We start from the raw sequence: 66,193 nt of genomic DNA, 5'->3' as shown, positions 1-66,193 counted from the left end.
GCTAAATATTGTGAAAGCCTGTTGAGAAAAAGAAAAACATACTCAGGTGATAAGAGTATTTCAATGTGCTGATTTACATAGATTGTGCTGCTGTCTTGTTTCATTATTGTGACTTTGTAGGAATTGGAGAGCTTGAGGCCTTATCCAGTGGAGCTCTTGCCAGGTCAACTCTACATGGGCAATTACAAGCAGGCCATCAATCCCCATGTCCTAAAAGATCTGAAACTGAGCGCCCTTGTCAATGTCTCCGAAGACAGTTGTCACATGTGTGTGAGGACTCATATTTACATGTCCAAGTAGCAGGTACTATGGATGATTGTTCATAAAAAAATATTATGTTTGAATACAACTTTTTTCTTTTTGAAATTAGGTTTGAAAAAGGAAACCACACCATCCTTCACATCAATGTGTCAGATTCAGTGGAGGCTGATCTGTACTCCAGTTTTGAGAGGATTTGTGTTTTTATTGGTGAGCTGAATGTGTTTTTTCCCACTTTTTTTAGATGTTACTTGTTATTACTTGTTGTTACTATTTGTTTATTACTATTATGTTTATTAGTGTTGCAAATGTTTCCCTTTTAGCCTCTCGTCTCAACACTGGATCTGCAGTTTTGATCTTTTCAAGTCATGGAATAAGCCGCTGTAGTGCTGCGGCCATGGCTTTTCTTTTGCACCACTTGAAATATTCACTGGGGGCAAGTTATGTTTATGTACTTTACGGTCTTTTTTGGAATGTGTAATAGAAATAGAAGAAGTTCAGGCTGTTCCAGTTCCTGTTTTTGGAATCTGAAAAAATGTCTGGCTTTGTAATGAAAATACTGTGTGTTTACTGTATAAGATTTTGTTGCTGAATTTGGTGAGCTGCTAATTCTTCTGTTATTCCTCCCACTTCATTATGATATCGATGGCACTTTTTCTCACTGAAGGAGGTCTGGGAGCATGTCCTGCAATGTAAAACGAACATGAGGCCAAACCGAGGGTTTGTACAACAGCTGTCAGACTGGGAGCTGCACACACTGGGTAGAAGAATCACTGATATTGCAGAGCCCCGCTATTGAGATAATGGATAATCGTTCATTTCAATGAGTCTAGAAGAGCCCTGTAATTCACTGGGACTATAACTATCGACTGAAAAAAAAAATACATGGATATTTTTGTCATGAAGTTGTCTACCTTCTTTATATCGGCCTTCTTGGGTGGTTGATAACATTTGTATGCACTGAGCACCAACTTCTTCTGACAAATATTTGAAGTATGCTCTTACACACACACACACACATACACACTTATGTAGTACTAAGAACCAGCATGCAAGCATCGCTTGTCAGGCAATTGCTGGTGAGGCTTACTGATCACAATTTCATTGTCAGATATTCACTTACCGTATGTATTGTAATACCATACTTTCTGAAGATTCAGGGATCATCTAAAAACACATACACATTGATACGTTTGCCCTGCTGATATTCTGGAATGATAGGTCCTGAGAATTTTATTGGAATGATGAATGATAGAAGGACAATGTTTCTTCTTGCAAGTGTCAATTTTTCAGGATTATGCAATCAATGTAATGAAAAGAACGGGACACACCATGATCTTGCTCTAAAAATACATACACTGTATATATACAAAAGTATGTGGACACCCTTCAAATTAGTGGATTCTGCTATTTCAGCCACACCTGTTGCTGACAGGTGTATAAAATTGAGCACACAGCCATGCAATCTCCATAAACAAACATTGGCAGGAGAATGGCCTTACTGAAAAGCTCAGTGACTTTCGATGTGGCACATTCATAGGATGCCACCTTTCCAACAAATCAGCGGTCCCGTTCTGTGAGCTTGTGTGGCCTACCACTTTGCTGCTGAGCCGATGTTGCCCCTATAAGTTTTCACTTCGCCATAACAGCACTTACAGTTGACTGGGGCAGGTCTAGCAGGGCAGGGGAAAAAAATAGCTAACACTTACTAACAAGGATTCTGAAATCATTGCTAAGAATAATGAAAATGACTGCAGTTTCTACTGGTCATTGTTTTCAAGCTGCTTGTATTGGCGCTAGCTAGGTACCAAGCTAAAGCTAGCTACCCCAGAAGTTGCGGTAGAACAAATGATGCTTTATTACCAATGCGGTATTGTAAACACGTCGTTCATGGCCGGTGTTTGCTTGTTTGCACAGCTTTGACAGTGCTACTGTATCTTTTTTGACACGTAAAGGCCCAAACGGCATTCCATAGTATGTATGTCGTGAAGCTAATAGCAGTGACGCTATTACTGTGTAACTCCAGTAGGGCAACATCTGAAAAATAGCGCTCTTGGTAGTGTGTCCCACTGCTCGACCAGTCAGCGAAAGCCAACATCACCCACAACAGAGAACAGTTGATTGTCAGGGGCAATGAATTCCATTATCTTGGCTTGGATTTTGCCTTTGAGTTGTCTTGCTGAAATGTTCTTACCCTTTCAAATTACTGCTCCACGTGTTGACAGCTTGATCCACACAGCATACATTGTGGGCTAGGTTATGAATGCTGTGTTGCACGTGTAGCGCAAAGTTTTACGCGGTGTCCTTACATCATGTAACTACAGTTGAAGTCGGAAGTTTACATACACCTTAGCCAAATACATTTAAACTCAGTTTTTCACAATTCCTGACATTTAATCCTAGTAAAAAGTTGACATACACTTAATTAGTATTTGGTAGCATTGCCTTTAAATCGTTTAACTTGGGTCAAACGTTTTGGGTAGCCTTCCACAAGCTTCCCACAAAATGTTGGGTGAATTTTGGCCCATTCCTCCTGACAGAGCTGGCGTAACTGAGTCAGGTTTGTAGTCCTCCTTGCTCGCACACGCTTTTTCAGTTCTGCCCACAAGTTTTCTATAGGATTGAGGTCAGGGCTTTGTGATGGCCACTCCAATATCTTGACTTTGTTGTCCTTAAGCCATTTTGCCACAACTTTGGAAGTATGCTTGGGGTCATTGTCCATTTGGAAGACCCATTTACAACCAAGCATTAACTTCCTTACTGATGTCTTGAGATGTTGCTTCAATATATCCACGTAATTTTCCTTCCTCAAGAACCATCGATTTTGTGAAGTGCTGCAGCAAAGCAACCCCACAAAAGCACCCCCACAACATGATGCTGCCACCACCGTGATTCACGATTGGGATGGTGTTGTTCTGCTTGCAAACATCCCCTTTTTCCTCCAAACATAATGATCTTTATGGCCAAACAGTTTATTTTTGTTTCATCAGACCAGAGGACATTCTCCAAAAAGTCTGATATTTGTCCCCATGTGCAGTTGCAAACAGTAGTCTGGCTTTTTTTATGGCGGTTTTTGAGCAGTGGCTTCTTTCTTGCTGAGTGTCGATGTATGACTCGTTTCACTGTGGATATAGATACATTTGTACGTTCATTTTTCAAATGTTTACCTTTATTTAACTAGGCAAGTCAGTTAAGAACAAATTCTTATTTTCAATGACGGCCTAGGAACAGTGGGTTAACTGCCTGTTCAGGGGCAGAACGACAGATTTGTACCTTGCGACCTTCCGGTTACTATTCCAACGCTCTAACCACTAGGCTACCCTGCCGCCCCAACCACTAGGCTACCCAGCCGCTCATCTCTAGGAGACAGAACATGTCTCCTTCCTGAGCGGTATGATGGCTGCGTGGTCCCATGATGTTTAGTTGCGTACTATTGCTTGTACAAACGAACGTGGTACCTTCAGGCATTTGGAAATAGCTCCCTAGAATGAACCAGACTTGTGGTCCACAATTTCGTTCTGAGGTCTTGGCTGATTTCTTTTGATTTTCCCATGATGTCAAGCAAGAGACACTGAGTTTGGAGGTAGGCCTTGAAATTCCTCCACATGTATACCTCCAACGGACTAAAAAAAATGGTTAATTAGCCTTTCAGGAGCTTCTAAAGCCATGACACAATTTTCTGGAATTTTCCAAGTTGTTTAAAGGCACAGTCAACTGAGTGTATGTAAACTTCTGACCCACTGGAATTGTGATACAGTGAATTATAAGCTAAATCTGGAAACAATTGCTGGAAAAAGTAGATGTCCTAACCGACTTGCCAAAACTATAGTTTGTTAACAAGAAATTGTGGAGTGGTTGAAAAACAAGTTAATGACTCCAACCTAAGTGTATGTAAACTTCTACTGTATGTTACTGTATGCATGGAAGTGTCACGATCGTCGTAAAGGGGAGACCAAAGCGCAGCGTGATTAGAATACATTCTTTTATTGAAGGAAGAACACGAACAGTTAAACAAAGACAACAAAACGAACATCACGCTATGACCAACGAGTGCAGACACAGGCAACTTCACATAGACAATAACCCACGATACAAAACAGACTACCTAAATATGGTTCCCAATCAGAGACAACGACAAACACATAGAAACAGACAAACTAGACATGCAACATAGAATGCCCACTCATATTACACCCTGACCAAACAAAACATAGAAACAAACAACGCAAATAATGTTCAGAGTGTGACAGGAAGACTTCGGCCCATACCGATGCTGACATTTTTAGCTAATATCGGCCGATCCCGATATGTTCACCGATTATATCGTGCATCCCTAGTTTTAAATATACTTAAGTATCAAAAGTAAAAGTTAAATAATTTCAAATTCCTTATATTAAGCAAACCAAACGGCATCATTTTAATTCTTCTTTTTTTCCCCCGGATAGCCAGGGGCACGCTCCAACACTCAGATATCATTTACAAACTAAACATGTGCTTGGTGAGTCCACCAGATCAAGGGCAGTAGGGATGACCAGGGATGTTCTCTTGATAAGTGTGTGAATTAGAGCATTTTTGTAACGACTAGACCGAAATGCAGCGTGTAGGTTACTCATGACTTTAATGACTGAAAACGGTACATGAAATAACTGATATAAGAAAACAACAAACGAAACGTGAAACTAATTACAGCCTATCTGGTGACTACAACACAGAGACAGGAACAAACACCCACAAAATACAACACGAACTCAGGCTACCTAAATACGGTTCCCAATCCGAGACAACGAGAATCACCTGACTCCAATTGAGAATCGCCTCAGGCAGCCAAGCCTAACTAGACACACCCCTAATCATACACAATCCCAATTAATACAAACCCTGATACGAAACACAACATATAAACCCATGTCACACCCTGGCCTACCCAAACATATACCAAAAACACAATGACCAAGGCGTGACAATTTTCCTGTCCTTGTCACACCTTGATCTGTTTCACCTGTCTTTGTGATTGTCTCCACCCCTCTCCAGGTGTCGCCATCTTCCCAATTATCCCCTGTGTATTTATACCGGTGTTATCTGTTTGTCTGTTGACAGTTTGTCTTAATGAGGCTATCATTATTCAAAACAAATGACACTATTCAACTTTTTAATAGAAATGTAAATTAAAATGGGATTGACCTGAAACCTGGGGAGAAGTAGAATAGTTTCACTATTAATACACTACCATTCTATTGTGTTTTCTGTGCAAAATAGGTTTTGTCCAGTTTCTCCAGTACTATTACCAGAGTGGCTGTCTGTACAGACGTCGAGCCCTGGGAGAGAGTCACAACGTGGATTTGACAGTTGGTGAGAGAGAAGTCGCACATCGTTGTGTGTCATCATGACTACTCACTGATCACGTGTTTAAGAGGAACATGACCAAAATGGCAAAAAACGCATCCTCCTCCATCACTCCTCATTGACCTGATATCAGGGGCGTCATCAACACATAGATTGCAGCTGTATACATAGTACATATTTATTGGTATAGTATAGTACATGTTTATTATATATGTATTACATATATTTATTGATGTAAACAAACATTCCTCCACCTCAGAGGGTTTCCTGTTGTGGATGTGGCGAGTCCTGACCTTCCTTCTACCCTTCCTGTTCTTTGGTCATGTGAGTATCGGGCACATCCCGATGCACCGCCCTGTGCAACTGGGTACTGGACTTCCTGACGGGCCGCGCCCAGGTGGTGAGGGTAGGCAACAACATCTCCACCCCGCTGATCCTCAACACTGGGGCCCCACAAGGGTGCGTTCTGAGCCCTCTCCTGTACTCCCTGTTCACCCACGACTGCGTGGCCACGCACGCCTCCAACTCAATCATCAAGTTTGCGGACGACACAACAGTGGTAGGCTTGATTACCAACAACGACGAGACGGCCTACAGGGAGGAAGTGAGGGCCCTCGGAGTGTGGTGTCAGGAAAATAACCTCACACTCAACGTCAACAAAACTAAGGAGATGATTGTGGACTTCAGGAAACAGCAGAGGGAACACCCCCCTATCCACATTGATGGAACAGTAGTGGAGAGGGTAGCAAGTTTTAAGTTCCTCGGCATACACATCACAGACAAACTGAATTGGTCCACCCACACAGACAGCATTGTGAAGAAGGCACAGCCACCAACCACCCGAGCCACTGCCTATTCACCCCGCTATCATCCAGAAGGCGAGGTCAGTACAGGTGCATCAAAGCTGGGACCGAGAGACTGAAAAACAGCTTCTATCTCAAGGCCATCAGACTGTTAAACAGCTACTACTAACATTGAGTGGCTGCTGCCAACACACTGACTCAACTCCAGCCACTTTAATAATGGGAATTGATTGATGGGAAATGATGTAAAATATATCACTAGCCACTTTAAACAATGCTACCTAATATAATGTTTACATATCCTACATTATTCATCTCATATGTATACGTATATACTGTACTCTATATCATCTACTGCATCTTCATGTAATACACGTATCACTAGCCACTTTAACTATGCCACTTTGTTTACATACTCATCTCATATGTATATACTGTACTCGATACCATCTACTGTATCTTGCCTATGCCGCTCTGTACCATCACTCATTCATATATCTTTATGTACATATTCTTTATCCCCTTACACTTGTGTGTATAAGACAGTAGTTTTGGAATTGTTAGTTAGATTACTTGTTGGTTATTACTGCATTGTCGGAACTAGAAGCACAAGCATTTCGCTACACTCGCATTAACATCTGCTAACCATGTGTATGTGACAAATACAATTTGATTTGTTATGTTGACAGCATTACTTTCTTCTTCTTGATTTATACTATTTTGTGGATGGATATTGTTCTTCGTGATGATTTGATATGGCGGCTGATATCAAAATGAGCTCAAGGAGTTTTCAGGGACATGGTGGTATCACATTTAACTGATTCTATTATATATAGCATAATGTGCATAAACCACGAACCACGTGAGAGGCGTAGCGCGTGGTCGCACAATAATGACGTAGAAGAAATTAGACTCCGATATTGTACTGGATACAGTCAGGAGCAGTTTGAAGTAAGTAATCAATTTGTTAAGACTTCAATTAGTATTGAATTGTACTGCAGTGTTATGCTATGTTGAAATATGTTTAAACGTTATGAATTTGACGTCGCCTTCCTAGCAGACAACAGCCAAGAAATAACAAGATCCTTTAGGCTAAATTTAGCTAACGTTAGCTGCTTTGAACAGATTACACAACTGTGCTCCACTCTTTTGTAAGGTTTTTGGGTTACCTAAATGGGGGAAGACAAAGCCAGAATTAGTCAACTCAAACTTGTCAACTGTCTTATTGATAAATTGAACATTATAGCAGCATGTCTTTTTGCTTATCTGACTAATTTTTGGCAATATAAATTGTATCTGCCACACTTAATAAAGTGCATGGAAGTAGCCGCAATCTTGCCAACTAATATATCCATCGAGGTTCCAACCAACCACAGATATTTGTGGAAGTGTAGGAACCAATGTATTTTATCAATACAGTAGTGAAGTGTGCACAAATTGTTTTCTATTAGTTGTAACTATTATTAAAATAATAATTAACTTTTTTAATAGTTATGTCAGTTTGCATTTGTTTTCATTGAATTGACCCCAGGCAACAACATAGTTGTACGCTATAATACGGTAAATGTGATTCATGCAGCATAAGTCATCTATGAAAACTGACAAAACTTAATGGAAGTACCAGGTTTATGAGACGAGCTGCTTTGTTGTTATCTTTATCCATGGCATGCTGCATGTATGGACTGTAGTTCAAAAAGAACAACGTGTACATTTGGCTCACATTTTTCTTTATGCTAGAATGCTCTCTTGTGGTAAACTTGAGAATTTAGCCTCAGGCTTTCAATCCTTTTTTGGTGTATGTGACAGGATAAGTAAAGACATTTTGAAAGACAAAAATGGTTTTCAGACCTACATGAGTCTGGAGAGAAATGCTGGCAAAATCCCAGTCGTCACTCATCTCTGCATGACAGAACCTCAGCTATGAAATGTTAATTTCACTAACTATGCTCCTGCTGATTAAATGTGCCCTACATAGCCCTAGTCACCTGTTAAAGGTCCAGTGCAGTGAAAAACAGGATTTTTGTGTGTTTTATATACAGTACCAGTCAAACGTTTGGACACAGTTACTAATTCAAAGTTTAATTAAAAAAAAAACTATTTTCTACATTGTAGAATAATAGTGGACATCAAAACTATGAAATAACATGTATGGAATCATGTAGTAACCAAAAAAAGTGTTAAACAAATCTAAATATTTTTGAGATTCTTCAATGTAGCCACCCTTTGCCTTGATGACAGCTTTGCACACTCTTGGCATTCTCTCAACCAGCTGCATGATAAATGCTGTTCCAACAGTCTTGAAGGAGTTCCCACATATGCTGAGCACTTGTTTGTTACTTGTCTTTCAATCTGTGGTCCAACTCATCCCAAACCATCTCAATTGGGTTGAGGTCTGGTGATTGTGAAGGTCATGTAATCTGATGCAGCACTCCATCACTCTCCTTGGTCAAAAAGCCCTTACACAGCGTGGAGGTGTGTTTTTATGTCAGTCACCCATTGAAGAACAAATGATAGTCCCACAAAGCGCAAACCAGATGGGATGGCCTATCACTGCAGAATGCTGTTGTAGCCATGCTGTTGAAGTGTGCCTTGAATTCTAAATAAGTTGCCAAAAGTGTCACCATCAAGCACCATCGCAACTCCTCCATGCTTCAAGGTGGGAACCACATATGCGGAGATCATCTGTCCACCTACTCGGTGTCTCAAAGACACGGCAGTTGGAACCAAAAATCACAAATTTGAACTCATCAGACCAAAGGACATATTTCCACTGGTCTAATGTCCATTGTTCATATTTCTTGGACCAAGCAAGTCTCTTCTTATTATTGGTGTCCTTTTACTAGTGGTTTCTTTGTAGCAATTCAGGCATGAAGGCCTAATTCACACAGTCTCTGAACAGTTGATGTTGAGATGTGTCTGTTACTGGAACTCTGTGAAGCATTTATTTGGGCTAGTAACTCTAATGAACTTATCCTCTGCAGCAGCGGTAACTCTGTGTCTTCCTTTCCTGTGGCGGTCCTCATGAGAGTCAGTTTCATAGCACCTGATGGTTTTTGCGACTGCACTTGAAGAAACTTTCAAAGTTTTGGAATGGCTGACCTTCGTGTCATAAAGAAATGATGGACTGTCATTTATCTTTGTTTATTTGAGCTGTTCTTGCCATAATATAGACTTGGTCTTTTACCAAATAGGGCTGTCTTCTGTATACCACCCCTACCTTGTCACAACACAACTGATTGGCTCAAACACATTAAGAAGGAAAGAGATTTCACAAATGAGCTTTTAAAAAGGCACACCTGTTAATTGAAATGCATTCCAGGTGACAACTTCGGGAAGCTGGTTGAGAGAATGCCAAGTGTACAAAGCTGTCATCTATGCAAAAGGTGGCTACTTTGAAGAATCTCAAATATATAACACATTTTAATTTGTTTAACACTTTTTGTTGTTGATTACTACATGATTACATATGTGTTATTTCATAGTTTTGATGTCTTCACTATTATTCTACAATGTAAAGAATAAAAAAATAACTAGAATGAGCAGGTGTGAATTTTTCACTGGTACTGTGTATGTAACGTATGTATGTATTTTCATGGGGAAAAAATATATATATTAAAAAACTAAATGTAATTTCTTCAGGTCCTCTCTCTGCCCTGGCTGCAGCCGGTGTTGACCTGTCAGACAGCGAGTGGCCCCATCGAGGACATGGAGGTAGAGCATGTAGCCCCGGAAGGCCCTGACGTGGCCCCTGTGGAGGAGGAACCTCTCTTCACTAACTTGGACATATTCCTTTTTTCTCTCATTGTTGGCCTACTCATCTACTGGTTCCTTTCTCGCAAGAAAACTGAGGAGACCATCCCAGAGTTCAAGAGGCTCACCCCTGTGTAAGTGTTTTCCCACAGAAATTCTATCATTTGATGTTTTGATACGGCCCTTGCCTAGGTACGCTCATTACATTCTCATTTGTAAAATCCCTTGGGAGTTTATCTTATTGGAACGGTGTTAGTACGTTTGCTTACGGGCTGGGAGACACCATGTTCTGGACCAGCAGGGGACGTTGCATTATCGGTATCCTCTATATTGGTGTCAGAAGTGGGATAGTGCTGCTGATCTTTGTGTGCTTAGCTGTTCATTTATTTCATCAAGAATGATTCAACATTAGTGTGTATTTGCTCACGTTTTCACCTTATTAGCCCAGGAAGGTTAATCAGAACACTCCCATTTTGTCATCCCTTGGTGATCAAAAGTCATTTGTATTTTCTTGTCCTGGAACTTGGAGCTGAGTGGGAAGCAGGGATTGGCAGTGTGTTTGTGCATGTGTTGCTTTAGACCACACTGTGGTTGGCCTGGGCAGGGGTTCCAGCATTTGAATTTGTTGACTTCATGTAGGCCTAATTGGAGGAATGTGTATGGTCACATTAGTTTACATTTGCTGTTTATTCAAAAGGATAATAATTGGAAGTGGTTTGGGTGACTCTGTAGCTTATTTTAACATACCCTAGAGACTAGGCTGCATCGCCCAGGCCACCTGCAGAAAGGTACTGTAGCAGTTGTAGTAGTTTTAATTGTTTTCTCACCTTTAATTTCCTGTAACTTCCTGGATTCGGCCTATACATGCGGTCATCTGTTGAATAGATGCTTGAAACATCTCACACCAATGTTACTGAGAACCTTGTTGTTTCAATGTATCCACTTGGCTGCTGGCAGGAACTTGGCATGGGGCTTAATCAGTAACAGTTGCCTATGTTCCTTTGTTGGCGTCACTTGGATCAATTCCCCCCACAGGGAAAATGCCAGCTCTGCCACCCCCCCCCCCCCCCCCCCAAAACAATGGAAGTGAAAGAGGTTTTAATTGCTGGAAATGTTAACCATAAACATCGCTCTCTCTTTCTGAATGGGAACACTGTAAAGAGTAGGACCTCAAACATACTGGTGATTAATTACTGGACCTCTCTCGCTCCCTGCGAGATCCCCTGGCTCCCCTCTGCACCACCAAACCTCATTGAAAGAAATATGCAGGAGGAGGAAATGGCCCACAACTGAAGCTATGAAAATTCCAGGAAGAGGTTTGGGGTGTGCAGGAAAAGAGAGAACTACCTTTGAGTTTCCTTGTGTTTTGTTGGCTTGCATTTCACTGTGATCCTTTTTTGTTGAAGACTCCCCTGTCTTTGTGCACTCTTTTTTTTGTGTTTAGTCTTCTACACAGCCAATTTTGGACACTTCTTCAGCGCACCAGAAGACCCAGTGGATGCTTTTTCTCTTTGAATGATCTCCGAGGTGGAAAGTTGAGGCCAAAGTCCAGCAGTATTCTCTGTTCAGCCTCTCTTCTGCGGAAGCCGTCCCTAATTTGCCTTTGAGGGAGCATGAATGGAGCAGAGCCGTGTCACAAATGGCAAGCTTTTATGATATATTAGGTAACCATTGTGACACACTCCCTCGGCTCGGGGGTTTGAAATGTGCTTTATTCAGCTCTGCAATGCCTCGTCTCTTTTAAAAAGAAAAAAATACACATTTACGCTGTTAATAGTTGCCAGGGTGACTCGGGTAGTGTCGTCCCTACAGATTGTATAGGAAAAGAGGAGGGATGTAGTGAGTGGATGTGTATGTCAGTGTTGATGTGTGTGCGTGCGCAGGGGCATGTCCGTCTTTTAGTTTTTTTTCTTTTTTCGTTTATGCGTATGTCGCCGGCTGCTCTGCTTGAAAGGCTTTTAAGGGAAATGTCATGCTATATTGTTGTTGTCTTCCCAGCCTTGCTGCCAGATGTCGGTGGTGTCTGTGTTGAGTGGTGGTGAGAGCGGGTAACAGCAGCACGTCCATCCGCGTCTCTGACTGCTGCTCTGAGCAGAACACAAGCCCTGGAGTTGCCTGGCCAACCAGTGAGAGGCTGCTGCGGCTGAATAACAGCCATGGCTGCCTGCGTGTTTTGATTCCACCACAGAGAGAGAGAGAGAGAGCGCTCGGGTGGGGTGTTCGTGGGGGGGGGCTGTATGTTCAGTGAGAGACTGAGAATCTCTCCCGCATAATGCACTTTGGAGAGGCCAGCGGATAGTCAGCCCTGATGGGCTTCTTCTTCACGTGCTTTTTCAGATTGTGTCCAATTGTGGATCAGACAAGTGTGTTGTGGGGTGCTGGAGAACACTGCCTGTAACCATGGGATGTGTGTTCTCTCTGCCCAAAGAGAGACAGGCAGCGGCAGCCAGGTCAGTCTCTCTCTCTCTCTCTCTCTGTTTCTCTCTCTGTTTCTCTGTCTCTTTCTGTTTCTTCTCTCTCTTGGTCTCACTGTGTGTGTGTCTGAGACAGCTTGTTCTACTGTGCACCATCCACTGCCTATCATGTTGATGCTCGGACGGGAAATGTGTGTTACTGTTGGGAAAGGCAAATGATTGGACTTGACTTGCTTTTCAGCTTCCCAGGCTGCTTACCAGCGTTTTTAACCCGCAATGTTAAACAAAAGGAAAATAAATCATTTAAAAGATAAGAATCAACGTTGCAGATTGTTATGATTATGATAGCTTGTCATCAAAAAGGCTGTAGTCTGAATTATGGCTGTGTGCAGTACATGTAGCCTAACAATTGATTTAAGATACTGTCACCACATGCAACGTTTGTCACTTCTTTACTTCCTCTTGATACCTCCTATGTTCTTTGCTAAGGAGCACATGTTTCATTGACAATTGACATGTTATTTTTATTAGTGAGTTTCACATGCATTTACTGTGTTTGTTCAGGGTTTTTACCAATGATCAACTGAGCTATTTCTGTGCTGCGTTTCCATGACTTGTAAAGGGATTGGGTGTGACCCATACGCAAATCTCTCCCATGGGGGTCAGAAGGGGATGAGAATGCCAGAGTAAAGAACATTTTCTGACTACTCAAATGGTCTCTCCTTTTCGAGGGCAGTGTAATAGCCATTTAGTAGACTAATTAAGTTACCATGGTATGCTAATGTTTACCTTTAACATCTGCTTTGTGTCTTTTTCTCCAGAGTCACTCCGCAGCGAGAAACCAGCTTTATTGAAAAAATGAAGAAAACGGTCAGTAGCTTCATGCTAAATTCTGTGTAATAAGTAGAAACGAATTATTTTATACAAAATTATCTCTATTTATTTAGTAAATGGATATGTAGGCTATATGCCACTTAACTTGTTTGGGTGACTAGCTAAGGAACTTTAAAAAGTCCTCTATAATTTAGGATTATTACTGATGATGCGTCTGCCTCTCCAGAACAGGAACATGGTGGTTTTCTACGGCTCTCAGACGGGCACGGCTGAGGAGTTCTGCGGCCGACTGTCCAAAGACGCCCAGCGCTACGGAATGAGAGGCATGTCAGCTGACCCAGAGGAATATGACATGGTACTGGTCTTAATCCGGCTGATTTTATATGTGTACACTATGTACATTGTCTCAGTCTTTTACATACCACATGTAACCTCCAGCAGCTTTGTGGTGATGAATATTTATATTTGTTTGGATATTTATTAAATGTATAACATTAAGAGAGCTAATGACTGCATTGTTGTGTCCTGAGAGCTGTTTGGTGAACGAATCCCGTTTGCAATTAGTGTATTTCCAATGTCTTTTTCTTCCTTCCTCTCCTCAGTCGGAGCTGCCTCGTCTTGCGGAGATCGACAACTCCCTTGCTGTGTTCTGCATGGCCACCTATGGGGAGGGGGATCCCACAGACAACGCTCAGGACTTTTACGACTGGATGCAGGAGAACGACGAGGACCTGAAAGGAGTCAACTTCGCGGTTGGTATTTTGCTCAGCGAGATAGGTCTGTAGTAGGTGCATCAAGGTGGTTGAGTCAACATTGGTGTGCAGCGCAGCACATTTAGCTTTGACAGAATCCACACAGAATGACTCATATTGCATCTCCATTCCCCATTGAAGTAGAAGTAGGGATTGAGATGTCCGTATGTGAGGCTTTCCCATGCAAAAGGCACTGGTGGAATGCACACTTTGCTACATTGCCCCACTTCCCTCAACTCACTCACCAAGTGGAAACATGTGGTCCTGCCAAACAAAGCTCCAGGCCTGGCCAACCTCAAGGCTGGAGCTGGAGAGCACTGGCAGTTTGTGGCTTGGAGATGTCGGGAGTCTCAATTTTGAAATGTTTTCTCATTGACATCACTACTGAACAATGTTAACCATGGCTTCCTCCGGGTCTCGCTGTGCGACTCTCCTGAGACAGCATTGTGATGTGGTTGTGACTTTTTATCTGGGAAATCCATGTTTTCTTGTTCTCAACATCTGTAGTGCATTCAGCCATATAAAGCCACTGAAATTACAGATCTGATCCAAATGGTGTAACTGAGTAAATGTACAGCTTAGACATATGTAAGGATATAGTGTATTGCTGCATTTACAGTGTCTTCAGAAAATATTCACACCCCTTTTCCACATTTTGTTGTTATTAATATGGATTTAATTGTCATTTGTTTGGTTAACAATCTACACAAAGTACTCTATTTGGGAAAATAATTCTAACATTTATTTCAAAAATCATGAAAAATATAACAGTCATATGTTGATTAGATAAGTATTCAACCCCCTGAATCAATACATGTTAGAATAACATTTGGCAGTGAGTACAGCCTTGAGTGTTTCTGGGTAAGTCTCTAAAAGCTTTCCACACCAGGATTGTACAATATTTGCACATTATTCTTTAAAAATTGTTCAAGCTCTGTCAAGTTGGTTGTTGATCATTGCCAGAGCCTTTATCAAGTCTTGCCATAGATTTAGAGGACTGTTTTAAGTTAAAACTGTAACTAGGCCACTCGGGAACATTCAATGTCGTCTTGGTATACAACTTCAGTGTATATTTGACCTTGTATTTTAGGTTATTGTCCTGCTGAAAGGTATATTTGTCTCCCAGTTTCTGTTGGAAAGCAGACAGAACTAGGTTTTCCTCTAGGATTTTGCCTGTGCTTAGCTCTATTCCATTAATTTTTTTATCATAAACTCCCTATTCCTTGCTGATGACAAGCATACCCATAACATGATGCAGCCACAACCATGCTTGAAAATATGAAGTTGTACTAAGGGATGTTTTGGATTTGCCCAAATATAACGCTTTGTACTCAGGACATTTCTTAAGTTAATTTCTTTGCCACATTTTTTGCAGTTTAACTTTAGTGCCTTATTGCAAACATGATTAATGTTTTGGATTTTTTAAATTATGTACCGGCTTCCTTCTTTTCACTCTGTCAATGGTTACTATTGTGCAGTAACTATAATGTTGTTGATCCATCCTCAGTATTCTCCGATCACAGCCATTAAACTCTGTAACTCTTTTAAAGTCACCATTGGCCTCATGGTGAAATCCCTGAGCGATTTTCTTCTTCTCCGGCAACTGAGTTAGGAACGATGCCTGTTGTAGTGACTGGCTGTATTGATAGCCCATCCAAAGTGTAATTAAAAACTTCAACATGCTCAAAGGGATATTCAATGTCTTCTTTTCTTTTTACCCATCTACCAATAGGTGCCCTTTTTTGCTAGGCACTGGAATACCTCTCTGGTCATTGTGGTTGAATCTGTGTTTGAAATTCACTGTTCGACTAAAGAATCTTACATATAATTAATTGTGTGTGTGGGGTGCAGAGATGAGGTAGTCATAAAAAAAATGTTAAACACTGTTATTGCACCCAACTTATATTTGACCTGTTAAGCAAATGTGTATTTCTGAACTTATTTATGCTTGCCATAACAAAGGGGTTGAATACTTATTGACTCGAGACATTTCAACTGTTCATTTTTCATTAATTTGTATAAAGAAAATCTAAAAACATAATTCCACTTTGACATTATGTAGAATTCTGTGTAGGCCAGAGACAAAACAATCCTCTATTTAATCCATTTTAAATTCAGGCTGTAACACAACAAAATGATCAAGTCTAGGGGTGTGAATACTTTCTGAAGGCACTCAGGTTTGCATCATGATATAGGCCCTAGAAGTAGAGGAATCTTTAAATTTTTATATGCAGGTCATTAACTTTTATCTACTGTGATAGCTGATAGCATCTGCCTTTGAACTCTGCAGGTGTTTGGCTTGGGGAATAAAACATATGAGCACTTTAATGCAATGGGAAAGTATACTGACAAGAGACTAGAAGAGCTGGGTGGCAAGAGGATCTATGACCTGGGAATGGGAGACGATGATGGCAAGTGAGTACTGAACTCAATACAATGCAAACATTGCCACAATGTCCATAAATTAATCCATATTCATAAATATGTATGTATTTCTCTTATTAAAATATAATGCAATGACTGTTCTATGTATGTCTTACCCTCTTCCCCAGCCTTGAGGAAGACTTTGTATCATGGAAGGAGCAGTTCTGGCCTGCTGTGTGTGAGCACTTTGGGGTGGAGGCCACAGGAGATGACACCAGGTAATAGCTAGTTGGCTACCACCTCTCGCTCTCCTGGTCAGACTAGTTGTCAACTAGAGATATTTAGTATGGAGATTCAGGAGCAGATGTACTTCCTGTATAGAGAAGGTATTTTATATATATTTATTTTTAAAGACGCAGAGAGCTGGTTTCCCAGACGCAGATTAAGCCTTGTCCATTGAAACCGCTTTTTAGTCCAGGACTAAACTTAATCTGTGTCTGGGAAACCGACCTATAATGTTTTACTTTTTATTCAAATTCAATGCAGAACAAGGGTTATTTTCCATGGTAATATCAGCAGCTATAAATACTGGGTGTATCAAATAATTGATACCACCTGGCATTGTTTGCATGTTCTCAGAAAAGAACACTATAAAGCTTCATCTGCAAATAACAAACCTAAATGACCATCAACAAGTAAAATAATTTTACATATGCTTTAAGACCATTCACTCACTATGGCATCTGACCATTTTTACCATGCATCATCACTTTTGCATCACAGAGAGCAAACTCCACTAGAAGCATGCATGGCTGTCCATGTCGGCCCTTAGCTGCACTGACAAGGGTTATTTTTAGACTTCATGAGTGGTCGGGATGCAGAGCAGGAAGTAATCACCTGTCCGTTTCTTCGTCTTCTTTAGCATCCGGCAGTACGAGTTGGTGGTTCCAACTGACATCAACATGAATAAGGTGTACACTGGGGAGATGGGTCGCCTCAAGAGCTTTGAGACCCAGAAACCGTGAGTTGATGTTACGCCCCTGAAAACAGGGGAGAAATAATCACGAGAGTGATACGGTGTTGTATTCTCAAGTCAACATTTAGTTCAATCATTTCACAAAAGTAACACATTACATAACAGAAAACCCATTATACAAATAACACAGCAAAATATCTTATTAACAACACGCATGTTCATTCACAATCGACATAAAATGGCAGCTACTCTCAGTACGACGCTATCCTTCACTTCAACCGAGCAGGGCTAATATTACTCTCTTCAACCTTAACTCTAACTTCCTCAAGACGTTACTAAAACACACCTTAAACACTCTTGACATGTTCGCTAGTTATAACATTTAAATTACTATTTTTATCATCAATACAGTACCTGAAAACGGGGGAGAAATAATCACGAGAGTGATACGGTGTTGTATTCTCAAGTCAACATTTAGTTCAATGAGAAAAGACCGTGAATTTCCCCAGGAATATGCGTGGAGACCAGAGCAATCGATCTCCGGCTCATAGATTAAGAGCATTTCGTAGATCACAGATTAACACTTTTAGGCACCACAAAATAAAGTAATCAATATAACGTTTACACATTACTCTCACAATTGTACCCTTTGACAGATTTGAACTTTAACACAATTATATGAATGTTATCAATCTCTATCAACTAATACTGAATGCATCTTTTTAACCTTAGATGTTTTAAGATCCTCACATACTATGAACTTACTAATACTTTTCAATGTATAACAGGCTATGAATATGTCCTTTAACCTGTCACACTCTCCCCGACAAAATAAATGTTGTCCCAACATTACCAACATTGTCTTCTTCAACAGTTCGTATGCACTGGACCTAGAAAATCCTATTCTGTAAGGTAGTACTTGAGCAGAAGTCACGGGTCACAGTTCAAATATAACTAACAAGTTATATTCACAGTCCATATCTGTTGACCAGCTATATAACATAAGCAGTATTTTCTCATACTATTGATCAACAGTCCATCAATTTGAATGATCTATATGCATAGTCTGTAAATTGTCTCTTTTGACAGTCTGTGAAATCTGACAGTAGTCCATGGTCAAACATGTCAACTCTGTAGCCCCATGTTTGCTGAAGCCCATGCATGTAAGGTGGCTGAAAGTAACATTGCTGTAGTGATGGCAGCCATGGAACCAGTCCTGGTGCAGAGTAGACAGGGAACAACTGTGGCTGTGGCTGTATACTGTAGCAGGAAGGGATACCAAGCTGATCATAGGTGATACGTCTTGGAGGGTGTCTCTCTCTTTGTGGCAGCTGGTAGGCTGGTTCCTCAGGTTCAGAAGCATCAGTATATGAAGGAAAGGCACTTGGTGGACCATCATCAGGGAAATTTTCAGCAGGCAGGTCTTTAACTGTTGTTGTCTCCTCCAGCCGCTTTTCAACAAGAGGCTGTGCTGGTAGCGTATCAGGGACTGGCACTGCAACTGTCTGTTTCACTGTTGAGGGCCTGTGTTCCCACTCTCTCGCTGGTTCAGCATTCCTCTCCTCAGGTACTGTAGGAGATGTGGGAACCTGTAGCGGCTCATGATGAAGGTCATATTCATCCCCACTATCTTCATCAGAATCTAGAGTCTGTGATGCAGGCTGGTGTCTCCTCGTTTTCTGACTTTTGTCCACTTTGGTCATTTCTGGTTGTGTCTCAAAAGGTAAGTGGTCACAGGACATGAGCAGATTTCTGTGCAGGACCCTGGAGCGTCCCCTACCCTTTTCTGGTCTCAATTCATAAATCGGCAGGTCTGAACCCATTTGTCTCACCACTGTGTGAATTTTATCTTCCCAATAGTTACGGCGTTTTCCTGGTCCTCCTCTTGGTGTCAGGTTTTTAATCAGAACTCGCTCGACCAGGCTATAGCACTGAACTCCTAACTTTAGTGTCATAGTACTTCTTACTTCTTTCAGCGGCTTTCTGAGCATTTTCATTTGCAATGACGTAGGCTTCTTCCATCCCTCGTTTCCAGTTCTCCACGTATTCTCGCTGGTTACTGGAACCTGCCTCTGTGCACAATCCAAAGAGCATATCAACTGGAAGCCTGGGTGATCTCCCAAACAGAAGATAAAATGGTGAATAGCCAGTCACTTCGCAACGGGTGCAGTTATAGGCATAAACCAGTTTGTTCAGAGACTCCTTCCAGTTTGACTTTTGTGTCTCGGTTAGTGTCTTTAACATTTGCAACAATGTTCTGTTCATGCGTTCCGCTTGACCGTTTCCCATCGGGTGATAGGGTGTTGTCCTGGACCCCGCCATGCCACTGAGTTTCTTTAACTGATGGAACAACTGATTTTCAAATTCTCCCCCTTGGTCATGGTGGATGCGGGACGGGAACCCAAACTTCAGGGCAAAATTATTGAAGATGAGATTTGCAGCAGTTTTACCTGACTTTGATGTGGTGGCGTAGGCTTGAGTGAAACGTGTAAAATGATCAACAATCACGAGGATGTACTCATATCCCCCTTTGCATCTGTCGAGATGAAGGAAGTCTATACATACCAGTTCAAATGGCTGTGTTGTCATAATGTTTGTCAGAGGAGCTCTTGTTGCATGGGCTGGCTTTTTCTGCTTGACACAGCTACACCTTTTAGTCACATAGTGCTCGATGTCAGATTGCATATATGGCCAGAAGAAGCGGTCACGTACTAGTGATACAGTGCGGTCAGTACCTTGGTGTCCCATGTTATTGTGCAACTCTTCCATCACTTTACCTTTGTACTGCTCTGGTAGAACTAACTGCTTGCGGGCTGTAGTGATTCTGTACAAAATGCCATCACTGTCTATTGTCAATTTGTCCCATTCTCTGAATAGGCATTTTGTCTTTGGACTGAATTTCTTTTGCTCTTTAACTGGCGGTTTGGAACCCGACAGTTTGAAATTGAGCACAGGACGGATGACTGGATCAGATTCTTGTGCTTCTCTAATCCCATCTTTTGGGATCGAGCTGGTTGTTGCAGTGGTTGTCTCACCTTCAGCGGATACTGACATAGATGCAGCTGAAAATGACCAAGGTACAACAGCCTCTTTCTGTACCTCAACTGCTTGTATCGTGGCGGCGATGGTGTCTGGTGGAAGCTCCTCAGAACATTCTCTCATCAGTGACTCTACATCCAGTGGCATCCTTGACAAAGCATCTGCATCACCGTTCTCTCTGCCTGGCCTGTACTTTATTGTAAAGTGGAAATCAGCCAAGTCTGCAACCCACCTGGAAGTGGTTGCGTTCAGTTTTGCAGTAGACAGAATGTAGCAGAGCGGGTTGTTATCGCTGTATACAGTGAAGGTGGGAGCATAGTACAAATAGTCATGGAACTTATCAGTGATTGCCCATTTTAGAGCTAGAAATTCTAGCTTGCTCGAGTGGTAGTGATAGTTCTTTTCAGCTGCTGTTAAAGTTCGAGAGCCATAAGCAATGACCCTAAGCTTCCCCTCTTGCTTTTGATAAAGAACTGCTCCCAAGCCTTGGTGTGACGCATCAGTGTGTACAACAAATGGCTGAGTGAAATCAGGGAAACCTAAAACTGGTGGGTGAAGCAAACACTCAATCAGCTGTTCAAGTGCCTGTTGATGCTGGTCAGTCCACAGGATTGGCTTGTTTGAGGGCACCACATGACTTACTTTCTTTGTTTTTGTTTTCCGTGGGTGGTCAGGTAATTTCTCTGAATCTGCTTTCAGGAGGTCATACAGGCAGCTGGCACTCCTAGAAAAGTCTTTGATGTACTGTCTGTAGTACGTGAGTAAACCAAGCATTTTTCTGAGCTGGCCCACAGTCCCTGGTCTGATTTCTTTCAATGCTCTTACTGCTTCAAAATCGGCTGGGTCAACTCGGCTGCCCTCTGCAGACACTATTCTGCCCAAATAACGGACCTGGGGTTTAAAGAGATCACACTTACTTGGTTTGAGTTTAATGCCATACTCTCTGAGACGCTGCAAAACTTTTCGCACATCATTCACATGGCTGTTGAATGTTTTACTGAAGACTAGCGTGTCGTCCAGATAAGGAATGCAGATGTTATCCCGGAGCCCTTCCAAACACTCCTCCATACACCGCTGAAAAGCTGCAGGAGCGTTCATGAGGCCGAATGGCATACGTATCCACTCATAGAGTCCCCACGGTGTCACAAATGCTGTCAGTGGTCTGCTTTCTTCAGAGATGAACCCCTGGTGATACGCTTTCCCCTGATCTAAGAGGGAGAACCAGGAATTACCCCCTAAACTGTCCATGATGTCTTGGACCCGAGGGATGGGCTGGCGGTCGGGATGTATCTTTCTGTTCAGATCTCTGTAATCTATACACAACCGGAGGGTCCCGTCCTTCTTACGAACGCACACGACAGGTGAGGAATATGAAGAGTTTGACTTCCTAACCCAGCCCTGGACTATGAGGTCATAAATGTAACCCTTCATCTCCTGATACAGTGGCCTGGGCACTGACATGTATGTGCGCTTTACTGGTTCAGAGTCCTTTAGAGAAATAGTCATTTTCAATCGTTCAATGCAGCCAATGTCATTGTCTGATCTGGAGAAGGAGTGACACTCTTCTCTAAGCATTTGCCTAACAACTTCTCTCTGCTCTTCGGTTAGGTGAGTTAAACCTACTGGTGGATCCCACTGTTCAGTAGCAGTACATGGGGTTCGAACGCTGGTGTGATTCACTGTGGCTGAGGTGAGTTTTTTCAAAGACTTGGGCAGGTAACACAGTCATAATGGTTTGTACTGTACCGATTATTGTGCGTCCTAGCAGGGCAATGTCGTGGTCAGTGGGGTTAGAGACATCAAGCAGGATAACTGGAAAAACACCTTTACTGACTCTGACTAGTGTGTCAAAGAACTCAAGGTCATCTGGCCACTGCGGGTTCAGGTCTGGCTGGAAAAGCATTGTCATGTCATCTTTGAAAGGCTGGGAAGCTACACGGCACTCAATCTGAATGCTACTGTGTTTTGGTACAGCAACCTTCTCTTTCTTGGTTTTCACTGCGTATTCATCTGTCTGTTCTGCGCTAACAGCCTGTATAAAAGCTCTCACCTTGTTTCTTTTGAGGCTTGGGAAAGCTGTTTTTACTGTACTGTATCGTTTAGTCTTTTCGGTCATTGTCAGGATGTGCTCGATAACATTGAAACCTATGATGGGATGAGATAGGTGATAGCCTTTCATTACTAGCACTGGGATGATCAGTTCCTTTGTTTGGTCAATTTCAGAGGCTAGACGAAAAGTTGTTTCAATCCATCCCAGGTACGGCATTTCAGTCCCATTTGCTGCAGTCAACCTTAGATCATCAGGTGAGTCCAGGATTTCTGAAACATCTCTCAGCCTTGCGTTTGGGAGAGATTCCTCTTTCCATCGTTCATCAATGACCGAGATCTGAGATCCTGTGTCCCATAGATCCTGTGTCCCATAGAGCTTGGAGGTGGTGGCGATTCAGGTGACACTCAATAAGGCACTGTCTGCCGACTAGCGAGGTGACCTTACGGGGGTGGCAACCTTGAGCTAGGGATGGTAAGGAGTGGGCATTTTTCTCTGTGCAGGAAAACCTTTCACTGGTAGAGTCAATTTTCAGGTGAGTGCATTTTTTCTTATGTTTAGTCCAATGTTGGTTTTGACATACTTTGGAACAGTACAGTGTCTCTTTACATGATGAACATTGTTTCAGGTTCTCAAATGACTCTTCTCTGGCACAATTTGCACATTTCTGGGACTTTTTGGTAGCTACGGTTAACACTCGTCCCTCAGCGGTAACCCGTTTCCGTTTAAAGGGGCCCCCCTTGATGGTCTGGCTCCCCGGATTTTACATCCAGCTTGAAAATGTTCTCCACTCCCACATCGGAAGCAGTGTGTGCAGCGTGCATCTGTTCTGGCCTTCTGGCAGACAAAACACCTCCTTGGAGCTTGAGCAGAGTGGTTGGTATACCGGTTAGGTGCATATTGATGCTGTGCAGGGTCAAGTGCTTGGGACCGACTGTAGTTGCTGTAATACTGCTGCTGGGAAACAGGTGGCTGGGGGTCCCTATCTGGCCTCCTAACTGGGGGTGGGGCATAGGCACAAGGCTGTGACTGAAACATAGGCTGCTGTAATGTCTCCTTAATCTGAGCAATCTCTGCACCGAGACCTTTTAGAGAAGCTACACCTGTCTTAAAGTCAGCTAACTATGTTAACAGTTCTGCGGGTATCGTAGCTTTGGCTTCCTTCACAGGACACTGGCATATGGCATATCCTCTAACTGGACTACACTTACAGTTGTAGCAGGCTGTGGGGCATTAAACCGCTTTTTGTTTCGTCTTTCTCTCTCATTAGCACAAGCAATGTTAAGCTTCTCTATCAAAACCTCATCTAATGTTTCGCTCTCTAGCAGGAGAGGCTGCATGTCTATCCTGATACTGTCACTCTGGAGACCCGTAAGGACTGTGTGTAAACACATGCTCTGGACTAGAGCAGGGTCATACTTAAGCCCTGATTCTGACTCCTGGGATGCAAACAGTACTTTTTGCCTCAAATCTAAAACGCGCATCAGGAAGCTTTGAGGGGTCTCCTTGCTATGCTGTGCTTCTGAAGCTAGCTGTTTGTAAAGCTCTGTTGCACTCTTCTCTTGGAAGTGGGAACGCAGGATACATCTAAGTGTGGGAAGAGTTAGCTGGGGTTTACCTTCCAAGTAGCTGCGTAGCTGTGAGCCTGGAGAAATAGCCCTGACTACTGCGTCTACTATTTCTACCTCAGGATATCCTCTGTTAAGTCCATTTTCAATCTGATGGGCAAGGCTGGAAAAAATCTGTTTCTTTTTGGCCCGGTTCACCTATCTGACCAGAAATTTTAAACTCTTTGCGCCAGTATGAGCTGGGCTGTGCATTGGGTGAGAGCGGCACGCTCCCCTGAAGATTGGCATGGTGTTGGGGCTGACGCAGAGAATCACTGACTTTGGCTGCAGTAATCTGCTCAGTTCCCGCCCCTTGTTGTGGGGTTACAGTTCTCAGTTCCTCTATTCTGTGATGTGTTCCGGCTGGTTCAATATCATGGTCAACTTGCCCTGTTTTGTTATCTCTGCCACTGATCATCTCTGTCATTTCATCTCTAAGTAGCAACAATTCCGACATGCCGCCATCTTCTAACTCTGTGACTTCCTCTCTCTCAAGGAACATCATAATGCGAGTTATTAATGCTATGCGGGATTTGTCTTTAACATCTCTTCTCTGTTCGCCTGATATTTCAAGGAATTCACATATCTCTAGTAATTTGTCTTTAGTCAGGGTGTGTAATTCTCCTACCTCTTCCTGTAGTTCTTCCAAGGCGCTTGTCATGTTGACAGAACAGGAGGAACTTTTACTGTGCAGGAGTTGACTCTGAATTAGATGGTCCTTACTGTCTCTGATGGTCGATCAATGGCATCAGTTGACACGTACTTAACCACTAACTTCCAACTTCCCCCCCAAACAGCAACACTTTCCTCACTGCAGCCCTGCCTGAGTTGTTATGTGGAGATTTAGCTGCCTCGGAATTCAGCGACCAGGGTGTGGAAACTGGACATCTGAGCAGCAATCTCAGCGGAGCCTCCAAAAATGTTACGCCCCTGAAAACAGGGGAGAAATAATCACGAGAGTGATACGGTGTTGTATTCTCAAGTCAACATTTAGTTCAATCATTTCACAAAAGTAACACATTACATAACAGAAAACCCATTATACAAATAACACAGCAAAATATCTTATTAACAACACGCATGTTCATTCACAATCGACATAAAATGGCAGCTACTCTCAGTACGACGCTATCCTTCACTTCAACCGAGCAGGGCTAATATTACTCCCTTCAACCTTAACTCTAACTTCCTCAAGACGTTACTAAAACACACCTTAAACACTCTTGACATGTTCGCTAGTTATAACATTTAAATTACTATTTTTATCATCAATAAAGTACCTGAAAACGGGGGAGAAATAATCACGAGAGTGATACAGTGTTGTATTCTCAAGTCAACATTTAGTTCAATGAGAAAAGACCGCGAATTTCCCCAGGAATATGCGTGGAGACCAGGGCAATCGATCTCCGGCTCATAGATTAAGAGCATTTCGTAGATCACAGATTAACACTTTTAGGCACCACAAAATAAAGTAATCAATATAACGTTTACACATTACTCTCACAATTCGTACCCTTTGACAGATTTGAACTTTAACACAATTATATGAATGTTATCAATCTCTATCAACTAATACTGAATGCATCTTTTTAACCTTAGATGTTTTAAGATCCTCACATACTATGAACTTACTAATACTTTTCAATGTATAACAGGCTATGAATATGTCCTTTAACCTGTCACATTGACATCTTCACACACACATAGGAAGTGGTATAGGCAGCTCAGCTATCAGGCGTAATGACCGAGATGTGTTGTCATCGCTAATGGAATGAATAGATTATGGTTGTTTTTCAGGGCAACAAAGGGATGACTGTTGTCATGACGCTGACCTGATTCTCACCTTCTCCCCATTGTCAGAAGTCCAACAGCAAAGTCTGGGTGCTGTTAGGGTGCATCTCAATAGTCCAAAGTGGCCTCTCCTCATCTCTTTTCCTTGATAGAACTAGACAGGTGTAAACTAAATCCCTGTGTAGGCCTCGGCCTTAGCGCTTCCACCTGTCTTCTCAGATCAGTAAAAATAAAAGTTCTTAATATTAGAAATCTTCTTTCAAATGTATTGGGATGTCAATTATTTATTGGAACTTTCAACAAACCCATTTTACAACATTGGCACCAATTGTCTGAAATGGCTTTGTGATAACTCTAGTATATCTGTCATTGCAGACCTTTTGATGCTAAGAACCCCTACTTGGCCACAGTGGCTGTCAACCGCCAGCTGAACCAATCCGGCGACCGCCATCTGATGCATCTAGAGCTGGACATCTCAGGTTCCAAAATCAGGTATCTGCTCTGCTCTAATATGTAATATTAAAAGTCCTGTGCCTTAGAATATCATACACTTCTGCCTTCCAATGTCTGCTGCATTTCTTCTGTCTGCCAATAAGTGTCGAGTTGGATAATCATTTATTTATTTCCCCCATTTTCACACACTGGCAACAAGCATGTTCATATGTTCTATATGTAATGACATTAGCGTGCTAGATAAAGACATTGGGAAGTCTTGTTCATTCACCCCCCCCCCCCCCCCCCTGTAGATATGACTCTGGAGACCACGTTGCTGTTTACCCCGTTAATGACGTGTCAATAGTGAACAGAATAGGCCAAATCCTGGATGCCGACCTGGACACTGTTATCTCTCTCAACAACCTCGACGGTCAGTTGTAAATCATGGCTCAGGGATATATGATTTCAGCTGCTTTGTGTCTGAGCAGATTTCCATTGGCTTTTTCTGTACTATTTGGTTGCAATGAAATGCTCATGATGTCATCCTCATGGCTATTCACTCACTGTACAGTAATCTAGAGGTTGAGAAGATATTACTGCACACATAATCAACTAAATCATATAGTCTACCGTTAACATTGGAAATGTGTACCGTGGCCTCTAAATAAATGGAACTTGAACATTAAATGATGATGCTGATAAGATTTTTCCTGTGTCTTTTAGAGGAGTCCAATAAGAAGCACCCGTTCCCGTGTCCGACCACATACCGCACAGCTCTGACCCACTACCTGGACATCACCAACCCCCCTCGCACCAACGTACTGTTTGAGCTGGCCCAGTATGCCACCGACCCCAAGGACCAGGACACCCTGCGCAAGATGGCCTCCGCCTCCCCCGAGGGCAAGGTTGGCATCCCTGACGGACCTCGAACTTCTGACCCTTCACCACTAGCTGACTGACTGACATTCTACTGCCTGCCCAGAAATGCATGTTGTCAATGCGTTTGAATGGCTGTAAATGATCCGTATCAGTGGAGAGTGAGTCTTAGTCTCTCTGTGTCTCTTTGCCAGGGTCTGTACCAGAGCTGGGTGCTGGATGCTCAGAGGAACATCCTGGCTGTGTTGGAGGACATGCCGTCCCTCCACCCTACCATAGACCACCTGTGTGAACTGCTGCCCCGCCTACAGGCTCGCTACTACTCCATCGCCTCTTCTGGCAAGGTGAGACCCACTATTAGAATAGTAAAAATACTTTGTCCATCTTGTGAGAAACAGCAGCACCCCTGGATGGAGAGCATTTTAAAGGTTAAGGACATGTACCTGGGATCAGAGACCAGCAGACCTCCGGTTGCCAGTTCAGTTCCCACTTTTTCAGTTTCTTTTATTTAGTTTTTTATTTGATTACTTTATAACTGTGTATTGTCTTGTCAGGTGTATCCCACCATGGTGAGCATATGTGCGGTGGTGGTGGAGTTCCAGACCAGCACAGGGCGGACCTTCAAGGGTGTGGCCACCAACTGGCTGAAGAACAAGGTTGTGGTGACGGACAACGGCCACAAGGCCACTGTGCCCATGTACGTCCGCAAGTCCCAGTTCCGGCTTCCCTTCAAGGCCAGCAACCCGGTGGTGATGATCGGGCCCGGCACGGGCATCGCCCCCTTCATGGGCTTCCTCCAGGAGAGAGGCTGGATGAAAGAACAGGGTACGGAGCAAGAAGGCCTGGTCCTCATCGAGCATCTAAGTCTGGTTTTGCTGATTATTAAAACCGAACAGTGTTTGCCTAGTGCATAGATGGAGTTCACAGCAAGCAAGTCTCCATTACTCTACAATAAATTAGGTTCACCTGAGTTTGTTGCCACAAGTATGGTTGTATTTTTTAGCATAAGGGAGGGAAAGGAAAAATAGGGCGAGTGTGACACAGCTTCACATCCAGTATGTGTTTCGCTTTCAGGGAAGGATGTCGGCGAGACGATACTGTACTTCGGCTGTCGCCGCAGAAACGAGGACTTCCTGTACCAGCAGGAACTGGAGGAGTTTCAGAAGGCGGGCGTGCTGACTCAGCTCAACGTTGCCTTCTCCAGAGACCAGGAAGGGAAGGTAACACATCACACCAAACCTCTGTCAGCTCCTCACTATGTGAGAGTTCATGTGTCTAGCATGACTACCAAGTTCGTATGTACAGGATACACATGGTATACAGCATCCAATGAAATGCTTACTTGTAGGTTCCTTCTCGACAATGCAACAACAATTTGAAATAATAAAAAACGAGAATACGAACATAAAGTCAATGGCTCAGTAGAATAGAAAAAAAAACATTTTAGCGTTAGTATAATACAGGAAGGCACAATTTATAGTTCAATATGTACACGTGTTTTGGGGAAGGGGGGATTGGGTGTTTCAATTGTGCAGTATTTAGCAATCATAATACAAGTCTGTTAGCAGCAGTTGTGATGTGGCATGAATGTGTATGTATGTATGCATGTATATGTGTGTGTGTGTATTTTTTTCTTTATTTTACCTTTGTTTTTTCTCATTGAGATAATATCTCTTTTCCAAGAGAGACCTGTTCCAATAGCAGCAGCGGGAACAACGTTTCAGACAAAATAACTTACATACACTAACACAACATTAAACAAAACTATAAACACACATACAGTACAACAATTACATATTACATTAAAAACACAAAACATCTTGACTAAAAACAGCTGGCCTAAAAACAATTACACTCTTCTATGATATATACAGTGGGGCAAAAAAGTATTTAGTCAGTCACCAATTGTGCATGTTCTCCCACTTAAAAAGATGAGAGGCCTGTAATTTTCATCATAGGTACACTTCAACTATGACAGACAAAATAAGAAAGAAAGAAAGAAAATCACATTGTAGGATTTTTTATGAATTTATTTGCAAATTATGGTGGAATATATGTATTTGGTCATCTACAAACAAGCAAGATGTCTGGCTCTCACAGACCTGAAACTTCTTCTTTAAGAGGCTCCTCTGTCCTCCACTTGTTACCTGTATTAATGGCACCTGTTTGAACTTGTTATCAGTATAAAAGACACCTGTTCACAACCTCAAACAGTCACACTCCAAACTCCACTATGGCCAAGACCAAAGAGCTGTCAAAGGACACCAGAAACATAATTGTAGACCTGCTCCAGGCTGGGAAGACTGAATATGCAATAGGTAAGCAGCTTGGTTTGAATAAATCAACTGTGGGAGCAATTATTAGGAAATGGAAGACATACAAGACCACTGATAATCTCCCTCGATCTGGGGCTCCACGCAAGATCTCACCCTGTGGGGTCAAACTGATCACAAGAACGGTGAGCAAAAATCCCAGAACCACAAGGGGGGACCTAGTGAATGACCTGCAGAAAGCTGGGACCAAAGTAACAAAGCCTACCATCAGTAACGCACTACGCCGCCAACGACTCAAATCCTGCAGTGCCAGACGTGTCCCCCTGCTTAAGCCAGTACATGTCCAGGCCCGTCTGAAGTTTGCTAGAGAGCATTTGGATGATCCAGAAGAAGATTGGGAGAATGTCATAAGGTCAGATGAAACCAAAAATATAACTTTTTGGTAAAAACTCAACTCGTTGTGTTTGGGGGACAAAGAATGCTGAGTTGCATCCAAAGAACACCATACCTACTGTGAAGCATGGGGGTGGAAACATCATTCTTTGGGGCTGTTTTTCTGCAAAGGGACCAGGATGACTGATCCGTGTAAAGGAAAGAATGAATGGGGCCATGTATCGTGAAATTTTGAGTGAAAACCTCCTTCCATCAGCAAGGGCATTGAAGATGAAACGTGGCTGGGTCTTTCAGCATGACAATGATCCCAAACACACCGCTCGGGCAACGAAGGAGTGGCTTTGTAAGAAGCATTTCAAGGTCCTGGAGTGACCTAGCCAGTCTCCAGATCTCAAACCCATAGAAAATCTTTGGAGGGAGTTGAAAGTCCGTGTTGCCCAGCAACAGTCCCAAAACGTCACTGCTCTAGAGGAGTTCTGCATTAAGGAATGGGCCAAAATACCAGCAACAGTGTATGAAAACCTTGTGAAGACTTACAGAAAACGTTTGACCTCTGTCATTGCCAACAAAGGGTATATAACAAAGTATTGAGAAACTTTAGTTATTGACCAAATACTTATTTTCCACCATAATTTGCAAATAAATTCATTAAAAATCCTACAATGTGATTTTCTGGATTTTTTTTTTCTTCTCATTTTGTCTGACATAGTTGAAGCGTACCTATGATGGAAATTATAGGCCTCTCATCTTTTTAAGTGGGAGAACTTGCACAATTGGTGGCTGACTAAATACTTTTTTGCTGACTGTACATCGATCAAGTGTTTTAAACTCCACCAATGAAACTAGATCATCACATTTTAAAATGTTCAGGAGAGAATTCCAGGACCACGATGCTAAGTAACTAAAACTATTTCTACCATGACCTGTTCTAATTTTTTGGTACTGTTAGAAGCAAATCAGAATGGGACCGTAATTGATATTTATTTACTGACCGGACTAAAAAAGAACAGAGAGATAATGGCATTTTACCAAATATGGCCTTATAAATCAGTGTATACCAGTGTTTAAGCCTACGCAAGGTCAATGACGACCAGCCAACAGCGCTGTAGAGATCACAATGATGTTAGACGTTTCTGATTTGTAATGAACCTGAGGGCTGCATGATACACTGAATCAAGTGCTCTCAGGGTAGTGGCTGAGGCCTGCATATATATAACATCACTAAAATCTAAAACCGACAGTAATGTACATCGTACCAGCTCCTTCCTGACCTCAAAAGAAAAACAAGCCTTATACCGGTAATAAAATCCTATTTTCAGCTTGAGCTTCCTTATCAAGTTCTCTACATGCACAGTGAAGCTCAGCTTATCATCATCCCACACACCCAAATATTTGTACACTTTAACTTGCTCTATAGTATGTCCAGCCAATGTAGCAATGGCATAACTTGTAACATGCTTGGCATTTGAAAATACCATGCATTTTGTTTTACCCAAATTTATAATCAGCTTTAAATCATCCAGATTCTGTTGTATGATGTTAAATGCTCTCAAAAGCTAAAGATGAATTACTACCACTTGAATAAAGAACAGCATCATCTGCATAAAAATGAACATCCACTGTTTCAATAAGATCCCCAATGTTGTTGATATACAAAATGAACAACAGTGGGCCCAAAATAGAACCTTGCGGAACACCTGAGCACACCTCTATGGACTCAGATTTACAACCATCCACCATTACACATTGGTTTATAAATTTCTATCAAATCGTACACAATCTAGAACATGACCAGTAATTCCACAACATTTTAACCTTTGCATTAACACAGCATGGTCCACGGTGTCAAAAGACTTCAACAAATTAATAAAAACAGACACACAATGTAACTTATCAAGAGCACAGTGGATGTCATTTTAACCCTTCAATGTTGCTGAAACAGTGCTGTGGCCAGACCTAAAAACCTGATTGCATTCCATTTAAGATGTTGTTTACTTGTAAGTAGGTCTTTAGCTGCCTACTAACTAAGGACTCCAGTACCTTTTTGAGGTTAAAAATACATGTTAACCTGTTAATCCTACTCCCTACTTTTTCGAACATTCTGTTAAAAATCGTGCAACATTTCAGCTCCCTGCTACTCATGCCAGGAATATAGTATATGCATATGATTAGTATGTGTGCGTAGAAAACACTCGGACGTTTCTAAAACTGGTTAAATCACGGCTGTGACTATGACAGAACGTGCGTTTCATCGTAAAGCGCAGGAAAATCTGATCACTGAACTGGAAAAAGTATCAATGCGCCACTTGCATGTATTGTTGAATGGAAACCAAATTACCTGGAGCCGAGATTGCAATTCCTACAGCTTCCACACGATGTCACCAGTCTTGTCAATTGCCTAGGCTTTGTTTCTTGGTCAAACAAACAAGAGACAGCCCATTTCCTCCGGTCTCCGACAGGATGTTTTGGAGTAGCAATTTCTGAACTTTCCCCCTTCTGATGACCAGGTGGCGAATCGCATCTCTGCATGTCTGGCAGACATATCAGTGTGGATGACGGATCACCACCTCAAGCTGAACTTCGGCAAGACGGAGCTGCTCTTCCTCCCGGGGAAGGACTGCCCGTTCCATGATCTCGCCATCACGGTTGACAACTCCATTGTGTCCTCCTCCCAGAGCGCTAAGAACCTTGGCGTGATCCTGGACAACAAACTGTCGTTCTCAACTAACATCAAGGCGGTGGCCCGTTCCTGTAGGTTCATGCTCTACAACATCCGCAGAGTACGACCCTGCCTCACACAGGAAGCGGCGCAGGTCCTAATCCAGGCACTTGTCATCTCCCGTCTGGATTACTGCAACTCGCTGTTGGCTGGGCTCCCTGCCTGTGCCATTAAACCCCTACAACTCATCCAGAACGCCGCAGCCCGTCTAGTGTTCAACCTTCCCAAGTTCTCTCACGTCACCCCGCTCCTCCGCTCTCTCCACTGGCTTCCAGTTGAAGCTCGCATCCGCTACAAGACCATGGTGCTTGCCTACGGAGCTGTGAGGGGAACGGCACCTCAGTACCTCCAGGCTCTGATCAGGCCCTACACCCAAATAAGGGCACTGCGTTCATCCACCTCTGGCCTGCTCGCCTCCCCGCCTCCCTACCACTGAGGAAGTACAGTTCCCGCTCAGCTCAGTCAAAACTGTTCGCTGCTCTGGCTCCCCAATGGTGGAACAAACTCCCTCACGACGCCAGGACAGCGGAGTCAATCACCACCTTCCGGAGACACCTGAAACCCCACCTCTTTAAGGAACACCTAGGATAGGATAAAGTAATCCTTCTCACCCCCCCCCCCCTTAAAATATTTAGATGCACTATTGTAAAGTGGTTGTTCCACTGGATGTCATAAGGTGAATGCACCAATTTGTAAGTCGCTCTGGATAAGAGCGTCTGCTAAATGACTTAAATGTAAATGTAAATGTAAACATGATTTGAAGACGTGGAGCTATTGAATATACATCGCCCCGTGATCAATTTGATAGATTATTAACGTTTACTAATACCTAAAGTTGCATTACAAAAGTATTTCGAAGTGTTTTGTGAAAGTTTATCGTCGACTTTTTTAATTTAAAAAAATGACGTTGCGTTATAAAACGCTGTTTTTTCCTTGGTCACACAGTCTTCATAGATCGATATCTAGGCTATATATGGACCGATTTTAATTTAAAAAAAGACCCAATAGTGATGTTTATGGGACATCTAGGAGTGCCAACAAAGAAGATGGTCAAAGGTAATGAATGTTTTTTATATTTTATTTCTGCGTTTTGTGTAGCGCGACTATGCTAATTATTTTGTTTACGTCCCCTGCGGGTCTTTTGGGGTGTTCCATGCTATCAGATAATAGCTTCTCATGCTTTCGCGGAAAAGCATTTTAAAAATCTGACTTGTTGGCTGGATTCACAACGAGTGTAGCTTTAATTCAGTACCCTGCATGTGTGTTTTAATGAACGTTTGAGTTTTAACGAGTGCTATTAGCATTTAGCGTAGCGCATTTGCATTTCCAGATGTCTAGATGGGACGCATGCGTCCCGGGTCGACCCAAGAGGTTTTAAGGGGGGAGTAATGATGTCTGCGGCTAGGTGTAGGAGGCGGGGGTCTAGTTCATCAGGGCCAGGGGATTTTTTTAAATCAATTTCTTTCAGGGCTTTACACACTTCTGAAAGAGAGAAGTATGAAAAGGAGAACCTGGTGAAGGAGTGCACAGGGGAGTCAGGTAAATTTATAGGGGGCTCAATTATACCTTTGACCTTCTTCAAATAAACTGCCTGCATCTATAACATGCTGGTTCAAGGCTTTCAGAATGGAGGTTCTCTCAGTTAAAATCTGTGTGTCGACCAACAATTGTTTAGGAAGCTGTGTATATTTTCTGCACTCCAAACCTTTCACTAGTTAACAAAATTTGGATGGGTTATTAAAATTTTGTGAAGTAGATTTCAGGTAGTGGTCTGCTTTCAATTTAAGGATCATAGCCACACCCATATTTCTAAGACGTTTAAAAGCCATCCAATCATCTGCCAAACCAGTCCCTCTTGCTTTAGGCCACATAGCATTTCGTTCCCTTATGGTTTTTGTAAGTTCCTTAGTAAACCAAGGGTTCTCTCTGCCCTTAATTCTGATTTTTTTTTAAAGGGGGCGGCCTATTGCATACATCCTGGAATGTGTTGTGGAAGTAAGCAAAGGCTAGTTCAACATCAGGGATTAATTCCATTCTATTCCATTCAATGCTATACATCATGTAAAAAACCTTGAACATCAAACCGCTTCCAGTTTCTTTTCGTAATGACTCGTGGAGATTTCTTAGGAATTTTACCATCTCTCACACAGGCAATAGCACAGTGATCACTTATGTAATTTGCAAAATACCAGAAGCATTAAAACGATGAGGAGTATTGGTTAAGATCACATCAATCAAAGAGGATTTCAGAGGATATTTTATATTCAACCTAGTTACACTGTTGACAATCTGAGTGAGATTATAGGTATTGCACAGAATTTTAAGTTGATCAGAGCTAGATGTTAACCAGTCCTGATTCAGATTACCCATCAGGACAAACTCAGAATTGACATTATGTGATAACAATTTGAAAATACAATCCAGAGAGCCAACAGTAGCAGGTCTATAACAGCAAGTTACAACAATATTTAAAGATGAGCCAAGGTTTAGGTTCAAAGACAAATATTCAAATTGCTTAGGTTTAGTAACAGAAGTCAAAACGACCACCGAGAACTTGTCTATGGGAAAGCCTAATTATTAGGACCCATATTGCAGTTCCTATGGCTTGCACTAGATAAACAGTCCAGTCTTTTTAGAAATTGTTCAATGTTTTTTAAAAAAGTTTAAAGGAAGAAGTATTCGTATTCTTTCTAAGAGTCACTCAGAAGGACTCTAGTCTTTTGGTGCGCGTCAATGAGTGCGCGCTCCTTGGTGTTTTTCTCCGGTAGTTTATTCCGTCTTAAATTTGATCAATTATTTACATATTAGGCTACCTGAGGTTGGATTAGAAACATTGTTTGTTTGGACAAAGTTTACAGGTAACTTTTTAGAATTTTTGAATCAAACGTGCCAAATAAACCAAGATTTTTGGGATATAAAGGACTTTTTATCGAACAAAACCACCATTCATTGTGTAACTGGGAACCTCGGGATTGCAAGAAAGATGATCTTCAAAGGTAAGCCATTTATTTTATCGCTTTTTCTGACTTTCATGATGCATCTGCTTGATTGGAAAATGTTTGACGCTCTCCGGTGAGGGCAGGGCGCGCACTTGGTTATTTATCTCCGGTATTGAAAATACTATTTTCCGTCTTAACATTTTTATTGTTTATTTACATATTAGGGTACCTGAGAATTGATTAGGAACATTGTTTGACATGTTTGGACCAAGTTTATTGGTAACGTTTGGGATTCATTTTGTATGCATTTTGAACTAATGTAAACAGGTGGATTTTTGAATGAAGCGCACCAAATAAACATACTTTTTTGGGATATAAAGAATTACTTTATCAAACAAAAGGACCATTTGTTATGTAACTGGGACCCTTGTTTTTGCAACCAGATGAAGATCTTCAAAAGTAAGGGATTTATTTTATCGCTATTTCTGACTTTCGCGATGCATCTGCTTGGCTGACTGCACGAATGTCAACCAGAGCTGTTGCCAGAAAGTTCAATGTTAATTTCTCTACCATAAACTGCCCCGTCATTTTAGAGAATATGTATGTCAAACCAGCCTCACAACCTCAGACCACGTGTAACCGCGCCAGCCCAGGACCTCAACATCTGGCTTCTTCACCTGCAGGATCGTCTCACTGGGGTGGGGTGGGGGAGTGCTGAGAAGTATATCTGTCTGTATTAAAGTCCTTTTGCGGGGAAAAACTGTTTGGCTGGGCCTGGCTACCAAGTGGATGGGCCTATGCCCATGGCTGCACCCCTGCCCAGTCATCTGAAATCCATAGGTTAGGGCCTAATTAATTTTATTTCAATTGACTGATTTCTTTATATGAACTGTAACTCAGTCAAATCTTTGAAATTGTTGCATTTCATTTTTTTTCTTCAGTATACATTAATTTGAAAGTGTTCAGAAACATGTTCTATTCTTATTTACAATAAAAGTGACTCCAAAATGACAACATTATTTACCATTATTATCTATTGGGCACATCATAATCTGAAACACAACCAAAACTGCAAATGCATCCAACAAGTTTGTAGTCACAAGCTTGATGTAGTCATTGCATGCTAGGAATATGGGACCAAATACTACACTTTTAACTACTTTTAATACACATGTGAATTTGCCCAAATACTTGTGACACCTTGAAATGGGGGGACGAGATGCATAAAGTGCTTTCATTTCTAAATAGTAAAACAGATATGTATGAAAATACGGTGACATTTTGTACTGTCACCTCGTATGAAACATTTGATCTCAAATCCAAAATGCTTGAGTATAGAGCCAAATTAAAAGTTTTAGCTTCCCTGTCCAAATAAATACATAGAGAAGTGTATCTATGACTTTGGTAAGGTCCAATATTTGATACTGCCAGTGCTTATAATTTGTATTGCCTTGAGAACCTGCAGACTTCAAGAGAACGTATTTTGTATCAGTTAAATTATTCAAATGAATTGTTCATAATTGTTAGATTTTTCATGCTCAGGTGTATGTGCAGCATCTCCTGAAGAAGAACAAAGAACATCTGTGGAAGCTGATCCATACTGACAATGCTCACCTCTACATTTGCGGGTAAGAACCAATTCAGACCACCTGCATATGTACACGCTTTTAGAGGGTTTTCTGAAAAGGCAAATCCATCATCGCATGCCCTCTGTAAATATGGCTGCCATTTGTCCTTGACTAGGGATGCTCGGAACATGGCACGGGACGTGCAGAACACCTTCTATGACATCGCTGAAGAGGTCGGAGGCCTCACACACACACAGGCTGTGGCCTACATCAAGAAGCTGATGACCAAGGGCCGCTACTCTCTGGATGTGTGGAGCTAAAGAAGATGAAGCTTACTTGCAGGACACCCTCACAACCCCCTAGATGTTACCCCTCACCCAAATGAAATAGGTTAACGGTAAACACCTTTCTAAAAACTTTTTGGAGGTAACCCGTCAGCACCTAATCTCTAAATGGAAAGACGTATGTCTGAGTTTTTGTTGTCCTTATTATTGGATTTGTTTGTAATCTTACTGAAAGCCTTTTGTGGGGACTCGTACTGAGAAGTAGTGCTGTTAATTTAGGATTGTTTGGGAATTGGCTCATACTCTAACTTGACCCCTAACCCCCAGGTCTTTCATGTAGATTTGGTCTACATTCTCCTTTAAGGTTATGGGGGGGGGAAAAACCTCTTTATTGTGGAATAAATCAATTGATTTTTTTATTAAGAGTGCAGGCAGACCTTCATTGTTTCACATCAGATTAGAAAAGTTTGAGATGATAATTTACAGTACCAGTCAAAAGTTTGAATACCTCTTCATTCAAGGGTTTTTCTTTATTTTAAATATGTTCTACATTGTAGAATAATAGTGAAGACATCAAAACTATGAAATAACATATCTGGAATCATGTAGTAACCAAAACAGTGTTAAAGAAGAATCTAAACTATTTTTATTTGTTTAACACTTGTTTTGGTTACTACATGTTTCCGTATGTGTTATTTCATAGTTTTGATGTCTTCACCATTATTCTACAATGTAGAAAATATTTAAAATAAAGAAAAACCCTTGAATGAGGAGGTGTGTTCAAACTTTTGACTGGTACTGTAAATTATCTCCAACTTTTGTACACGTTGTTTTTGGTAAGTGAAACTAGGTGAAAACAGAGGTGATTATGAAATTAAATATTGTGTCAGGACGTTTGTCATGCTGTGAAGATCCCCACAAACATTTTGTTTCTTGTATATTAACTCATTTCAAATGTAAAGCATTCTATATTTTCCATCTGTAAATGTATTTACAAATTCAAATGCTCTAGGAAGGTTGTGTAAACTTGTAGCGTATTCATGTTGTACCATGTACTGTTAAATTTGTACATTTAAATTTCAGTAACTATTTAGTAATTGAGACTTGTTCTTCATCAGTTCATTAAATAATAGGTCTTAGATTAAGTGGTGGTCAAATGTAAAAGTGTCCAGGTGTTTTTTTTCTCACGCTCTCTGACTGTAAGGCTTAGTGCCAACTAGTTACGTTTAGATGGAAACTACCACAGCATTTAGGCAATGCAATATGTGTTGATTATATGTGCACTTGCAGTACAAAATGAATCCGTCTACTAACTGTCATTTGTGTGTTCTGATATCACTAATTCTGGGATGTGTACAGTATACACTGATTGTACAAAGCATTAGGAACACTTTCCTAATATTGAGTTTCCCCTGCCCTTTTGCCTTCAGAACAGCCTCAATTTGTTGGGCCATGGACTCAACAAGGTATCAAAAGCATTCTACACAGGGATGCTGGCCCATGTTGACTCCAATGCTTCCCACAGTTGTCAAGTTGTCTGGATGTCTTTTGGGTGGTGGATAATTCTTGATACAAATGGGGAAACTGAGTGTGAAAACCCCAGAAACGTTGCACTTGGCACATGCTACCATATCCCATGTAAAGGCACAAGTCTTTTAACTTCCCCATTTACCCTTTAAATGGCACACAAACAATCCATGTCTCAATTGTAGCAAGACTTAAAAATCCTTCTTTAATGTGTCTCCTCCCCTTCATTGACACTGATTTTGAAGTGGATTTAACAAGTGGCATCAATAATGGATCAGGGACAGACTTGGTGAATCCAGATGAAAGGTATGTCATGGAAAGAGCACATGTTCCTAATGTTTTGTACACTTAGTAAGTATTTTATCTCGGTGTCTTTCTATGCTGATGGTTGGAGGTCTAATACAAAATATTTACTTAAACGTGAGGTTCTGCTGAACATTAACTGTATGAAGTGGATGATATAAGGGTGATGTTCAGCAGTCCTTTTGGTGTTTATTTTAAACTATTGTAGTGATACGGCAGGGTTCATGTTTTCATTTGTGTGCCTTTTAACTTTTTCTCTTGCATTACTGATATTGAATAACATGTTCCATCATGACCTGTTACATTACTTTTACCACTTGATCCAGTTGTTTATGTAAAATAGCTATTTGTATATAAACAGTGTAACTGGAAAACATGCATTTGTAAAGAAATAATAATCATTGATTTGCTATACTTAGTCTTGGTTGTCATTTATGGCTTCTCTTTACTGTGCACAACAACTTTTTTTTTTTACACTTTAATCAAATTTTCATGTTATTCAATTGGTAGTTAGTCCTGTCCCATCGCTGCAACTCCCCTATGGACTCGGGTGAGGCAAACGTCGAGAGCCATGAGTCCTCCGAACAAATCTTCTTGACACACTGCTTGCTTAACCCGGAAGCCGCACCAATGTGTTTGCTGGTGACCGAAGTCAGTGGGGCCAATTGTGCGCCGCCTCATGGGAGTCACGGCCGGCTGTGAATCAGCCTGAGATCAAACCTGGGTCTGTAGTGACGCCCCAAGCACTGCGACGGAGTGCCTTAGACCGCTGCGCCACTTGGGAGGCCCAACTACCTAATTTTCTAAAGATGACATCATAATCTGCCCTTGTAGCCCACACTCTTGATAACCTCAACCACTGCTCCAGAATTTACAATGATGTTGAATGATGCATTGCCAAACATACTGCATGTAATGGATCTAATTTACTGGTGAGTGGATGCTATTTAATTTCATTGCTGTGAGTAGTTAAGGAAAGAAAAACAAAATGCATCGGTGTAATATAAATTGCCTGATTTATAAAGGTTGTATAAATCAAGAGTGCCAAGAGATTGCTTACATTCAAATGACAATCAAAACCTTCTTGCATTGATTTAACCCTGAACATTCAGAGTTTGACTCTTCAAATCAAAATCATCTGAAGAGACCATGTACCTTTTTAAGTACTGCCTCAAACCCCATGTCCAAGTATATTACATTTCAACGTATAACAAATGAGAGAGCTGTCATTGAATGACTTTTCTATATCAGCAATCTGTCAATGAAGACACCGGTGCCCCTGGGTAAACCATCATAGACCCTAGTGTAACGGATGTGAAACGGCTAGCTTAGTTAGTGGTGGTACGCGCTAAATAGCATTTCAATCGGTGACGTCACTTGCTCTGAGACCTTGGAGTAGTAGTTCCCCTTGCTCTGCAAGGGCCGTGGCTTTTGTGGAGTGATGGGTAACGATGCTTCGTGGGTGACTGTTGTTGATGTGTGCAGAAGGTCCCTGGTTCGCGCCCGGGTATGGGCGAGGGGACGGTTTAAAATTATACTGTTACAATTGGACAGTTTAATAAAATAATAAAACCCGTTTAATAAAATAAAACGTGTCAGGCCAGGGACAACACAATAAAGTAAACGGTTTCTATTGTGGTCCCTTAATGTTACTCAAAGTAAAACAATAATACAAAAAACATTTGGCAAGGAATGGTTTCTTCCTATTGATATCATATTGGCCTATCTATGTAAAACGTCCAACCAACCATCGATACAACCATTACTCAGTCAGTAAGATATAATAAGCACATCACGTTCGTTATTGAGCTACAACCAGTTAAAAGATGATACCACCAGTCCGGCTCCAAACAAGCGTTTCTCTTGTGACGCATTAAGCGCAGTCATAAGGCTGTGACCCATAATGACGTAACCATGCATTAATTCACTACACAAACGGTGTTCAGATTTGATTTAATCTGTTCAATAGTTTTCTTCACTCAGATTCAGAGTCTGAGTGAAGAGGTGAGGAAATAGAGGAGGGAGAAGTGGAACATAACCAGGGAATACTAGACTAGAGAATTATAGAAATAGAATGAGGTAGCAGAGAAAGAGCAGCTATCTGATGTGTAAGTGCAAACTTAAGCAATAAGGCACGAGGAGGTGTGGTATATGGCCAATATTTCACGGCTTAGGGCTGTTCTTAAGCACGACGCAACACGGAGTGCCTGGTTACAGCCCTTAGCCGTGTTATATTGGCCATATACCACAAACCCCCGAGGTGCCTTATTGCTATTATTAACGTGTTACCAAAGTAATTAGAGCAGTAAAAATACATGTTTTGTCATACCCGTGGTATACGGTCTGTTATAAACTGGGTGGTTCGAGCCCTGAATGCTGATTAGCTGACAGCCGTGGTATATCAGACCGTATACCACAGGTATGACAAAGTATTTAATGTTACTGCTCCAATTACGTTGTTAACCAGTTCATAATAGCAATAAGAAACCTTGCGAGGTTGTGGTATATGGCCAATATACCGCGGCTAAAGGCTGTATCCAGGCACTCCGTGTTGTGTTGTGCGTAAGAACAGCCCTTAGCTGTGGTATATTGGCAATATACCACACGCCCTCGTGCGTTATTGCTTAAATATACCACACCTTTCAGCAAATCAGCATTCAGGGATCGAACCACCCAGTTTATAATACTGTTTATTCTCCTGTGGTTTTTGATTGACAGGTTTCTTCAGTGGCTGCTGCCCAAACTGAGATGTTCAAATAAATAATGGCCAACTATTACTTCTACCACACACACACACACACACACACACACACACACACACACACACACACACACACACACACACACACACACACACACACACACACACACACACACACACACATTTTGAGTATTGGTTACTCCTACAACTCACACAAACGTAATTTTAGAGACAGGAACTATGATTAGCAAAATACATATATTGGTCTCATTCTTATATTTTGAGACATGCAGCATTATTATTTTTAAATTTTATTGATCCCCATACAGCCTATGATAATGAGTTGGATTTACATGCTTAGAGTTGGAAATATAGCCAGGAGAAGCAGGGTCAACACCTCTACTCATGTTATAAGTGCCATGACATCTTTAGTAACCACAGAGAGATAAGACCTCTGTCTCAACAGTCTCATGCAAAGGACATCACCAACCTCAGGGCAGTGTCACTGGTATTGGGGTCTTAGGTCTCCTTTGGCCAAAGTGAAGAGTTGAGGGCCCCTTACTGGTCTCCTTGCAATATCTGGTCTCCCACACAGAGATGGAAATCTACACCTGTTTAGACCCTGGAGGATATGGCTTCAGATGAAAGACAGCAGAGAGATGCAGAACGTAAAAGCTTCAACCACATTGATATGCAAATTCAGGACCATTGTACACTGAAGTGGAGCATGCATCTGGTCTGAAGCATGTCAAAAGAGTAGAAATTAACTGGGATTGGAGGACTGCATCACATTTAAACTAAATTAGCATGTATCTGATTTGGCTACACTCATCTGTACTTGAATTGTGCTGTTTGAAACGTGCATTTCCAATAAAGCTTTTTAAATTGCAATTATTTGTGTCAGACAGATTCTTCTCTTAATTAATTACATCAGGGGTTCTTAAACTTTTTACATCAAGAGAATATTATAATACTGATATTATCTTACCTGTTATCAGTGGGGGGGGATTTATTCTGTTGAAGCTGACGCTTGTGACGCTTCCCGGGATGCTGTAAAAAACCTTACAATTAAATAAGTTGCAGTTGACCGTTGTGTGGCTTTTAGTCCTTGCATTGCCATACAAGAAATACACTGTCGTTAGCTAACGTTAGCTCTCAAAGCAAATGATGATAAACATTCAGTATATTTCTTGACCCGATCCCCGAGTTTGCCATGAAAACATGGCATTTAGCTAGCTAGAATCCCGTTTACTTTGTTTATATTTACAATGGTATTTACAGGATCCGTATTCAGAGAGTCACCTCCACAGCAGCTCTCTCCCAACACCTTCAGCAGCAGGTTTGGACTCATCCGGAGAGGGGAGGCATTGAGCTGGACACCCTCAACTCACAGGCTCAATCAGGTGTTAACACTGTTTTGAAACAGGAAGATGATGTTAGGTGTTTTGAAAGAGAAAGATGTTAGATGCTTCTTAGTTGAGTAGATGTTATTTTCGTGGTGGCTAGATATGGACCACAACATCTGGGTTTTGTTTCAGCCAGAAATGACGAGGAGTTTGTGGTAGGCTGGCAGGAGAAGCTGTTCAGTCAGTGTCCTTATAACAAATAAGAATTTACTGTTTAGTGTGTGTGTGTGTGTGTGTGTGTGTGTGTGTGTGTGTGTGTGTGTGTGTGTGTGTGTGTGTGTGTGTGTGTGTGTGTGTGTGTGTGTGTGTGTGTGTGTGTGTGTGTGCACAATATGAAGTGGTTTTGTTCCAGAGTGAGTCAGTATGCCAGACTCCGCTGGAGAGACAATACCACACAGAGATCATGGCTCAGGAGCGGACCAGGGGCAGACGGAACTGTAGGATTTTCAGCTACACCAATTTGGAAGGGGTGGGTTTTCAACAGAATCTCCATTTCTGTAACGGTTCTGTAACCAAAGACGCTGGGAGACGGGAAGCAAGTATAGGGGGAGGATTTATTAATAAATAGACATGAAACTAGAGATGAACAGAGTCTGGACAAGAGAAATGGAGTCCGGGTGAGTCTGATGAAGCGATGGGGCACGTAAAAATGGTGACAGGTTTGCGTAATGATGAACAGCCTGGCGACCTTGAACGCCAGAGAGAGGGAGCTGGAGCAGATGTCACAATTTCATTATTCAAAACAAAGCATTTACCTAATTTCGGTCCAAAAGAAACGTTAGTGTTTTAAAGCTGTTTTTGATATACTCACTACAGCATTTCCAGAGTATGGTGACGCAGGTCAAGTCCAATCCTACCTTACTGGCACATAGGATGGCCAATGTCAGACACAGACGACAGGACAGACGCCAAGTGTAGGTCCCTGTTACTCACCAAAGTGAATTATTATTAAAGTGAATGTAATTGAAGCAGCATTGATGCGTCCTGCTGCTTTGAAGACAAACAGTGTACCGGTATGTTCACATTACACCATACCCTTGTATGCAAAATGTGTTTGTGGTATTCTGTTGGTCTGCAGTGACTGCACCATCCCCAAGTCCAGGCTGATTACCTGGGAGCCCTCGGAGGACTTTGTGAAGACCAGCCACATGGTCAACACACCTGTACAGACCATGCACATCATGGGGAACCTGGGACCACCGGGGACCACCGGGCAAGTGAGTAGCATGGGGAAAAACCACTATGTAGCCTATACACTTATTGCTTTGTATGTAATAACTTTGAAGTAGATTCCAATTCAGGCATTGAAAAGTAGCATTTTATTATTGTATTTCTCAGACTTGGCCAAAAGGAGAAGGAATGCTCGATAAGAGCAGATGGAAATGGAGTGGTTACCATCAAACCAGACTTCAACAAAGGCAAGGAGCCCTACAGGCCAGTGACCCACACCCACTGAAGTCAAAATATTTTACCCTTACCTCAAGTAAGGGTCACTTACTTGGTAGCAGAATTCATACATTCCCAGCCATTTACTATGTTATGGTGCTGTGTGTTTGCACCCAAGGTTGAGACGGAGGGGGAGAAGAGGGAGGTGTGGCGTCAGACCACAGGAGACGGAACAGCAACAGTGCATATATAGACGTGAGTGACTGAGTGTGTAGTGTTATTCACTGTTGGTGCACTGTAATAATATTTGAATTATAGTTCATCCCAAAATCAAAACTTGGAAGATGTTTTTGTAACCCAAAGTGGCCTAATGTCAGATTTGTCCTTATGCATGTACATACAGTACACTGATGAAATATTATTATAGCCTTTCAGGCAGGTTAGATTATTTTCTATGACGATGACCTCTCCTCTCTTTTCCTCCTTTCAGCGTTATGTACGTCATAAAGACTACCTCAACAGCTTGGTTGGCCAGGACTGAAATGGTATGCATGTAGTTTGTGAAAGATCCTTAACACAAGTTGTTTCATCAGCAAAGGTCATCTCAAATCCAATTTTATTTGTCACATGCGCCGAATATAGATAATGTAAATAAAAGTAACAAATAATTATAGAGCAGCAGTAAAATAACAATTGCGAGGCTATATACAGGGGTACCGGTACAGAGTCAATGTGAGGGGGCACCAGTTAGTCGAGGTAATAAAGGTAAAAATGTACATGTAGGTAGAGGTAAAGTGACTATGCAGAGAGTAGCAGCAGCTTAAAGCAGTAAGGGGGGGGGGGTGCAAAAAGTCTGGGTAGCCATTTGATTAGCTGTTCAGGAGTCATGGCTTGGAGGTAGACGATGTTAAGAAGTCTTTTGGACCGAGACTTGGCGCTCCGGTACTGCTTGCCATTTGGTAGCAGAGAGAACAATCTATGACTTGGGTGGCTGGAGTCTTTGATAGTTTTTAGGGCCTTCTTCTGACACCGCCTGGTATAGAGGTCCTGGATTCCAGGAAGCTTTGCCTTGCGGTCAAAGTCTGACCAATTTCCATACCAGGCAGTGATTCAACCAGTCAGGATGCTCTCGATGGTGTCATGTTTTGTCATATATTGTCATGTCTTGTCCCTGTGCTTTCTCTTCTATTCGTTTCCCCCTGCTGGTCTTATTAGGTTTCTTTCCCTCTCACTCTATCCCTCTCTCTCTCTATCTTCCGTTCCTGCTCCCAGCTGTTCCTCATTCTCCTAACGACCTCGTTTTCTCTTTCACACCTGTCCCCTATTTTGCCCTCTGATTAAGTCCCTATTTCTCTCTCTGTTTCTGCTTCTGTCCTTGTCGGATCCTTGTTTGATGTTTGCTGTTCGCTGTGTACTTGTTCCGTCCTGTCGTGTTTTTGCCTTCATCAGGTGCTGCGTGTGAGCAGGTGTCTCTGTCAGCTACGGCCTGCGCCTACCCGAAGAGACCTGCAGTCTGTGGCCGCTAATCCTGTTGTTCCCCTCTACAAACTAGAGGATTTCTGTTATCCCCGTTTGGACATTTCCTGTTAAGGATTCAGGATTTGTCGTTTTTCTGTTTGGACTTGAATAAACTCTGTTTCTGTTAAAGTCGCTTTTGGGTCCTCACTCACCCGCATAACAGATGGTGCAGCTGTAGAATTTTTTGGGGATCTGAGGACCCATGACAAATCTTTTCAGTCTATTGTGGGGGAATAGGCTTTGTTGTGCACTCTTCATGACTCTTGGTGTGTTTGGACCATGATAGTTTGGTGATGTGGACACCAAGGAACTTGAAGCTCTCAACCTGCTCCACTACAGCCCCGTCGATGAGAATAGGGGCGTGGTTTGTCCTCATTTTCCTGTAGTCCACAATCATCTCCTTTGTCTTGATCACATTGAGGGAGAGGTTGTTGTCATTGCACCACATTGTCAGGTCTTTGACCCCCTTATAGGCTTTCTCATCGTTGTCGGTGATCAGGCCTACCACTGTTGTCACCGGCAAACTTAATGATGGTGTTGGAGTCGTGCCTGGCCATGCAGTCATGAGTGAACAGGGAGTACAGGAGGGGACTGAGCATGCACCCTAGAGGTGCCCCCGTGTTGAGGATCAGCGTGGCGCGCCCGTCAGGAAATCCAGGATCCAGTTGTAGAGGGCGGTGTTTAGTCCCAGGGTCCTTAGCTTAGTGATGAGCTTTGAGGGCACTATGGTGTTAAACGCTGAGATGTAGTCAATGAATAGCATTCTCACATAGGTGCTCCTTTTGTCCATGTGTGAACGCAGTGTGGAGTGCAATAGAGATTGCATCATCTGTGGATCTGTTGGGCCGGTATGCAAATTGGATTGGATCTAGGGTTTCTGGGATAATGGTGTTGATGTGAGCCATGGCCAGCCTTTCAAAGCACTTCATGGCTACAGACGTGAGTGCTACGGGTTGGTTGTCATTTTGGCAGGTTTCCTTCGTGTTCTTGGGCACAGGGACTATGGTGGTCTGCTTGAAACATGTTGGTAGTACAGACTCAGACAGGGAGAGGTTGAAAATGTCAGTGAAGACACTTTCCAGTTGGTCAGCGCATGCTCGGAGTATACGGTCTGGTAATCCGTCTGGCCCTGCGGCCTTGTGAATGTAAGACCTTTAAATAGTTCAACATCTGCTGCGTAGAGCGTGATCACACAGTCGTCCGGAACAGCTGATGCTCTCATTCATGTTTCATTGTTACTTGCCTCGAAGCGAGCATATTAGTTATTTAGCTCGTCCGGTAGGCTCGTGTCACTGGGCAGCTCTCGGCTGTGCTTCCCTTTGTGGTCTGTAATAGTTTGCAAGCCCTGCCACATCTGACGAGCGTCAGAGCCGGTGTAGTACGACTCGATCTTAGTCCTGTATTGACATTTTGTCTATTTGATGGTTCGTCGGAGGGCATAGTGGGATTTCTTATAAGCGTCCTGTTGTATAGCACACTGTATTACTTATACAACTAATATAAGGACAGGACATGAGGCGGGAGTAGAAATTAACATGGGAATTGTTTAATGCGTTTCACAGGAAGAACATTCCAAGCATTTCAATGTAGGTAAGCAAGCGGGGGGTTACAGGTGCCCTAAAGGGACAAAACTAGAATATCAATACACAACATATTCCTCCCCCTCTACCTCTGGTGACTCATTAGGAAAAAGTAAATATTAACTGTTTTGCCTATCGTCTTATTTTTAATATAAGTTATCTTAATGTAAACAAATGAACTTTTCAGAATAACCTTTTCTAAATTAGGAATAGAGGGTAGACTGCCTCAGTCCCCAGACTTAACCCTGGGGTGTATTCTTCCCTGATGTTGGAGGTTAGTCTGAACTAAATAGTCAACCTGTCAGAGGATATTCCTTCTCTTGCAGGGTAATGACGATGTACAGTTGAGTCTACAGTCACATTATCTATGAGTCTGAGTGGTGATGGTGTATTCTCAGACTGGGGTGCAACAGTACCATGAGTAGGCACTCTGGCTGGTTCAGGTGAGTCTGGAGCACTTTCCACATTTGTAGGTTGCTGCAGTGGATGTTCAGGAATAGCTCGTAGTCATGGTAGGTCTCTAGTAGCTGATCTTGGTTTGTCACTTGACAGGAGTCATCTCTTGAGGTTGGTTCCTGGCAACAGTTGATCCACTTGTATCCTCCAGATGATGTTTTCCGGTGTGTGAACTGTGTAGGACACAGGTCCTGTTTGTGCAACCATTGTGGCTGGTATTTGGACCTTTGCAGTAGTTCCGAGCAAGAACTCTCTCTCTCCAGCTATGAAGCTTCTGTCTTTTGCTTTGCTCCGTCTCTCCACCTGTGCTCTCTGTTGTGTCTGTACAACCTGTCTCGTCTTTGGAGGTCTCAGGAGGTTGAGTCGCGTGCGAAGCTGTCTTTTCTTCATGGCTGACGCGGGTGCCACTTTGGTTGTAGCGTGGGGAGTGTTTCTGTAGGTTAACAGGAAGGTGTTTAGAAGCCTATTGAGGGAGTCATTCCCTTGTGATGATTTTAATGCTTGCTTCATCGTTTGGACATACCTTTCAGCGAGGCCGTTCGTTGCAAGGTGATACGGCGCTGACTTGATGTGCGGAATTCCATTTGCTTCCATGAATGACCGGAACTCTTCTGACACCAGTTGGGGGCCATTATCACTAACGAGTTGCGTTGGCAAGCCGAAGTGACTGAAGATTGACCGTAGCTCTTCGATGGTTCTCTCCGCTGAGGTGCTCTTCATCACTGTAACCTCAGGCCATTTGCTGTGTGCGTCAACTGCGACTAAGAACATACAATCCTCCAGTGGGCCTGCATAGTCCATGTGGACTCGCTGCCAAGGCTCCTCTGGGAAGTCCCATGGGTGTAGTGGTGCTAGCTGAGGCATTTTCCTCATATTTTGACATGCAGAACATGACTTGACCTTGTCTTCGATAGCTGCGTCCAAACCTGGCCACCAAAAGTAGCTGCATACAATCTCCTTCATTCGCACCATGCCACAGTGCCCTGAATGGAGTTCTTCAAGCACCTGCCTTCTCAGTGGCGGCGGTATGATGACTCGAAAACCCCATAGCAAGCACCAAACTGAACTGTGAGCTTGTTTCTCCTCACTAGGTAAGATTGTAGGCTGTCCGACATCTTTCCTTCTTTTCCACGAGTGACAATGTCCACAACCTCAGACATCAGTGTGGGTGAACGTTTTCACTTGGACAGATGTAACTGGGGTGCTCGTCACTTCCTTGAAGTAGAAGATTACAGCCTGGGAGTGCTCAGTGTGTTCGACAGGTAAGGGAAGCCTTGAGAGGCCGTCTGCATTGCAGTGCTGCTCAGACCTTCTGTTCTTGATATCGTACTGGTGAGCAGATCACAATAACGGACATCGCGGCATGTGGCTGGTTGCAAGCGACGGTGTGGGGACCAAAGATGGAGGTGAGGGGTCTATGGTCCGTCAGCAGTGTGAGTCGTTGGCAAAACAGAAACTGATTCAATTTCTTAACTCCAAACACAATGTCGAGTGCTTCACGCTCTGTCTGTGCATAATTGCTCTCGGCTTTACTTAAGGTCCATGATGCGAAAGCAATTGGCTTTTCTTCACCTGATGGCATGATGTGTGAGACAACCGCACCAACACCATAAGGCGATGCATCACACGCCAACTGTAATAGCAAGTTGGGGTTAAAGTGGGTTAGGGCCTCTGACTGAGCTAAGGCTGTTTTTTGGCTGTTTTTTGGGAGAAGTGTGCGCATTTCATGGGCAGGATCTGTACCTGGGCCTCCCATGGGAAAAACCAGTGTCTTGACCATTAGACCAAGAGGTAATGCCCTCTTGAGCTGAGGGTGACACTGATTTTAAAGTTGCACGCAGGACTACCTCATTAACAGGTCATGAGACAGACTCAGACACCTGAACGGGCACTCATCCCCGTCATTTGTAGGAAAAAATATGTAGATTTCGCAGAAGGAGATCGGGGTGGCATGTGATGTAGTGTTTTTTTGCAAACAGCAATGGTGTAATGCCCCTTTGTCTCAAACCTGGGTCTCCCTGCCCGTAGGCAAACAAATATATTTTAGTGAATTCAGGCAGTCGCCCCAAACAGGTTTTGGACCTGGGTCCATAATATATAAATAATAATATATGCCATTTAGCAGACGCTTTTATCCAAAGCGACTTACAGTCATGTGTGCATACATTCTACGTATGGGTGGTCCCGGGGATCGAACCCACTACCCTGGCGTTACAAGCGCCATGCTCTACCAACTGAGCTACAGAAGGACCACATCCATCAACTGTCAAGCCAACACCTTAAGTGCTACGCCAAGATGTCCAAACCTCTCGATGTTGTCACTAGGTGTTGGATTAAAGTTGCTACAGAAGGTGAGTCAGCTGAGACCTCCTTCCTTTGGGAGAGCATGCCCCCCAATTTCTTACTGGTAGATTTTGTACATGATCTGTCAATCCTGAGAGAGACGCTCTCTCTCCTCCCCTTCTCCACATCTCTCTTTTGCATGTGCTGGTGCTAAGTTTTCCCTAGATACAGATCTAGGATCAGCTTCCCCTCCCCAAACCTAACAAGGACCATTCGCGGGGGGGAATTCAAACCTGATCCAAAGCCAGGGTCTATTTGGGGAACTTGTCCCCTCCCCCACAACACGACACGTGGATGCGGCTTCCTCAGTTCACCATGCACATAAAGAAAACAGCAGTGTATTTCAGCTGTAAGTATTTTGCAGTTAAAAGCGATATTATTTTAAATTAATTTACCTAGCTTCGTTATTATTCAACAATAACTCGGCCAATGTAGCTGTATATCGGGCTACATTTCGTAGATGCATGGAAAAGTATTAGCTATGTTGTAGCATTATGTTAGCTTGCTAGCAGGTAGCTAGCGAGCCATTTTTCCTGGCTATACTGATAGGTTAATTAGCCAGCTAGCTACTGAAGGTTGCTGGAGTAGACATTAATACATTTCGGAATGGATTATTATTGCATTGCTTATCTTTGCTATGATGTCTTAGATGTTCTCAAATGGAAGAATGTTGTGTTGTGCATAATGTTAAATAACTCCATAGGAGTAATGCTAAACTAGCTACTGGTAGCTAGCTACATTGTAATGCGGCAGGGTAGACCAGTGGTTAGAGGACTAGTAACCAGAAGGTTGCAAGTTCAAATCCCCGAGCTGACGAGGTACAAATCTGTCGTTCTGCCCCTGAACAGGCAGTTAACCCACTGTTCCAAGGCTGTCATTGAAAATAAGAATTTGTTCTTAACTGACTTGCCAAGTTAAAGGTTAAAAAAATAAAATAAATAGCAAATGTGGTCCTAGCTCGGTTGCTTTCCTGTGGCATGCCGAGTTATTTGCGCAAGTCACAATGTGAGACATTTTGTTTAGAGGTGATTGTATTTTGAAATGGCAGCTAGGGAAAGGCATTTTGGAATATTTCACTATTCAATATGGATATCCGGATGGTCCAAATACATTTTTTTGTTTGTGAAAACATGTCTTTTTTGCTGCAGGACTGGCAGAGACAGTGCGGTGCCAGAAGGGAAGGTTTGATTGGGAGAGACAGTTGTTGCTGTCATAGGTAATCTGTCATACTATACATGTATTAATGACATGTCTATTTTAAAATTGTTCTCGTCAGAACATGGATAAGTATGTAGCCAACCGTCAACCACCCCCTCATTTCCAGCATTTTAAAGTTGCAATCAGCAGTTGCAAAATCCATTTTTGGACCTGCAATTGAATGATATATACCCATTGATTCTTGAAGAATATAAATTATAAATGCCTCATGATCTTAGTTCCACAGTTGTACCCCATCAGAACTCGGCATATAAGCTTGTTTTACTTCAATGTGATTAAACATGGATCAATCCACTGATGGGAGGGAAATGTAGCCTCAAAATGAGCTGTTATTGGCAGAGAGATTTCAAACTCTTTGTAATTGGTCTATTAACTTAGACCACCTGGTGATGTCACCAAGCAAGCCAAAACTCCACCAATACAAAACCTGCTGATTTAAAATGTCTTATGTAGATTGTATTTTCAATCAGCAACTATCAGGAAGTTACACTGATAACACTTTTTCATAGTTTCATCAGCTGTTGTACAAATATGATACAAAACACCAGCTGAGTGACACCGGCTGCATCAGTGAGTATGAACCTGACAGCGGAAGCTCGAGTGACAGGTGTTCAGAACTCACTCAGCCTGGTAATTCTGTCACAGTAGACACCGGCTGCTTTCGTAAGCAAGGGAACATCCGCAGTCTACCGTCAAACTTACCAGGCTGAGCAAAAATGTAATGTCGTTGCTTGCTAATATGGGGATTTGTTGTTCTTCTTATGTATGTTCCATCCTTTTGTGTTTTTCAGGCAAGCCTGGGAAAGAACTGAGAAAACGTACTAAAGAGTCAAGACAGACACCAGAAAGAGGCCCAAGAAGAGTTGGACGCAGGAACAGAGGACAGCGAGGAATGTTCAGAACTCACTCAGTCTGGTAAGTTGGTGAGGGTACACTACGAGACTGCTTACCTGACACGGAGGAAGTCTTTTCTTTTTTATCTCCTCTCCCTTATCTTCCCTATGCCCCCCCTCCCCTATTGTGTTGGACCGTCATGTGTTTTAATCTTTTCTTTGTTTGCGATTAGGTTTGGAGAATGACTTCTCAACCCAAGACTAAGAGCAGCTGTGAGAAAGCATCAGTTTGGAAGCATTTGGGAAAATGTAAAGTGCTAAAGAAGGTTCCCGGCAAAGAGGATTGCCTGTTATGGGTCAGAGCCAGCTCTCAGAAACAGAACATGGAAAGACTTGAAAACCTGGTGCACAACAAAATGCAAACAGAAAAGGCTCTCCGCAGCCGGTAAAAGGCTAGCATGCCACGAAGATGAAGTTCACACAGGTGAATGGGAGAGTTGTAAAAGACAAAAAAGCTTTTTAGACATAGCTCCAAAATGCAGATGCTAATTGAGCTCGTGAGCTAGTTCTGCTCTATTTTTTCATTTTGTGGTGAAAAACTTAGTGTGTCGAGCATAATACCCTGTTACCAATAGATAAAAAGGCGAGACATTTTTTAGCAATTTCATTTTTTGTCTGAAACGTCCAATTCAAAAGCTTCCATTGCCCTTGTCACAAGGAATTTATGCATGATTTAATATGAAACCCTGCCTCCCGAGTGGCGCAGTGGTCTTAGGCACTGCATCGCAGTTGCTAGCTGTGCCGCTATAGATCCTGGTTCGAGACCAGGCTCTGTCGCAGCCGGCTGCGACCCGGAGACCCATGGGTTGGCGCACAATTGTCCCAGCGTCGTCCTGGTTAGGTTTGTATGGCAGGGATGTCCTTGTCCCATTGCGCTCTAGCAACTCCTGTGGCGGGCCAGGCGCATGCATGCTGACACGGTCGCAAGGTGTACGGTGTTTCCTCCGACACATTGGTGTGGCTGGCTTCCGGGTTAAGCGGGAATTGTGTCAGGAAGCAGTGCAGCTTGGCAGGGTTGTGTTTCGGAGGACGCATGGCTCTCTACCTTCGCCTCCCCCGAGTCCATAGGGAGTTGCAGCAATGAGACAAGACTGTAACTACCAATTGGATACCACGAGAATTGGGGAGATAAAGGGGTTAAAAGAAAAATATATATAGTAAAACCCTGTCAGCCTTTACTTAATAGGCACGTATTATAGTCATTTTTTAAATGTAATCTCTTGAGATGGGAAACCGTTTTCTATTTTTGTTTTTATTCATTTGAATATTGTCTTTATTTTATTTAACCAGGTAGGCAAGTTGAGAACAAGTTCTCATTTACAATTGTGACCTGGCCAAAATAAAGCAAAGCAGTTCCACACATACAACGACACAGAGTTACACATGGAGTAAAACAAACATACAGTCAATAATACAGTATAAACAAGTCTATATCCGATGTGAGCAAATGAGGTGAGATAACAGAGGTAAAGGCAAAAAAGGCCATGGTGGCAAAGTAAATACAATATAGCAAGTAAAACACTGGAATAGTAGATTTGCAGTGGAAGAATGTGCAAAGTAGTTTGGGCTCAATTATAGGTGGGCTATGTACAGGTGTAGTAATCTGTGAGCTGCTCTGACAGTTGGTGCTTAAAGCTAGTGAGGGAGATATGCGTTTCCAGTTTCAGAGATTTGTGTAGTTCGTTCCAGTCATTGGCAGCAGAGAACTGGAAGTAGAGGCGACCAAAGAAAGAATTGGTTTTGGGGGTGACTAGAGAGATTTTCCTGCTGGAGCGCGTGCTACAGGTGGGTGATGCTATGGTGAACAGCGAGCTGAGATAGGGGGGGACTTTACCTAGCAGGGTCTTGTAGATGACATGGAGCCAGTGGGTTTGGCGACGAGAATGAAGCGAGGGCCAGCCAACGAGAAGAGCTTACAGGTCGCAATGTTGGGTAGTATATGGGGCTTTGGTGAAAAAACGGATGGCACTGTGATAAGACTGCATCCAATTTGTTGAGTAGGGTATTGGAGGCTATTTTGTAAATGACATCGCCGAAGTCGAGGATTGGTAGGATGGTCAGTTTTACAAGGGTATGTTTGGCAGCATGAGTGAAGGATGCTTTGTTGCGAAATAGGAAGCCAATCCTAGATTTAAATTTGGATTGGAGATGTTTGATGTGGGTCTGGAAGGAGAGTACATTCTAACCAGACACCTAGGTATTTGTAGTTGTCCACGTATTCTAAGTCAGAGCCGTCCAGAGTAGTGATGTTGGACAGGCGGGCAGGTGCAGACAGCAATCGGTTGAAGAGCATGCATTTAGTTTTACTTGTATTTAAGAGCAATTAGAGGCCACGGAAGGAGAGTTGTATGGCATTGAAGCTTGCCTGGAGGGTTAACACAGTGTCCAAAGAAGGGCCAGAAATATACAGAATGGTGTCGTCTGCGTATAGGTAGATCAGAGACTCACCAGCCGCAAAAGCGACATCATTGATGTATACAGAGAAGAGAGTTGGTGATCCAGGCGAGGCAATCATTTGAGAAACCAAGGTTGTCGAGTCTGCCGATGAGGATGTGGTGATTGACATAGTCAAAAGACTTGGCCAGATCAATGAATATGGCTGCACAGTAATGTTTCTTATCAATGGCGGTTAAGATCGTTTAGGACCTTGACTACACTCAATAAGTAGGAGTAACTTACAAAGCTCTGGACATAATTTTTTTATGACTTGAGGAGCCTGTTCTGCTATACTGGTCTGCATTTCTGCCATGCTGTCTATAATTTCCATCTCTCCTGTGCATTTCTTGAATGCCACATTCAACCTCCAAGTCATTCAACCAACTGTCCTGGTCTACTGCCTTAAGATCACCATCACTGCCGTTTCTCTTCATCTCTTGGATCAGTGCCCTCACCAGCTCGCCCATCCTCTTGACCTCCCTAGCCACGTCTTCGTCCCTCAGGCTATCCTTCCTCTTCCCCATCCACTTTGCAATCCATCCTCTACAGCATCCCTCATTCTTCTTCTGCCTCTTGGTTGATGTCCTGACCATCATTGTGCGTCTTCAGACCTTCCTCCAGGTTGAGTTCTATTGAGGTCAGGATCTCTTTGATCCTCCTCAGACTCTCCTCGTTGGTGTTGGTCCACTGTGTCTTCTTGTCCGGCCGCTGCCTGCAGGGCCGGACAGTGGGGACCACCTCCATCTGGCGTGACACCTTCTTCAGGTCACTCACAGAGGCAGAGAGGAGGATGTTGGGCTTGGCCACAATAATCTCAACAGATATAGGGTCAAAACACTGAGATGTGACACACACACACACAAATTTAAGAGATGCCAACCAGTCGATGGTCCTTGTGGTTCCTTTGGAGGCACTGGACTGTCCTCAGTAGAGGCGTCATTGCCATCATCAAGCTGTGTGTCAGAGAGCTAGCTGGTCATAGTCCATTCTCTACATTCAGTGAAAGAGTTACTCAAAAATGTGGGGGGGAGACAGACAGGTCATCATCCTCGTCCATTTCCCTCACTTCAAACTTTGTCACTTTTCCATCCTCAACTTTCAGTGGTGGTGTCTTCTTTTCATGATCCTCATCACACTGTGTATCAGAGTCAACATGTCAGAGACCATCCTCCTCACAGTGAAGTCACTCAACAGACATGTACAGTAGGGTACAACTATTTTACCTCAGATTCACAGTCAGTGAATGAGTAGATGGAAAAGTCATCAGAACTGGAGGATGAGATCACGTCATGATATTTTCTCTCTATCAGCCGAGTCACCCTTCCAGACTGAGGAGACAGAGAAAGGCATGTACTCATGGCAGCCATAGAATACACTGGCATTGACCCTCAAGGAAATGTAGAATATGTAGGCAATCCAACATGGTTGTACAAGTAGTGAGTAATACATGGGTAACTGAAAATGCAATAAATGCAACTCCCATAACATTAAGGGTGGGGCTAAAGACCTTCCATAGTACAGGATTCTTTAGCATCTCGAATGGATGATTGTCAATTCAACCAAGCCAACCAAAATGGCCATATGAATCAACAGATTGATCTAACTGTTGTGTCTCTATGGGAACAGCAGAGATGACCTGGCTGAGAGGCTCTGGATTGATGCTCCATCCGTCCCTAGATGTCCTGCCCACAGCTCACAATGATTGGCTATAAACAGTAAAGAATTCATTAAACACTGCTTTTCTCATTGCAGAATGTATAACTAATGTGCATGTGTTACTGATTTCAGTTTGAAATGACTTACAGGTTTTGTTCTTCTGTACACCTTGTCGGTTGGCCACATCACAGAATCAGGGGTTTTTACCCTCATTGGATTCATCCGTCAACACATCACTCAATTTAAAAGGTGATAATATAACAAAAACAGGACAAAACAGACATGTATTGTATATTTACCACATAAGGGCTGCGTGTTAAAGCTCTTTTGATTCTCTCATTATTACGATCCATTGCTTTCTGGGGGAAACATTTCCATCAATATTGTATGTATATATAATATATATGTGTGAGTGTGTATATACACAAATTTGGATAACATTAACTTAAGAGACCACTGCAAAATGATCAGTTTCTCTGGGTTTACTATTTATAGGTATGTGTTTGGGTAAAATTAACATTTTTGTTTTATTCTATAAACTACTGACATTTCTCCCAAATTCCAAATTAAAATATTGTCATTTAGAGCATTTATTTGCAGAAAATTACAACTGATCAAAATAACAAAAACAGATGCGGTGTTGTCAGACCTCTAATAATACTAATATTTTAACTTAGGAAGAGTTCTGAAATCATTATTTGGTGGAATAACCCTGATTTTTCAATCACAGCTTTCATGCGTCTTGGCCACCAGTCTTTTACGTTGGTGTTGGGTGACTTTATGCCATCCTGGCTCAAATTCAAGCAGCTTGGCTTTGTTTGATGGCTTGTGACCATCCATCTTCCTCTTGATCACATTCCAGAAGTTTAATGGGGTTCAAGTCTGGAGACTGGGCTGGCCAGGACAAGGTCTTGATCTGGTGGAACATTGTCCTACTGGAAAAAACAATCCTCAGAGTTGGTGAACATTGTCAGAGCAGAAGGAAGCAAGTTTTCTTCCAGGACAACCTTGTACGTGGCTTGATTCATGCGTCCTTCACAAAGATAAATCTGCCCGATTCCATCCTCCACCAAATTTCACAGCTGGTGCGAGACACTGGCTTGTAGGCCTTCGTCTAACCATTAGACGACCAGGTGTTGGGCAAAGCTGAAAATTGGACTCATCGGAGAAGATGACCTTACTCCAGTCTTCTACTATTGTCTTTTGAAAACCTCAGCCTGGCTTTGCTTCTCATTGATGAAGGGCTTTTTTTCTAGCTTTGCACAACTTCAGCCCTGCCCCTAGGAGCCTGTTTCAAACCATCCTCACCGTGCACTTCACCTCAGCTGCATTTGCCATCCTTTTTGAAGGTTAAATGCCTTGTTCAGGGGCAGAATGACAGATTTTTACCTTGTCAACTCTGGGATTCGATCTTGAAACCTTTTGGTTACTAGTCCAACGCTCTAACCACTAGGCTACCTGCCACCCCAATGAACTGCTGTCTTTGAAATTTTAAGGATGGAAGCATCCTGTATCCCTCTGCCAGTAAAGCCCTTCTTTCCCTCACTCAAAATGTTCCTTTTCAAGTCTTCTGGCATGGTTAATAGTTATTTTTGGATTCCAATTACTTTTGAGGTACTACTAGCACTGATTTAAACATCCAGCTGGTGCTATTACAAGAGAATAGTGATGACCACAGCAGTGTTGTTTTATACTTTTCCTCGTTAAATAAGATTTTGTCACGCCTTGGTCATTGTATTTTGTGTTTTTGGTATATGTTTGGGTAGGCCAGGGTGTGACATGGGTTTATATGTTGTATTTCGTGTTGGGGTTTGTATTATTTGGGATTGCGGCTGATTAGGGGTGTGTCTAGTTAGGCTTGGCTGCCTGGGGCGATTCTCAATTGGAGTCAGGTGCTTGTCGTTGTCTCTGATTGAGAACCGTATTTAGACAGCCTGACTTTCGCGTTGTATTTTGTGGGTGTTTGTTCCTGTCTTAGTGTTGTAGTCACCAGATAGGCTGTGATGGTTTCACGTTTCGTTTGTTGTTTTCATATACAGTTATTTTTCATGTACCGCAATTTACTTCATTAAAGTCATGAGTAACCTACACGCTGCATTTCGGTCTGACTCTCTTCATACAACAGACGAACGACGTTACAGATTTGGTTCAGGTGATCACCTAATCAGTAACCCATTCAGTAGAATGAAGTGTGCCTGTGTTGGAAATCAACAGACTCTGGAATGGAATTTCTGCCATACATGTAGAGATGCTGATTACAGAAACATTTGTTAATTATTTCCAGAGCTCTGAGTGTATGTGGTACCCTGTATACAGGTTGGGAAGGCTGTGCACCAAAGGCCAAAGGTGACCTGTAACAACCTGAGTGAAGAAAGATATTATACAGTTGAAATCAAATCTGAACACAGTGTATGTAGGGAATTAATGCTTGGTTACGTCATAATACGTCACAGCTTTATGACTGCGCATAATACATCGCAAGAGAAAGGCTTGTTTGGAGCCTAACTAGTGGTATTGTCTTCTCACTGGTTGTAGCTAGCTGAATAACGAAAGTGATGTACATATTTCTTACTGACTGAGTAATGGTTGTATCGATGGTTGGTTGGATGTTTTTTTTTACATAGATAGGCTAACAGGATATCAATAGAAAGAAACCATTCCTTGCCCCCCCCAAAAAATAATTTTGCACTTTGAGTAACAAGCACAAAGGGACCACAATGGAATTCGTTGATTTTATTGCGTTGTCCCTGACACGTTTTATTTTATTAAACAGTTTTATTTTTTTAACTAAACTGTCACACATCTATCTCACTTTATATTATTATTATCTAACTCAAATGGACTGTTGAGAACTCTGATCATCACATTTCAGGCACAAGCCAGCAGGTGGCAGTGTCTTTAAATGCAGCACTGCCTTAGTGCACTTCATGATCTGCGCATCAAATAACTTTGGTTGTGAACGTGATTAATAAAAATGCGGAAATCCATTACATTTACTTTGGTTTAGCAATCTATCTACCCTGTCTTAGTTAAAGTGTTGTGCAATATTGGAGGACAGTTGTCGTAACTGACATTTTTGTATTGTGCTTGATTATCCACTGGTATTAGTTTGACATATGTACTGAGCATCAAAAATCAGTTTTGAAAGATGTGGTGGAAGAATTTGGGGTGAGCTGTTGTAAACTTCTCAAGGGATATGTTCTGTGTTGGACTGTGATGTTATGCGTTTCATAGACTACTGGTATGTCTGAGTCCTAACAAGGCCATTGTGTTCCGGAACTATTGATTTATAGAAAACACTGTTGTGTGAATACAATATGATTGTATTACCACCTCCCACTATATAAGGGACATGTAACCATTTCATCCTTGCTGTGAAATTAGAGGTGGCTCTCCACTGCAGCTGCTTGTATTAAATATGTTTATTACATTGTTAAATATAGGATTATCACCACAGCAAGCAAAGTACTTGGAGTCAAACAGACAGGCCTGGATGAGATCTTTTAGGTCAGGGCCCTCCGCAAGTCTCACAAAATCATTTTAGACCCAAGCCACCCCTTGTACCTGGACCTTGAACTACTCCCCACTGGACACAGGTATAGGGCACCCCTCAGCAAGAAAAACAGAACTAGACCATCATTTGTGCCAGGTGTGATATCTCTCCTAAATAGCTCGGGCTGATGTTCCTATCGAATCAGTAAGGCCAGCAGGCTAGTCTTTTTGTACATGTTTTATTGGTATGTAACTAACAAAATTTCCCCATGGGGACAATAAAGTCAGTAAGTAAACCCTGCCTTAATCTTTGAATATAATTTTTCACAACTGTGGTTCAGAGGTTCAAGAGTTTTACTCCTGAGTTGAGGCTAACGAGTTGCATTGATCCTGTTATTATCATGTAATTTGTTTTGTTTATTGTCAATACATGTCTCAGGTTATCAAAGGATGCCTTCAGTCTTGGAACTACAGTTTTTGGCGATGGGCATGGTAAGTTAGCAAGGAGGGGCTGAGTGACACAAGCTCATCACATACCCCTTCCAGCACAAGACAGTGACCCAGATACTCCTCAGCATCGAGCTTCTGGTGCTCCTCTGTGGTGGGATTGAGAAGGGTGTGGGCACTGTTTGGTTCCTCCTCATGTTTCAGCTGCTCTCCATCAGCACAGGGGTGTTGTACACAATTCTGGGGCTGGTAGTGTTTGGTGCATCTGCCCAGAATCAAGTGGAGGGGTTTGTTCCTGTATCCCTGTCCCTTATGGGTATGACCACAGTGTACTCACTTATGGTTAAGAGCTTCCTTTTTGGGGTCAGTTTACCCATGTTAGCCCTGCCCTGGCTGTTTCTGCTCATAACATTTTTGGTCCCACACACTGTCTTACTCTGCAACGTCATCATCACAGGGCAGGATCTGTATCCTTACTCCAAATAACTGATGCACTCTGCAGTCGCCAGTTTCCTCCCAACACATTAGTGCGGCTGGCTTCTCTGTGAAGAAGCAGTGTGGCTTGGCAGGGTTGTGTTTCGGAGGACGCATGGCTCTCGACCTTTGCCTTTCCCAAGTCCGTAGAGGAGTTGCAGCGATGGGACAAACTAACTACCAATTGGATGTCACAAAAAAATGTTTAAAAGCACCAAAACATTTTTATAATTAATTGGTCGTTGTGCACAGGAAAGAGAAGCCATAAATTACTACCTAGTCTAAGTATAGCAAATCAATAATTATTATTTATTTACAATTGCATGTGTACAAGTTATACTGTTTATTTACAAATAGCTATTTTGCATAAACAACTGGATCAAGTGGTAAAAGTAATGTAACAGGTCATGATGGAACATGTTATTCAAAAATCAAATCAAATTTTATTTGTCACATACACATGGTTAGCAGATGTTAATGCGAGTGTAGCGGAATGCTTGTGCTTCTAGTTCCGACAATGCAGTGATAACCAACAAGTAATCTAACTAACAATTCCAAAACTACTGTCTTATACAGAGTGTAAGGATATAAGGAATATGTACATAAGGATATATGAATGAGTGATGGTACAGAGCAGCATACAGTAGATGGTATCGAGTACAGTATATACATATGAGATGAGTGTGTAGACAAAGTAAACAAAGTGGCATAGTTAAAGTGGCTAGTGATACATGTGTTACATAAGGATGCAGTCGATGATGTAGAGTACAGTATATACATATGCATATGAGATGAATAATGTAGGGTAAGTAACATTATATAAGGTAGCATTGTTTAAAGTGGCTAGTGATATATTTACATCATTTCCCATCAATTCCCATTATTAAAATGGCTGGAGTTGGGTCAGTGTCAATGACAGTGTGTTGGCAGCAGCCACTCAATGTTAGTGGTGGCTGTTTAACAGTCTGATGGCCTTGAGATAGAAGCTGTTTTTCAGTCTCGGTCCCAGCTTTGATGCACCTGTACTGACCTCGCCTTCTGGATGATAGCGGGGTGAACAGGCAGTGGTTCGGGTGGTTGATGTCCTTGATGATCTTTATGGCCTTCCTGTAACAATGGGTGGTGTAGGTGTCCTGGAGGGCAAGTAGTTTGCCCCCGGTGATGCGTTGTGCAGTCCTCACTACCCTCTGGAGAGCCTTACGGTTGAGAGCGGAGCAGTTGCCGTACCAGGCGGTGATACAGCCCGCCAGGATGATCTCGATTGTGCATCTGTAGAAGTTTGTGAGTGCTTTTGGTGACAAGCCGAATTTCTTCAGCCTCCTGAGGTTGAATAGGCGCTGCTGCGCCTTCTTCACGACGCTGTCAGTGTGAGTGGACCAATTCAGTTTGTCTGTGATGTGTATGCCGAGGAACTTAAAACTAGCTACCCTCTCCACTACTGTTCCATCGATGTGGGTAGGGGGGAGTTCCCTCTGCTGTTTCCTGAAGTCCACAATCATCTCCTTAGTTTTGTTGACGTTGAGTGTGAGGTTATTTTCCTGACACCACAATCCGAGGGCCCTCACCTCCTCCCTGTAGGCCGTCTCGTCGTTGTTGGTAATCAAGCCTACCACTGTTGTGTCGTCCGCAAACTTGATGATTGAGTTGGAGGCGTGCGTGGCCACGCAGTCGTGGGTGAACAGGGAGTACAGGAGAGGGCTCAGAACGCACCCTTGTGGGGCCCCCGTGTTGAGGATCAGCGGGGAGGAGATGTTGTTGCCTACCCTCACCACCTGGGGGCGGCCCGTCAGGAAGTCCAGTACCCAGTTGCACAGGGCGGGGTCGAGGCCCAGGGTCTCGAGCTTGATGACGAGCTTGGAGGGTACTATGGTGTTGAATGCCGAGCTGTAGTCAATGAACAGCATTCTCACATAGGTATTCCTTTTGTCCAGGTGGGTTAGGGCAGTGTGCAGTGTGGTTGAGATTGCATCGTCTGTGGACCTATTTGGGCGGTAAGCAAATTGGAGTGGGTCTAGGGTGTCAGGTAGGGTGGAGGTGATATGGTCCTTGACTATTCTCTCAAAGCAATTCATGATGACGGAAGTGAGTGCTACGGGGCGGTAGTCGTTTAGCTCAGTTACCTTAGCTTTCTTGGGAACAGGAACAATGGTGGCCCTCTTGAAGCATGTGGGAACAGCAGACTGGTATAGGGATTGATTGAATATGTCCGTAAACACACCGGCCAGCTGGTCTGCGCATGCTCTGAGGGCGCGGCTGGGGATGCCGTCTGGGCCTGCAGCCTTGCGAGGGTTAACACGTTTAAATGTCTTACTCACCTCGGCTACAGTGAAGGAGAGACCGCATGTTTTCGTTGCAGGCCGTGTCAGGGGCACTGTATTGTCCTCAAAGCGGGCAAAAAAGTTATTTAGTCTGCCTGGGAGCAAGACATCCTGGTCCGTGACTGGGCTGGGTTCCTTCTTGTAGTCCGTGATTGACTGTAGACCCTGCCACATGCCTCTTGTGTCTGAGCCATTGAATTGAGATTCCACTTTGTCTCTGTACTGATGCTTAGCTTGTTTAATAGCCTTGCGGAGGGAATAGCTGCATTGTTTATATTCGGACATGTTACCAGACACCTTGCCCTGATTAAAAGCAGTGGTTTGCGCTTTCAGTTTCATGCGAATGCTGCCATAAATCCACGGTTTCTGGTTTGGGAATGTTTTTATCGTTGCTATGGGAACGACATCTTCGACGCACGTTCTAATGAACTCGCACACCGAATCAGCGTATTCGTCAATATTTCCATCTGACGCAATACGAAACATGTCCCAGTCCACGTGATGGAAGCAGTCTTGGAGTGTAGAGTCAGCTTGTTCTGACCAGCGTTGGACAGACCTCAGCATGGGAGCCTCTTGTTTTAATTTCTGCCTGTAGGCAGGGATCAGCAAAATGGAGTCCTCCCAATATCAGTAGTGGCCTCTCATCTTTTTAAGTGGGAGAACTTGCACAATTGGTGGCTGACTAAATACTTTTTTGCCCCACTGTATCTGATCTAAAAACAATAACACATAAACATTAGTTATGCATTCTGCAATGAGAAAAGCAGTGTTTAATTCGTTCTTTACTGTTTACAGCCAATCGTTGTGAACTGTGGGCAGGACCAAACATCTGGGGATGGATCATCAATCCAGAGCTTCTCGGCCAGGTCATCTCTGCTGTTCCCATAGAGACACATCAGATAGATCAATCTGTTGATTCAAATGGCCATTTTGGTTGGCTTGGTTGAATTTACAATCAACCATTCAAGATGCAAAAGAATCAAATACTATGGAAGGTCCTTGAGAGTAAATGACAGTGTATTCTATGGCTGCCATGAGTACATGCCTTTCTGTCTCCTCAGTCTGGAAGGGTGACTCGGCTGATAGAGAATATATGATGAGGTGAACTCGTCCTCCTATTCTTATGAGTTTTCCATCTACTCCTTCACTGACTGAATCTGAGGTAAAAGAGTTGTACCCTACCGTCCATATCTTTGTTGAGTGACATCACTGTGAGGAGGATGGTCTCTGACAAGTTGACTGATACACAGTGTGATGATGAGGATCATGTAAGGAGGACACCACCGCTGAAAGTTAAGGATGAGGAGGATATAAAAGGTGACAAAGCTTGAAGTGAGTTATATGGTAGAAGACGACGATCTGTCTCTCCACTCCTATGGAGCGGAAGGGTAGCCTAGTGGTTAGAGTGTTGGACTAGTAACAGAAAGGTTGCAAGTTCAAATCCCCGAGCTGCCAAGGTACAAATCTGTTGTTCTGCCCCTGAACAGGCAGTTAACCCACTGTTCCTAGGCCTTCATTGAAAATTGTTCTTAACTGACTTGCCTAGTTAAATAAAGATAAAATACGACGAGTCAGACTTCCTGGTTAGTTCTGCATGTTGCATGAGGGATTGGAAATGATACAGACAATTATATTGATAGATCTCAAAATGTATCTGCAATATTAAAGCAGATCTACCTCCCCCACACACACATTTTTGAATAACTCTTGGCATCTTTTAAATTTGTGTGTGTGTGTCACATCTCAATGGTTTGACCCTATGTCTGTAGAGATTATTGTGGCCAAGGCCAACCTCCTCCTCCCTGCCTCTGTGAGTTCACTGAATAATGTGTCACGCCAGATTGAGGTGGTCCCCACTGCCCTGCGGGCAGCAGCTGGACAAGAAGACACAGTGGACCAACACCAACGTGGAGGATCAAGGCTCATGGCTTTTGCGCCATCAGTACAGTAGATATCACCACAGTACAGATACCAGCAACATACACACACGCACGCTATGTATACAGCAGCCAATTTTGGAACTAGTACTTTTCACAAGTATCTCCTCGTTACATGGTAACAAAAGCCTCTGCCTGCCTTCTTGGGTTTCTGGTGAAAAATCCAACTATTTATTGGTGCTCTACCACCACCTACCGTGGGATATAGTCCAGAACAGCAGATTAAACACCCCCCACTGGTAACATTTAGGTAATGTCAGTACAATAATATTCCCTTGCTGTAAAACGTTTAAGAAAATCTGATGTAATTCATTCTGCAAATCTGTCTGACACAAATAATTGGAATTTAAAAAGCTTTATTGGAAAGTCACATTTCAAACAAAAAAGTACAGATGAGTGTATCTAAATTAGATAAATACTCATTTAATTTACATGTGATGTATTCCTCCAGTCCCAGTTCATTTCTACTCTTTTGACATGCTTCAGACCAGATGCATGCTTCACTTCAGAGTACAATGGTCCTGAATTTGCATATCAATGTGTTTGAAGCTTTTACGTTCTGCATCTCTCTGCTGTCTTTCATCTGATACCATATCCTCCAGGGTCTAAACAGGTGTAGGTTTCCATCTCTGTGTGG

General features: G+C 42.6%; 2 protein-coding genes and 1 long non-coding RNA gene across 3 annotated transcripts in view; 2 read left to right on the top strand and 1 right to left on the bottom strand.

Moving 5' to 3' along the window:
- LOC123999775 (serine/threonine/tyrosine-interacting-like protein 1) overlaps positions 1–635 on the top strand; it is a 3,775-nt gene extending 3,140 nt beyond the window's left edge. The window contains exons 6-8 of the mRNA XM_046305801.1: positions 121–266; positions 371–504; positions 625–635. Coding sequence (XP_046161757.1) covers positions 121–266; positions 371–504; positions 625–635 — 291 coding nt within the window. The remainder of the gene's footprint in view (positions 1–120; positions 267–370; positions 505–624) is intronic.
- Positions 636–7,229: 6,594 nt separating this feature from the next.
- Positions 7,230–37,557, top strand: LOC123999080 (NADPH--cytochrome P450 reductase-like). The gene is made up of 16 exons (XM_046304455.1): positions 7,230–7,355; positions 10,044–10,288; positions 13,390–13,438; positions 13,629–13,757; positions 14,005–14,154; positions 16,445–16,569; positions 16,707–16,796; positions 17,441–17,539; positions 26,354–26,470; positions 26,725–26,843; positions 27,137–27,318; positions 27,484–27,633; positions 27,844–28,114; positions 28,364–28,509; positions 37,156–37,241; positions 37,357–37,557. The coding sequence occupies exons 1-16, from the start codon at positions 7,245–7,247 to the stop codon at positions 37,499–37,501; spliced, it is 2,214 nt and encodes a 737-aa protein (XP_046160411.1). The 5' UTR covers positions 7,230–7,244; the 3' UTR covers positions 37,502–37,557.
- Positions 16,334–25,347, bottom strand: LOC123999081. Its single transcript, XR_006832387.1, has 3 exons — positions 24,816–25,347; positions 17,416–17,558; positions 16,334–16,891 (listed from the first exon to the last, which is right to left on the bottom strand). It is a non-coding gene; the product is annotated as an uncharacterized LOC123999081 (long non-coding RNA).
- Positions 37,558–66,193: the final 28,636 nt, after the last annotated feature.

The sequence above is a fragment of the Oncorhynchus gorbuscha genome, linkage group LG16 (genome assembly GCF_021184085.1).
Source record: "Oncorhynchus gorbuscha isolate QuinsamMale2020 ecotype Even-year linkage group LG16, OgorEven_v1.0, whole genome shotgun sequence".
In the NCBI taxonomy this organism is placed as follows: Eukaryota; Metazoa; Chordata; class Actinopteri; order Salmoniformes; family Salmonidae; genus Oncorhynchus; species Oncorhynchus gorbuscha.
Note: the sequence above shows the minus strand (reverse complement) of the source record. Positions and strands in the feature narration are given on the sequence as shown.

Coding starts and splice junctions, on each gene's coding strand:
- LOC123999080 (XM_046304455.1), top strand. CDS start 7,245: ATGTGCATAAACCACGAACCACGTGAGAGGCGTAGCGCGTGGTCGCAC. Junction 7,356..10,043: donor ACAGTCAGGAGCAGTTTGAA/GTAAGTAATCAA, acceptor TAATTTCTTCAG/GTCCTCTCTCTGCCCTGGCT. Junction 37,242..37,356: donor GCTCACCTCTACATTTGCGG/GTAAGAACCAAT, acceptor GTCCTTGACTAG/GGATGCTCGGAACATGGCAC.